Below are 69,685 nucleotides of genomic sequence, written 5' to 3' on the forward strand. Positions count from 1 at the left end.
TGTTTGTTGAAAAATGTATTTTTTGTTGATAGTTAAACAAACTATAGTCTTGCATTAGATCTAGTTTGATAATCTTCCCCTCTGTTTGAATAGTTTTATTGGTAATGATTAGCTTCAGATGTCCAAGCCTAGGCTCATAGCAATCTAGCCGTTACCCAAAAGGCAACGCAAGGGCTATAAAATTGCCCTTTAGCCCCAAAAACCCACTTTCATCAGTCTGTTTTGTGGAGAGCAATTGGTGGTCGAACACATGCTTAGTCAAAAGCCTGAGCAATTTGAGCCCAAGCTTGCATCAACGGGTGAGGTTGATGTTAGCATGACGTCAACTACGTGCTTTTTTTTTGTCTGGTGTGCGAATTGGGTGAGTGGGTCTACAAATTTTGCTGCCATGCCCGCTACTACATATTCAAATTTTCTACCAATTGTCGACTGAATGGTATATGAGAGCTTTTGGATTTTTCAACAACCTGATGATCCAGACCGTTGGATTTCCAACGGTAAAAAAATTGAGAAATTATTGTTGTGCTACCTGGCACGTTTTGGATTGCCAAATTCAATAATAATAAAATTAAATGGTCAAGATAAATCTAATCATTAAAAAAATTTAAAAAAAAGTTTTATTGTATAAATATCCAACAATCTTCTTCATTCGCCTTTTATTTTTGATTAATTATGCTTGTTTGTGATGTTATGCTTTGCTTTGTATTTAAAATTAAATTTTCGGAGGTAAAAAAGGAGTTTTATTTTCAAAGAACAAACTTACAAAGTACGCATTTTTTTCTTTCAACAAACGATATTATCTATACTAAGGGGAAGGGGTAGGCTTAGCCTGACAAGGGGTTAGCAATAACATGGTTCCAATTCACATTTGCAAGAATCGAACCTAGAACCTCTCATTTACAAGTGAAGAGAAATACCACTAGACCGTAATACTAAGTGGCTACAAAGTATACATTTAAACACACTTACAAGGTATAAAAAAATAAAAATATTTGTGAATAGTAATCGCCCTTACCCCCTTGCCAAACAGGTGGACTTGCACAATAATCACTTTTTAGAAGGCAATTACATTTCCTTGCCATCCTAAAACAGGTGGATGTGCTCTTTATAATTGTTTAATTTTGTTTAAGCTATTAACCCCTTTTCAATCAAATAAAAAAAATCCAATTTAAAATTTTAAGTGACAGTGGTAGTCATATTTACACACAAAAATCACTCCACATGTCAGATGCTTTGTTTTGCTATAGCATGTCAACCCATTATCCAATCCATGCAACAAATAGTGGATCTAATTAACGGGGTCCAAAGTGTCCATTTGGTGGCGAAAGATTGGCATCAGAATGATGCGTGAAAAATTAAGGGATGTGATATCCACACATCCTATTTTACTTCTCACATACTTTTTTAATTTTCAACCATCGGATCGAATGAATTGAAGAAGATCAACGGACAGAAATTATCAAGGGTGTATGAGAAATAAAGTGTGGTGTGTGGATAGCACACCCCAAAATTAAATATAAGTAACAAAAGAAAGGAAGAACAAGATAAAAATCTATGTGCGCACATAATTACTATGGTGGAGGAGGGCATAGGAGAGAGGGCCCGAGTATTGGAGAAGTAGTGGCGTTCTATTTGATGCAGGCCAGCTATGAAAACCAAGGAAATCATTCTTGTTACTTGCAGTGTGTTTTGGTTAATTTGGAGAGATTTTTTAGTGTGATTGGTACACAAGATAGTACATCACGTGTCACTATAAAAATAGTGAGATATGTGTGCTAAAAAGTTAATAAGTTAAAAAATAAATTTTCTCATCACTCCTAATAAAATAAGTGGTGTATCACTTATGTTCTTGTCATAACTAAAAATTTCTTGTGAATTTGGGGGTGATGATGGATTCGCCAAACTCTTGTTTTAGAAAAGTTATGATGACCTCAAAGGCCTAAAGCTCCAACTCGAGGTCCCCAGGATAAAATTGTGTTCCCCTAATCTTTTACTTGCCTCCTTCTCCCCTCCATGACCTGTAAAAATCATTGCACTGGCCTAAGCTTTGTCACCCAGCAAATCATATGACATGATTTTATAGATTTCTTGTTAGCTTGCCTTGCCGCACATAAAATGATGTCCATTCTTCATGTCCCATAATGAATCAAGTCATCACAAGGCAATACACTAGGTATCTCATGTCTTTACTTTGTCGTATTATGCTTTTCTTCTTCATCTCTTATCAACCGGAAAGTTTGAACTTGAATGTGACGTTTGGACCCGATCAAAATATAACATTCCCCCTCTCCATGCATCGGAAAGTTAAAACTTATAAATATCTTTTGAGTCAAATTAAAAGTCATGTCTTTTTTTATAAGTAACTAAAGCTATAAATTTGAATTTAAAAAATGTTTGAGTCTAAGGTGACTGTCGTGACAAAGAGAAAAAACTTCATTCCAACCAAGGTATAAAATATCGATGATATTAGAAATATCGGTAGTCCAAAAACACGGAAATATCGATGGAAATATCGGGATATTATCGATATCGATAAAAATAATATGGAAACCACGGAAATTGTAAGAAAAACTTGGAAATTTTTATTGAAACTTTGCCGGATGTTTATTTAGTTAATTATCTATTAGTTTATCACAAAAAATTGGAAGGAAATGCATTGCATAATGAATTTAACTGATTTAAGTTGATTATATAGCAAGCTGGCAAACATTGTGAGTGTAGAAAATATGTAGTAATTAATGAAAGAAGTTTAAACACCATAATCATTTATATATAATGAATTAGTACAATATTTTACACTTTATACATTGCATGGCAAGATACATGAATTAGGACACAATTGCCCATATGTATTGGATTAATAAACAATTTTAATTTTTGTTGTTAACGTAGGAAAGTTAAGGAAGCAGACAGATAAATAAAAGAGAGACTGGGCAGGTAAAAGATGAGAAAAAGCAGAGTAAAAAAAAGTGGGAATATTCGTCAAACGAGACACACAAACCCAAAGGCTTATTCATTTCACAAAAATTTCGTCTTCCAAAACGCACAAAAACAGGTCCCCCACTCCCCACCCTCCTCCTCCTCCTCCTCCCTCCGCGTTACCCACCCCCTTCTCTCCACACACCCCCTCCACACCCTCTATATCCACCCCCACCCTCCTCCTCCTCCCTCCGCATTACCCACCCCCTTCTCTCCACACACCCCCCACAGCTCATACAATTTGGGCTTTGGGTTTTCTGATTACCCACCAAATCTTCCCAAAATTACTTTAAAACCTCCAATTGTAAGCGATCGATAGAAAGATTCGGACTGGTGGGTTGTAATCGTTCGATGAAGAGAGCATCATCGGGGGACTATTCGATTCGGTGGGGAAAGGACGAGGTGAATCTGTCGCTCTCGCTTTTCTCGATTCGGTTTTACGAGAAGATGAACTACACTCGGTGGGTTTTTCCCTAAATTTCCCTACTTTGGATATGTAATTCTTGTTAGATCTTGAAGCTTTTTGTGTAAATTAAGGTATTTTTTGAATCATTATGCACTGTAATTCCATAATTTGATCTATTGGAATTTGGGTTTGCTTCAACTTCGTGTTTGTTTCTGGGGATTTGGGGGAATTTCGGCGGTGGTGATTGTAATTGGCGGTCCGGAGGATTTGATTGGCAAATACGAATGGCATCGTGCGTGAGCAAGCAGTGGCACAAGACGGCGGAGGACGAGCGGCTCTAGGAGCTGATATGCACCAGGCACTGGGCCAACATCGGTTGCGGCAACCAGTAGTTGAGATCTGTGGTCCTCGCGCTCGGCGGATTCCGGCGGCTCCACTCCCTCTCCACCGTTCAGTAAGCCCTCCTCCGCCTCTTCCAACTCTGCTCCTTCTTCTTCCTCGTCGGGCGCATCCTCCTCGCGAAAATATCGAAAATATCGCGATATTATCGATAATATTGATAATATCGCAATATTTGGATGATAATTAAGTGGATATATGTAAAAATATCGTTATCTAAAAAAAACGATATTATCGGCGAAATATCGTTGATAATATCGATTTTTTAATCCTTGATTCCAATGATAAAATAACGTTTGAGTTTTGATTTTGATGCATGTACTCACATAGTCACATGTAAAATTTATAATTTGAAATTTAACATTTGGGCAAGAAGAGAAAATAAGAAAACTCAAACCCACCACTCCATTTGAACTCAAGTATAAAAATATAGGTATAAATTTTGTGTTTTTTTTTAACAAAATATAGGTATAAAATTTTAAGTCTTGCATTTGATCATTTCATTTAGCAGAGGAATAAAACAAGAAGGATGCCCTTTTTGAAATATTTATGGTTTTTATTAATCAAAGAAGATCTCATAAATGGTTACATTTTCTGACAATTAAGAGTCGAATTAACTATTGTTTGCTAAAAAAAATTTAAAAATCTTTTTGAATCGTAAAAATACATGTTGAAGAAGCACATATCAATATTCTTATGATCATAAAGTATCTTTATGTTGTAGGTATAATTTACTAAACAATTATGGAGGTCGGAGAGAGAGGGAGTGCAACACATAGAGAGAGATGTGTAATTGTAAGGTGTGTATTATCCCATCCCATTGTGCCTTTATTTATAGTAGTACGGAAGGTAATTCCTTACTCCAATAGGATTACAACTCTAATAGAATTCTAAGAGATATGGTAGAATCCCCTAAGGATATCTCAAATATGATAGGATTTACACGATCACATTCATAATCTAATAGGATTGCAACACTCCCCCTTGAATGTGTAAATACTCAAACAAATGGCGTATCAGGTCTTCAGTTATGAAGTAAGTTTAGTTAATGAAGTTGTTGGCACAATGAGCGAATGTGAGTCTTAGATTAACGGAAGAATACATAAAAGGTAAACCTCACAAAACCTCGCTATGGTAAAACCCAATGTGGGATAAAAACCCATAGGCTAAGGAGAAAAGTGAGAAATTGCATTACGTCAAAACTATATGTCTTCTGGACGCAAGTAGAAAAGCTCATAAGGGTATGACCAGCCCAAGATTGGTGCATCGTCAAAACTTAGTTAGGTAGCAAAAACCTAGTAGGAAAAATGCTCTTAATTGTAGGGAAAAAATACATTAAGATCAAGTGAGTATACTTCTAGATACTCCCCCTGAGTCTGATAAAACTTCTAAATGAGAACTACAAGTATTGCATATGAATAGTTAGGCATACGAATTCCTTAAACAAGTTTCTCGAAGGTTGACTTCGATAGTGACGTCGTGTAGAGGTCGGCAAGGTTGTTTGGGATCGGCTTACATGACTTCAATCTTCTGATGCTTTGCTGACGTAGACGCAATATGTCTTGGTGTTGACTTCGTTGATGTATTGTGTCTTGGTCAGGTTGATACATACGACATAATCTTCATATATCATCGTTGAGACTCAATGATGGATGAAAACAGCAAGTACTTTGAATATGCTCAACAAGAGATCTCAACCATGTCTCACATGTTGCGTAGTGAAGTAAGGTGAGCCATGGAACGATTCGAAGATTTCGCAACTAACGTTATATCGTGGACCTCTAATATATTGCGATATCCCTTAACGATATAGACATAACCATTCTGGGATGTGCCTTGAACGGGTATGATAAGTAACCAGGGTTAACATAACTAACAAGGCAAGTATCATTATGAGGATCAAGGGGGTCAAATCCATTCAGGATACGTTGGGATTAGCCTAAATACGTATTACCTTTAGGGTAGTGGAAAAAGGCCTTTAATACCAATTCAATGGATGAATGTAGACACGATGCTGCATCTTTACTAATAGATCAACATCGAAGAAGATGTTCTATCTAATGCAATGAGCTAAGTACAACAAAGCGCAAAGTTGAACTTTGATATGGAACTTCGGATTCCATAACCTCTTCAAGGTTCTCCTTTGCAGATAAGGTATGAAAGATCATAAGTATAATAAAAAGGTAACACCTTTGGGGTGTAGTTCGACTGGTAAACCAAAGTACTGTCAGAACAATACTTGAACTTCAGGTCAAGGTATAAACAAATTTCCCCAAGATCCATCATCTTAAATTCTATCTTTAGATGTGAGACAGTTTTCTCAAGCTCTTTTAGAGTCTTGGTGAGATGCATGTCATCGACATAAACTCTAACTCTAGCAATTCAGAATAAGACTTCATAGTTTAACACGCAAGGGCATAATTCATATCCTTAACTGATCAAATAATCACTTAGACGGGTATAACACATCCGGCAGATTGTTTCAATCCGTAAGTGAACGCCTCAAATGAGTTGAGAGGGTGTTATGTGGTTTGGAACTGTTTGAACCAGCCCATGTAATTCTTCGGGAACTTACATGTCAATCTCCATATTAATATCCCCATGGAGAAATACTAACCACATTTCATAATGCCGTAGTCAATTACAGGGCGTTTGAGAGAAACCTTGTGTCGTAAGACGTGCATCATATTGCACTATTTCATTCATCTTGTTTGTACCATACTTACCAATCCCGAAACTACTGAGCACCGGTCAACGTTATACCGTCAAGGATCCAGAAGAGTTTCCCTTCAACCAGGAGGCCAATCACAGCGCGACATGTGTCGACATCAGAAGTCAATCATAGCACGACATGTGTTAACATCAAAAGCCAATCACAACACGACACATGTCAATGTCAGAATGAAACTAGAAACTCTCTTCTATAAATAGAGATCATTCTCTCACAATATTTCCGAATGTCATTTGTACTAAATCATTCACTTGTACTTACTAAATGAGAGCTTGAACCTATGTACTTGCGTAAACCCCTCACAATTAATGAGAACTCCTCTACTCCGTGGATGTAGCCAATCTGGGTAAACCACGTACATCTTGTGTTTGCTTCCCTGTCTCAATCTATTTACATACTTATCCACACTAGTGACCGGAGCAATCTAGTGAAGGTCACAAACTTAATACTTTCTGTTATACCAAAGTTTTCGCTGATTTTGTGCATCAACACATCTCATTATGCCTTAATTCCTACTTGTAACATAACAGGGTTACCTTGAGCAATTTAGGAACTACAGGTCCAAACATACTTTGGTAAGTAAGTTACCCTGGATTGTGATTTCGGTTGTCCAATCAGTTTTACGTTGTCACTGATCAACGAAACATGGTTCGATATCCTTGCTTTTCATTTATGTCGGTAGCAACCATATAAGTGAAAACATCATCGATGATAATCTTATTCCAATTCCATTATCTCATCTAACTAATATACTGGACCAAGAACTTCAAGTCTTGGGAGCAATCTAGATTAATCTCATGAGATGGAAATGATCTGAGACAACAATTTAGTATAGATTCATATTGTGTCGTGACCTTCCTCTTATAGGGAAGTGAATCCTATGAACCGAGTGATCTGTCATGCTTCAGGCTGAGACAGATTGATTGGTTATCCATTGATGTAGGGGCGGCCAAACCGTCTACTAGGAGCGGGCACACCCTTCAAGCATGTTGACTCAACGTCCGTTAAATACGTTTATCCCTGCATGCATGTTTACAGCTGGTATATGATCTCGTCACTTTAACTAGATCGGAGGAATGCGTCTGGAGCAACATTATGAAAGTTAGAATTCATCACACTTGCTTATCATACTTGTGCGGTACGTGGATCGAGATGAGACATAGTGGGTAACGTCCACGGAAATTCACGTTGTTTTACATAAACGTTGACGTTCTTATCTCCCCTAACAGTGGGAAGACTACCTCATTGAAATGACAATCGACAAAGATTCACATCCTTATATGAAGACCCATATTGGTACGTTACGGTGGCACAACTTGACATATGGAATGCACACCCAAATGTGTAAATATGAAACGTCAGGTTCGTACCCAGTAACCAACTATAACGTCACAATGGTTGGGTGGCAATGGGCCTCAAGACGGACCAACATTGCTGCGTACAAGATTGCATAACCCTAGGCAGAACTCAAAAGCTTAGTGCGTTCACCAAGGTCCAGGAGATCATTTAAATTGCGCTTTATGATCACTCTACGAGGCTATTTTAGGATGAACATGGGAATTCAATGTCCAATTATAAAACCAAAAGACATGCAATACTTTGTCGAAAACATTTGAAATAAACTCTTCAACATTATCCAATCTTTTAGACTTTATGGGATAAGTAAGGTGGTGAATCCTTAAAATTGGTCAAGAGGTTTAATAGAAATGTGTGTGGACAAACATTGACCAGTTTGTCGATTCATCAACCAAGACAATAAGTATTTATATGGTCCACGTTTTGGTTGGATTAGTCCACATATATTCCCTTAAATCCACTGTGAAAAGAGGGTCATTTCGTATCTTTGCTATGGATGATTTAAAAAATCAATTTATCTAATGAGCAGGTTTGGCAAAGTGTGCTTGTAAGTACATGATCCTTACTTTGGGTAAGGAGATGCGCCATGGCATCATTGTTCGACCTAAGTGTCCCAAAAGGTTGTGTCAAGGTAAGTGAACTGCTCAATCACCAGGGTCTAGGCCGGCCACATGTGGCGTGTTCCTAGTTGGGAGGCAGCCTATTGGCCCTAAAACAAAGTTTCATGCTTATTTTTGGAAGTGGTGCAAAGATATTACATTCTATTTTCTTCAGTGGTTTCATTCATGATCATAGTCATCTCGAATATCCTTAAAACTCAACAACATTCTTCCGGAACAGAGAGAATATAAGGTTTCTTAAATGGTAATTTAGTACCATTCATACAACGAGGAGCATGCCTATGTTCTCCATCAGGTTGGATAGACCTAAAGTCGTTGTTAGAGATGTGATTAAGGTATAAAGTTAGTGTGCTTAGTATCGCATTCATCCAGACAACTAACTTTCCCACATTCGTATCTAATCACATGTTTAATTGAATTCGGTCACATGTATACAAGAAACATTATTCAATTAACTTATATTCGAGGACAATTTCAATAAAGATTATCCATAACGAAATACAAACACCAAACTTGAATCCAAGAACATGGAAAATGTTCACAAAGTAAATGGTTTACTAAGGGGATTCGGCATACAAGGCCATTCATGTCAAAATTCTGCTCTTCCAACGGTGTTTGGTAGAGCAAAAGTAGTCTCACATATTGACTATAGAATAGTACTCCTCAACGACATTGGTATGGGCACAAACATGTGCATAACCAATGATCTATTCCATCAAGACGGAAGTAGATTCTGCAAGGTTAAGGTTCTGGAACAATATCCCTTATTCATGAAGTTTTAGGTCTTAGGTGCCAAAGATCACACTTCGCGCGTGATGCCTTACCTTGGCAGACCCTGATTCTACCATATGTTGTAAAAACAAACTCGAAATTGGATTGTGAGAGAGACAGACCCAAACTTGGGTTCCGTAGGCTCCAGCCGAAGCTCTAGGAGTCTGTTCGGTAGGCCTCTGCTGAAGTAGATCAATACCATTTGGTGCACATCTGTCGAAGCAGAGCATGCCCTTCGGTGCATCTCTTCCAAAGTAGGGTACCACCATTCGGTAGACTCCAGCCAAAGCTGAGTCTATACCATTTTCTCACATTTATGGTAGTAATCAGATCCAAGAATTTGGTAAACTTCCGCTCTCTACACTGCTGCTTCAGGAGCGAGTTAGGAATGTGGAATGACGAGAAAAATATTCTCTAGTCAAAATTTGATCGGATTTATAAACTTCAAAATGGTACTCATTCATGGACGTAATCATGGTGTGCTTCAGGCAATATCTTTCATGATTAGATAGTCCGTATGAGCGAGCCAAAGAGTCTGAAATCCTCGTTAGGGACGTACTTCCGTTTGTAATGCTTTGGGCATAAGTCTTCGAATAAAGATCATGGTGGAGGCTTATTCAGCTCTTCCATGCCATTGTTGGCTACAATGATTTCTCAGCTTCTTGATAGTCAAGTGGAGATTCACATCTTGTACCCATATAAAGTGGTTTCTTTCAAGAAACATCCAAATCAATGAAATCAAACTTGTTACGATTTGATAATCCACTGAACGGAGGGAATAAGATTGTGATTGGTGCTTATAGAAATAAGATATCCATAAGCATCAAAGTTAGAACATTCGGGCTCTAAGACATGGTTTACACGAAAAAACTTCGGGTTTCCGTTGGTGTATTGTTTATGAAAACTTCGGGTTTCAAGGGCACTAAATTTGAAACTATAGGTTCAAGTTTAGTTATGAACTTCCGGTTCATAAAAGTAGGTACCTATAAGAACACAAAATACTATATATAACTAAATGTAGTGGATTTGAGTTGCTTCAGGAACTCAAGTTTGAGTACTTCGGGACTACGAAAGGGAGTCAGCAGTTCAAAGAAAAGAAATAAAATATTGAATCGTTAATGTCTAAAAGTGGGCTTCAGGCCAATAATTTTGGATGTCATGTTAGATTAATGGACTGTTGGTCACTTTAATTAATTCAATAAATCGGGACCATTTGGGATCGATCGTAGAAGCAAAATAATATAAAGATTCAGGCCTATGCACCTAAGTCATGTTGGCTATAGGCCAATTAGGAGGCAAGCCCAATTGGACTTAGTCCATGAAAAGAAGCAGCCTATGCTGCTGCTTGTCTAACTAGCGTGAGTTGGTGTGGGCTTTGGGAAAAAAGCAACCCAACTGCAAGTAAGAGGGTCGGATAAAGAAAAGAAAAAATTGCAGGCCATTGGGCTCTTAGGGACACAGGTTGCTGGATATAGGCTGCAGGTGACAGTGGGCTGAGATGGAGTGAGGTCCAGCACTACAAGGCTGTTGGAGATGAGCCAAGGCATGGGACGAAGCCCATCAACTGTTGGATTTGGTTTTTGGGCCTCGCAGATGGCGGGCCAATTTTGTTTTGGGAAGACGATGGCAAAGTCATCGCTCTGGAGGTTTGTTCTGAACATTGGAGGCTTGGCTCAATTTTCCATTTTTTTCTTTTTCCAGATTTTTATTATTTAGGGTTTTCAGAACCCATAAAGTTAATAAAATCATGCTTCTTTTTTAGTTAGATTCTTTGACTCACAAATTCTACATAGCGAATTTATAATTGTGTTATGCATGAATATATATATATATATATATATATATACATACATATATATTGACAAATATATGTATCGGAAGGAAAATATAAATCTACGGGGTTCATGCATCATGATGAATGTTTTCATGCTTCATGATCATTTCAAATATCTTAATTTATTTTAAAAGAACCTGATTGGCAAAAAAAAAAAAAAAAAAAAAAACTAAGCCTTTGAATTTGTAGAAGATTCTTCTCGGAAAGCTGGAATTGCATCTCCAATGCGTTGTATCACGTTCAACAAAGAAAAATTAAATTGAATCAATAACATGTAGATCAATGAAATAAAATAATAAATTAATCATAAAAAATGATAAAAACGTAATACTCCCCTAATTGAATAACAAACTCTTTTTAGCGCAGCATCAAGAACGTGCTGATAATGTGTTGTAAGCATAATTTCCTAAACAATTATGGAGGCCAAAGAAAGGGGGTGCGGCACATAGAGAGAGAAGAGTGAGATGTGTAATTGTAAGGTGTGTGTTATCTCACCCCATTGTGCCTTTATTTATAATAGTATGGAAGGTAATTCCTTACCCCAATAGGATTACAACTCAGATAATATATAGTTTAAGAGATATGGTAGAATTCCATAAGAATATATCATATATGATAGAATTTACACGATCATATTCCTAATCTAATAAGACTGTAACACTCTAAATGTTTTTTATTTTAACTTTAAATACAAATAAGCATAAATGTTGTCTGCAGAAACGTATCCTTGAATGCTTGATAGGAATTGAGAATTATCCTAAACAATATTATCCTACTCCGACACATTATTCAGACACCCATTCATATCTAGCTATGGAGAAATGTTATGGAAACTCTCAAAGTGTGACTCTTCATGGATTCTGTCATCTCACAGTTTAACGTTGATTCATTTGTCAACATTATAAAAATTGTGCAAAAAAAAAGAGGTAACAAAGAGTTCATAAAAAATCTCTCTTTTGAGTCTCCTTAGCATTTCTCTGTAGCTAAATGAAGATAGGTTGAAGATTACAAAGCTAGATGGATCTCTTTCCCACGCGAATCATATGTCTACGAACCCACCTCGTGTTATTGATAAATCTACGCAACTTCCTAATGCATTCATAAATGTATTTATATATGTGTCTGTCATCATTAGGTTAATTAATTAAAGAGAAATGGTAAGGAGACTCTTCGTGGACTCTTTACCACCTTATAATTTAACGTTAATTATCGTACTAACATTATAAAATATTGTATAAAAAATATAAGCATGGAGAGTCCCCTTAAAATTTCTCTTAATTAGAAGTAGAATTTATATACCTCTTGACTCTTCGAACAAGGAATGAAAGAGAAGAGCAAGTCAAACCTCATAGAAGCCAAATATTTTAGGAAAACTAAGAAGAGCAAGATGAAAAACTAATAAAGTGAATTTTTTCTTTTTTTTTTTGCAAGTGATAATTTATATTATCTATATTAAAGAATGAATGAGAGTTTAAATTCGGAACAAATTGAATAAAAAGGAAAACTCTAACTAGCAAAACAACCACCACATGTACAATAAAGTGAAACTGATAAAAGTCGAAATGATCCAAATTTTCAAAGATAAGTGTTGTTTGTGGCTTGTAGCATAGCATAGTACATGCGTTATCTTTGCCTAATATTTTATTAGACAATTGGTTAAAATGGTCAAATTGAAATTTTGATTGGAAAATCCTTAAATTGGTTAGTTCAGCAATTAGATATTGTAGAATCACTAAAACAACTTTATTTTAGTATATGGTATGTATTTTATTTTACCTAATATTTTGCATGCAATTTAATATTTAGGGTGCAGTTGAATAACCATTTTGTTTTTATTTTGTAATTTTTTATTAGATTGTTTGAAATAACAGAGACATAGAATAAATGAGAGCCTTGGAAGAGCGAAGAAAGATGGAGGGAGAGTTGAAGAAAAAATATATAAGGAATGTAAGAAAATACATACAAAATGAAAACTAATTGAAAGCTAAAAACAAAAAACCATTTTAAGTTGTTTTCACTTTCAATATTTTCTTTTTCATTTTTTTTTTTGTCCTTCTCTCCCACCATTCTTCTCATATCACAAGTACAAAATGTAAAAATCAAAAACTAAAAACTAAAGGGTTATCAAACGTGCTTGTTGGAGAGTTGACCTTTTGTAATGAGTTTAGTTACCTATTTGGGTCCTTGTAATCCGATTGTAATTAAGTTATTTGATGTTTCTTTCCTTGTAAATCACTCTTGTACATTATATATTTTCCTCCTTGGTGAGAAGAATGATATCAGGAAATTAAACACCAAAATAAGCCCTAATTAGCATGGTATCATAACAGAGATCTTAGGATTTCTGCTATGCCCGTTCCCTCAAGCAAACTCTGCCCTCCCATGGAGAACCTACCACCACTTCACGGTGGAAACAACCCCATCCTAACCAATTCTACTCCTACACTAAACACTAAAACCCTAAACACTACTACCCTAATTGACCCTACCATGAATCCTACCCTACCTAAACCGCAAGTTGTTACATAGATTGTACATCATGATTCGTCTACTACTTCGATTGGCATCAAACTCAATGGTGCCAATTATGGAGTTTGGTCTCAGATTGTTGAGATGTTTGTTGCTGGAAAATACAAGTTGGGCTACTTGTTTGGGAGTAATCCCCAACCACCTATCGACGATCCGGCCTTCACCAAATGGTGTATGGAGAATGCTATTGTGAAGGGTTGGCTCATCAACTTTATGGAACCCAATTTGATTGGGTACTTTTTTCGACTATCGATGGTAAATGAAGTGTGGGATGTGGCTCGCACGTATTATGATGGCTTTGATATATCTCAAGTCTATGATCTTACCTGCAAGGCCTTTTGCATGAGGCAAGATGGACGATCGGTGGAGACATACTATAGTGATCTTCAATCTTTGTGGCAAGAGATTGATTATTGTTGACCAAATCCGATGAAGTGCGGTACTGATATTGAAATTTTTAATAAAATTGTTCAAACGAATCGTGTGTACACTTTGCTTGCAGGATTGGATAAGATGCTTGACAAAATTCGTAGTGATATTCTACGAACTGAGCCCCTTCCTTCCATCGAACAAACTTTTGCCTGTGTTCGCCGGGAAGGACTGCGATAAGCTGTGATGAATACCAGAGGACAGTTGCCGAGTGAGGGAGCCATGGTGGCTCGACCTGCCACACGAGTTGTAGCTCCACCTTGTCCCCATGCCCCTGAGAAGTCATCTGCATCGAGTCCAGGACTGCAACCCCAGGCTACTGCCCCAAGCCCAGCACAGGGCTCGCTTTTTGTTGCTAAGACGGCTTCACGGCCCACCATTGGTCCCTGTTCTCCTCGTCCTAAACCATTCGTCCTGGCTGGTGCTTGTACCCACTGCGGTAGTGAAAAGCATGACATGATAATTGCATGGCTATCCTGACTGGTGGGAACTGTTGAAGCTTCAGAAACAATGGGAACGAGATGAGCAAGCCAAGCTTGGGCAAGCCAATCTCGCCACCTCCATGTCCCAATTATCTTTGATATCTCAAGATGATCATCCTCATGTTTCGAGTTCTTCCAACATGTCGCTGAAGTCCTCAGGTAATTATGGTTATGTTTTTCATATGAATAGTGATGTTACTCAATCCAGATGGATCATTGACTTCGGTGCCACAGACCATATGACTTATGATCCCATTGATTTAGCTTGTGATATTATTCCACTTCGACATAATATTACTAATGCTAATGAAGTCACCTCACCGGTAATTGGCGCTGGCACCGTGGGCCTTATGCCCACTCTCTCTTTGCCTCATACATTACTTGTAACTTCATTAAAGCATAAATTGGTGTTTCCTGGCCAAGCTATTGAACAATTGAACTGTTGTGTGCTAATGTATCCAAAGTTTTGTCTTATACAGGATATTCTCACGAACGAGATAATTGGTCATGGTACTAAGAGGGGGGATCTCTATTTTGTGGATGATGTCAGTACATGATGGGTCAATGAGTCATTGATCACAAAAGGCGTCAGATATGGTTATGGCATCACCATTTGGTTCATCCATCTTTCAGTTATTTGCAGCATATGTTTTAGAATTTACTTGTTGGTTGTTCAGTTTCAGACTTTAAATGTGACACTTACAGACTCGCCAAGAGTCACCGTGTTTCTTATTTGCTGAATTCTAATAAAAGTGTTATTCCTTTTGGTCTTGTTCATTTGGATGTTTGGGGACCATCTCTGATTACTACTTCATCTAGTATTTGGTGGTTTGTAATTTTCATAGATGATTGCACACATATGACATTGTTATATCTTCTTAAGCATAAAAATGATGTTTTTTCGGCTTTTAAGACCTTCCACACCATGGTTTAGACACAGTTTTCTACTAACATACGGATTTTGCATTCTGATAATGGTGGTGAATATGTTAATAATGATCCATTATTTAATTAAGGGTAAAAGACTGTTTACTACCTTCATATTTTGTGGTTTTCAACATTTAGTACAACAAGTTTTTTTCTTCTCAGATTCATACCTAAAGTGTAAATTTTGGGATAGTCTCATACATCTGTTAGTCAAACTGTTAAATCTGCCGTTAATTGTGACGTGGTGCCCATGTAAACAATGATTGGGCGCCATGTGTCATCCACGTTTTTTTTTTCTTTTTTTTTTCTTTTCTTTTTTTCTTTTCTTCCTTCTTCTTCTGCAACTTTTTTTTTTCTTCCTCCTTCTCCTTCTTCCTTCCTCCTTCTTGCTTCCCCTTCTTCCTTCTTCTTCCTTCTTCTTCCTTCTCCTTCTTCTTCTTCTTCCTCCAAATCAGAGGAAGTTTTTTTTTCTTCTTTCTTCTTCTCCTTCTTCCTTCTCCTTCTTCTCATTCTTCCTTCTTCTTCCTTCTTCTTCTCCTTCTTCATTCTTCTTCCTTCTTCCTTCTTCTTCTTCTTTTCCTTCTTCCTTCTTCCTTCTTCTTCCTTCTTTTTCCTTCTTCCTTCTTCTTCCTTCTTCTTCTTCCTTCTTCTTCCTTCTTCTTCCTTCTTCTTCTTCTTCCTCCAAATCTGGGGAAGGTGAAGGTTTTTTTTTTTTTTGTTTTTTTTTGTTGAGGAAGATGAAGAAGAAGGAAGAAGGAAGAAGGAAGAAGAAGAAGAAGGGGAAGGAAGAAGGAGAAGAAGAAGGAGGAAGAAGAAGAAGGAAGAAAAAAAAAAGTTGCAGTCGGAGGAAGAAGAAGAAAAGGAAGAAGGAGGAAGAAGAAGAAAGAAGAAAGAAAAAAAAAACCTTCATCTTCCTCAGATTCGGAGGAAGAAGAAGGAAGAAGGAGAAGAAGGGGAAGGAAGAAGGAGGAAGGAAGAAGGAGAAGAAGGAGGAAGAAAAAAACAACCTTCATCTTCCCCAGATTTAGAGGAAGAAAAAGGAAGAGGGAGAAGAAGGGGAAGAAAGAAAGAGAAGAATGAGGGAGAAGAAAAAAAAAACCTTTATCTTCCCCAGATTCGGAGGAAGAAGAAGGAAGAAGAAGGAAGAAGAAGGAAGAAGGAGAAGAATGGGAAGGAAGAAGAAGGAAGGAAAAAAAAAACCTTCATCTTCCTCAGATTCGGAAGAAGAAGAAGGAAGAAGAAGAAGGAAGAAGGAGAAGAAGGGGAAGGAAGAAGGAAGAAGGAGAAGAAGGAGAAGAAGGAGGAAGAAAAAAAAAAGGTTGTAGTCGGAGGAAGAATAAGAAGAAGATGAAGAAGGAAGAAGAAGAAAAAAAAAAAAAACTTCCCCAGATTCGGAGGAGGAAGAATGAGAAGGAAGAAGAAGGAAGAAGGAGAAGAAGGGGAAGGAAGAAGGAGGAAGGAAGAAGGAGAAGGAGGAAGAAAAAAAAAGTTGCAGAAGAAGGAAGAAAAAGAAGGAAGAAAAGAAAAAAAAAAGAAAAAAAACGTGGATGACACGTGGCGCCCAGTCATTGTCCACATGGGCGCCACGTCACAATTAACGGCAGATTTAATAGTTTGACTAACAGATGTATGAGACTGTCCCAAAATTTACACTTTAGGTATGAATCTGAGACAAAAAAAACTTGATGTACTAAATGTTGAAAACCATAAAACATGAGGGTAGTAAACAGTCTTTTATCCTTTAATTAATCACAGAATTCTTCACAAAACTACTTGTCCTCAGATTCCTCAACAGAACGAGGTGGCTGAGCGCAAGCTCGCTCGCTCTTAATTAGGGCGTCTGTTCCCCGCTCCTCTTGGGATGTTGCTTTTCAGACCGCCACTTATCTTATCAACCGTCTGCCATCCAAAGTTCTGAATTTTCTTACCCCTTTACAAGTTCTTGCTACCTTCGTGCATCTATCGTCAGTTTTGGTACTCCCACCTTAGGTTTTTGGATGTGTTGCATTTGTTCATCTTCATAAAAATCAACGGATGAAACTTGAACTGTGTGCTCTCTATTATATTTTTATGGGGTACAAACTCCATCAGAAAGGGTATCATGGCTACCACCCTTATTCCCGTTGAATGTATGTTACTATGAATGCCACTTTTTCTGAGTCTGAGATGTATTACCCTTCGGATGCTTCCAATCCTCATCCTCAGTGGGAGACACGACATGATGAGAATGATTGGACCATGAATGATACTGTTGATCTTTCGTTGCCACTAGCCGAGCCAGCAGCTGAGTTTATAGCAGTTGCCCACAGAATCAACAACAAACACCCCCACAGAATCAACAACAAACACGTCAATGTTGTCCTCACCTACGACAACAGTGTTGCCATTTGTCAACTTTGAGACTTCTACTGATACTACTCCCCTCCCGTCTCCAAATATAGTACTACCAGACGACCATACTTCTGATAATATTCCTAAGGGAAGCTTTACTATCCCTGTTGATGTATCTATTGTTCCGAATTATCAATTACCTTTCAGGCACAACCAGGGAAAGCTACCCAATCGATATTCACCGGACATAATGAAAGGCTCTAAATACCTCATTGCCAACTATGTGTCATCACAGAAGTTATCAGAACCCGACAAAGCTTTTGTACAACAAATATCCAATGATAGCACACCAAGTTCATTGAATGAGGCACTATCTGACGATCAATGGACCAAGGTAATGAAGGAAGAAATGGTTGCACTCCAGAAAAATCAAGCGTGGGATTTAGTTCCATTTCCTAGAGGAAAGAAGAGAGTTGGGTGTCGATAAAGCTGATGGATCCGTTGAACGATACAAAACACGATTGATGGCCAAAGGATACAATCAGACGTATGGTGTTGATTATACATAGACATTTACCCTGATATCAAAGATTAATACGGTAAGAGTATTGCTTTCATTGGCAGCCAACTTAGATTGGCCATTATAACAATTTGATGTGAAAAATGCTTTCTTACATGGTAATCTCAAAGAAGAAGTGTATATGGATATTCCACCTGGTTATGCATCGGTTTTACAACCCGGAGTAGTGTGCAAGTTGAACAAAATGTTGTATGGGTTGAAACAATCACCTCGAGCATGGTTTGGTAGGTTTCGGACGGCTATGAGGAAATATGGGTTCAGGTAGAGCAATTCCAATCATACACTTTTCTTGAAACATCGAATGAGGAAATTGATGGCACTTATCATCTATGTGGACGATATGATTGTTCCAGGTGACGACAAAGAGGAAATCTCAAGGCTCAAAGATTACCTAGCAATCGAGTTCGAGATGAAAGATCTTGGTGGTTTGAAATATTTCTTGGGGATAGAAGTAGCTCGATCTAAACAAGGTATATTCTGTCGCAAAGAAAATATGTTCTAGACTTATTAGTTGAAACCGGAATGCTTGATTGTAAACTAGCTGACACCCTCATAGTCCAAAATCACCATCTTACAGTGCACCCTGATCAAGTTCCCACTAACAGAGATCGTTATCAAAGGTTAGTTGGGAGGTTAATTTATTTATCTTACACTAGACTTGATATTGCATACGCAGTAAGTGTTGTTAGTCGATTTATGCATTCTTCGAGTGAGGCACATATGGGGTGCGGTTGAACGCATCCTATGATACCTGAAGTCATCACCGGGTAAAGGCATCATATTTTCCAAGAATGATCATTGCCGAATAGAGGGTTACACCGATGCAGATTGGGCAGGCAACGTTACTAATCGTCGGTCCACATTTGGTTACTTTACATTTGTGGGAGACAACTTAGGGACTTGGCAGAGTAAGAAATAGAATGTGGTTGCTTTATCAAGTATAGAGGCGGAATACAAGGGTATGGCAAAAAAAGTATGTGAACTATTATGGCTTCGGAGGTTACTTGGTGAGCTCGGGTATCCTTCGAATTCGGCCTCAGATTTATTTTGTGATAATAAAGCAGCTATCGATATCTCACACAACCCAATTCAACATGATCGCACAACACACGTGGACGTTGATAAACACTTCATTAAGGAGAATTTGGATGAGAATATTATTCAATTCACGTTTGCAAAGTCAAAGGATCAATTGGCGGATATCTTAACAAAAGCTATTGCAAGTCAAGCGTTCTACAACTCTCTTGTCAAGTTGGGCATGAACGACATTTATGCACCAACTTGAGGGGAGTGTTGGAGAGTTGACCTTTTGTAATTAGTTTAGCTACCTATTTGAGTCCTTGTAATCAGATTATAATTAGGTTATTTGATGTTTCTTTCCTTGTAAATCACTCTTGTACATTATATATTTTCCTCTTTGGTGAGAAGAATGGTAGCCCTAATTAGCAGTGCTCTCATATTTCTTAGGTGTTATTTTTTTCACGAGGTGCTAATTTTTAGAGTTGAAATTAGGGGTAATTTTTAGAAAGATTGGACCACATATGCATTAAGGGATCTGGGTGGTTCTAGAACCACCCGAAAGCTTGGATAAATAGTGTGAGAACCTCTGGATCATCCAAATTTGGGCATATGGGCATATGGTGGAGAGGAAGAGTGCAACGGCAAATCGCCGGCCACATGGTTTGCAAATGATTAACAAATGAGAAGAAAATATTCTATTTTTTAAAGGACTTGGCCAAAACGACTTCGTTTTGAGCCAAGTTATTTCAAATAAATTATTTAAAAGTAAGTCTTTTTATTAAGCCACATGAGAGAGTCACTTTTTAATTAAAAACAAATAAAGAGAATCTAGTCTCTTTCCTCCTACCCGAGATCTCCACCTAATCACATTTTGCATTCACTTTTTCCAATTGCATTATGGATAGGGATGCTAAATTTTTAAACCAAATTTGCAAACCAAATTATGCATTACTAATAGGAAATAAGCACGTTAATTGACACTTAATTAATAATCCAATCATCTACAACCGCATTATTTATTTTACACAATTTGATTTAAAATTTTGGTTTCCCTAGCATTACCCTTGGTCAATTCTCAATTCCAATTCCCTTTTTCCTCTAACCCCACCCCAACTAATCCCCAGGGCACCACCAGCTGCTCCACACTATCACCTGTCTCATCTCCACGACCACCACCTGGTTCACTTCTCTTAGTTTCCACCACCACCTAATCCCCTAAATTTCTGAATTTAAGTAAGTTTTCTAATTTAGCCTAAACTAATCATATACGACATTAAAATCGATGTGCATTGCATGGAAAATTTAATTTCATAATGGATCATAGTTATTGTTAATTTGTTATGATTTGACCTCATAATTGATTTCTTGGACAAATTTAGTCTTAGTAGTTTATAATGTTTGTACAAAGATTATGAATGAAAAGTTTATAGTTTATCGTTTAAATTTTCAATGTTATTTTTGTCTAATTTGTTTGGGAGCTTTTATATTGGGATCAATCGATGTTAAAATCTTGAACATGCCACTTATTGGGGGCATGTTTATTAATAAAGAATGCATGGAATGAAAGTCATTCCCTTTCCAGATTACCCACTTGTTTACTAACTTAAGAGGGAATCATAATATGCATGGGTTTCGCATGAAATGAGAACTAGATTCCTAGTATTGATGTAACGCCATTTTTCATGGAGAGGTGGGATTGGAGAATGGGGAATGAAGAAAGTGGAGGTTTCTTTATAAAATTAATTAGCAATATGGGGAGTAGTTCAACTTACTTATAAGCCTATGCAAGGTTTCTCCTCCCATCAAGTGATTTATTCTCAATACTCCCCCTCACGTGTGGCAAATTTTCAAGCCTAACATTTGGACAACACAATGAGGGTGGGGTGGAGCGCATATGGCCATTTGGCTTCACACCTGGGACCATGGTCTAAAATATCCATAATATCCCGATATTTCCATTGAAATTTCCATGTTTTTGGACTACCGATATTTCCGATATTATTGATATTTTAGACCTTGCTATGCAATGTATTAAGTGTAAAATATTGTACTAATTCATTATATATAAATGATTATGGTGTGTTTAAAATTCTTTCATTAATTACTACATATTTTCTACACTCACAATGTTTGCTAGCTCGCTATATAATCAACTTAAATCAGTTATATCTATCATGCAATGCATTTCCTTCCAATTTTTTGTGATAAACTAATAGATAATTGACTAAATAAACATTCTGCAAAGTTTCAATAAAAATTTCCAAGTTTTTCTTACAATTTCCGTAATTTTTATTCAATTTTTATCGATATCGATAATATCCCGATATTTCCATCGAAATTTTCGTGTTTTTAGACTACCGATATTTCCGATATCATCGATATTTTATACCTTGCCTGGGACAAACTAGCTTCGATATCACGAAGAAAGTTGAGGTTCCACTATAATGAAGAAAGTTAGGATTTTACTATAAAACAAATTGGCAATATGGGAGTACACATGCAAGGTGCCTCCTCCCATCAATATGAGATTTATTCTAAAAAACGCTCATTTAAGTGTGGCAAATTTTCAAGCCAAACACATGGACAACATAAATCGAGTGATGTAGAACACGTGTGGCCGTTAAGGTTCAGACGTGAGACAACTTGCTGTGATACTATGAAGAAAGTTGAGGTTTCACCATAAAACCAATTAACAATATGGACAACAATCTAACTTACTTATAAACCCATGCAAGATTCTTCCCTTCTCCCATTAATGTGGAATTATTCTTAACAGGGAATGAGAATACACTTTTTTAAACCAAATTATGCTAAAATTTTTAATGATGAAAAGTAAAATGTAAAGGGTATTTCAATAATCTAATTAGCTTTTATTATGATTATTAGTAGTTAATAAACACATTATTAGGCTTTAGCTTTTTTCTTATTTCGATTCATGATAGTTAGTAAACATTTCAAAGAGAGTGCTTTCTTTTTCGTTTCATGCTCACTCTAATTTTATCACGACCAGATTAGGGTGTAAGTTGGAATGATGTTTCCGATTACAATTGTAAAACTTTCGAATTTGAATATTTTTTGAAAATTTAGAATGGAAATTGGAATGCTTATAGGGATCTTGAGAATTCTGAATTTTCTTGAAGTGTTTAGTATTTATTCTGATATTTAAAAAATATATATGATTTTTTATAGTTACTCAAATTTATGGATTTTGAAATCAACTTTTGTATTTTATTGTTAGTTCTGGCTACTTTTTGTTCATTTTGTTTATATCATATACTAGTATATCACAAACACCACAAACTTTAATTGAATTTATACATGAGCATGTATCAAATATTATGAAAGAACAATAAATTACATGTACGAAAAAGTTTGAGAATATTCAAAATCCTACAAAATTTCTGAATTATGTTTTAAAAATTTTGAATTACTTCGATTCCAAAAATTACAAAAACTCAAATTTAAAAATTAGGATCCCAATCCTATCTGATTTTTAAATTTTAAAAATGAAAATTAGAAACATTATTTCCAATCCGATCCGCTCAAAATCACCTCTTGACCCAGTTTATGTTAATCCTTATTCCATTTAGAGCAAGTACATTCCTAAAAATGCGCTGGCACCTAGCCAATTTAATCCACTCAAATGAATAGTGATTGACCCCAATAAATAGTAATTAGCCAAATGCATCTCCATCCCTAAAAAATGCACGGACAAGGATTGTTTGCCCTCCCATTTTTATGCCCTCCGTGCCCTCCTGTTTTGTGTGGTCACGATTAAGCCACGTTAATATTTTATATTGTTTTTTATAGAGATAATAAGACAAAAATAAATAGTAATATAAAATGTTGACGTGGCTTAACCGTGACCACACAAACAGGAGGGCATAGGAGGGCACCAGAAGTAGGAGGGCAGACAATCCTTATCCAAAATGCGCACAAAGTCTAGTTAATTCGTATTAAAATATTATTAAATTTTTAATAAAATAATAAAAAAATTTAGTTTTAGTTTCGGATAGGATTTTTAACCAAACTTGTCATGCCACGTGTCATTATCTGAAAGTATTATTTTGTGGATAGATTTCCGATAAGATTTTCAACCAATCCCGACGCGCCACGTGTTACTATTTGTTTACAATAATTTAGCCAAGATTTTGATAAGATTCTTAACCAATCTTGTCAAGCCACGTGTCATTATCCAAAAGTACTATTTTGTGGATATATTTCCGATACGATTTTTCAACCAATCCTAACGCGTCATGTGTCACTATCTGTTTACAATAATTTAGCCAAGATTTCGATAAGATTTTCAACCAATCACGGAGTGCCACGTGGCATTATCCATAACCTCATCCTTTCTTTTTTTGTCCATATAAACCCTACATCCATCTTAATTCATACACCAAACTTAAACTAACTCATAATCCTTCTTCCTTGTTTTTAAATCTTGAGTTCTTACAATATCTTCTTCAAGGAGATTGTATGAAATCGATGAGCAACATAAAAAATTGTTGGCAGAATAGGAAGAATTGTTCAATCTCGAGGAAGGTGGAGCTGAGGTTTTCGCAATGGAAGAGGATGAGAATGATGAAAATAGAAAGCATAGAGCCCCACATTCCCGTCGTGTCATGTAAGTTGTGGGTCAAATATCCAAACCCAGACGTGCTGCAAACTTGAATAGAAAAAGGGGAAAACGAGGTAAAGATATCTTGGAAGATTATTTTATCCCCGACAGTTTATATACTGATCATATTTTTAGACGTCATTTTAGAATGCAACGAAGTTTGTTCAACAAAATCATGATTTCTATTTGCAACCATGATCCATACTTTGTGCAAAAGAAATTATGCTTTTCATGTTCTAGGTCTTCTTCCTGAGCAAAAAAAATTACTGCTGTCTTGCGAATGCTTGTATATGGAGCATCTGTAGATCAAGTGGTTGAGATAGCGAGGATGGGAAAATCAACTGTTCTAGACTCCCTGATGAGGTTTTGCTTCACAATCGAAGCCCTTTACAACAATGAGTACCTCCGAAAACCCACAACAACCAACTTGCAAATGCTTTTGAAGAAGGGTGAGATGCGAGGTTTTCCTGGCATGATTGGAAGCATCGACTGTATGCATTGAACTTGAAAAAAATATCCAAGTGCATGGCAAGGAGCTTATGGCGACAAAAAAGGAGCCAAAAATATCATTTTGAAAGTGGTGCCCAATCTCCAGTGTTCGACGAGATGCTGCAAGGAAAAGCACCGAAAGTTACATATTGGGTCAATGACCATAAATACAAAGGAGCATACTACATACCAAACGACATTTACCCAAGATGGACAACGTTTGTCAAAACAGTGCCACATCCACAAAGTGAAAAAGAAAAACACTTCGCAAAATGTCAAGAGGGGTGTATGAAGGATGTGGAGCGTTATTTTGGTATTTTGCAAGTTCGTTGGGCAATTGTCAGGGCTGTTGCTAGAATGTTTGATGTCGAGGCTTTTCGATCCATCATGAAGATGTGTATCATTCTCCACAGCATGATTGTGGAAGATGAGTATGATTATGATGCCATCGATGAATACGAGCCGGAGACGATGAACAACTCCAAAACACGTATTGTGCTCATGATCGCACTGAAGATCCAGTGCAACACAAGCCATTAGAATGGGATGGACATTACAATCAATTGATCATTGATCTATACACTTCAATGCAACGATCATACATGCACTTAAGCCGTCAAAGTGACTTGATTGAGCACCAATGGGGATTGAAAGAAGGTGAAGAAACTTAAAAAGAACTTGTGGTGGAAGAATGAAGTTCTTAGTTTATTTGGTGTGTTTTGTTAAGTTTTTTATGGTGAGTTTTTTTTTTTTTTAAGTTTTATTTGGTGAGTTTATGTAATTTTATTTGGTGTGTTTAAATAATATACTAAAAATAAATAAGACATTACATAAAGTACTAGAAATAAATAAGAAATTGCATAAAGTACTAAAAATAAATAAGAAATTACATAAAGTACTAAAAATAAAGACAAAATTACATAAAGTACTAGAAATAAATAAGAAATTATACAAAGTCTGAGGAGCTAGGATATGTGGTGCTAGGATCTTCGTTGCTAGGATCTGTGTAGCTAGAACCCCCTCAACTTGTTCCCTTGTCTCTTGCACGCCTCCTTCGCACAACGTCTCATTTTTATGATGTTCAAAAATATTTAGAATTCGGGGACATTCCTACTAGAGGCTTGTTCATAGTGTCACGATCTGCTTGAGCCATCATTTCTTCTCTAAGCAGCTCCATTTCTCTATTAAGTATTTCTCTTTGTCTCTCATTAGCCGCATCATGTCTCTTAGTAGTTGCTAAGATTGCTTGCATTGTCGCAGCTTTTGCCTCATCTCTAGCCGCTTCCCACGCCATTCTCAGTTCACTTTGGCGAGCAAGTTCGTCCATATATTTTGTGTAGTCATTCTTGGAAGAACTCCCTTTTTTCTTTGCCATCTTTTTACCTTGAGGCCTTAGGGACTGATGAGTCTGCTCTAGCACTGCTTCAGGCGTTCTTCTTGCTCTTTAAATTAGTCGCCTTCCTGTTCGGCCAGATCTGCTTCTGGCTAATTGTGTAAATAAATGTCATGCATAGCAACTTCTGGACTAATTGGCACAAGTTTGTATCTGGGACAATCTTTGACAACATTCCAACATTCCCATCTGGTGAATGATTTGTTTTTATTGTTTGCATTATACCAGCCTATTTGGCTTGGCTGGAGTGGATTTTGATGGTGCCAGCCTATTTTTTAGGCTTTGGACCAGCCTATCTCCATGGGCTGGAGTTGCTCTCATATTGATATTGTGATTCTAATTTCTAACTTCTAAGTACGTAAACAGACCTTAGACATTGTTTGACCCGAATAAAAAAGAGCCCAACCTTTTAAAATAGGCCCAGGTTTCAGCCCAATGCTTCCACCCTTTGTAAAACCCCAGGCGGCACTCTCTAAACCCTCCACTGTATTTTGAATCTGAACTCTTCTCCTAGTAAAATCTGCAGTTGTTCTTCTCAGTTCTCACCCAGGTATTCTCGCTTCCTTTCATTTTCTATCTTAATTTTACTATCTAGGATTTAACTAAGCTCATAATATTGAGAAATTTCGCTTTCTTTTTTATTCAATGAAAAATCACACCTTTTTATTTTCTATTTTTTTTTTCTGAAACCTATTGCAATTTCACGTACCCTCTTCACTCTCTGCCTAAACTCGCTTAAGTTTTATAATTTTACTAATTTCTCGCTTTTATTTTTTTAATGGAAGTTTAAAACCTTGTTTAATATGTTGATTTTTGTATTGGGGTTTTGGGGTGAGAGCCATGAGATAAGCTAGGGTTTGTGTATTCCAATGATTTGAGTATTCCACCATACCCGTTCATTGTCTTAATTGAGAACGGTTTCTGCTTTAATGGGTTTCATGATTAAAAGATAAAAGGTGGTCCTTTCGTTACTGATTTTTTCGTACAAGTGTAAGAGTTGTTGAGGGTGTTGAAGGGAAGGTGAAAACAAAGTTAGCTTCTTCTCTGAGAGTTAGCGTTCTTTATTTGAATTACTTCCTTGTGGTTAGTGAAGTGTTTTTTTGTCTTGATTTACTTCCGTCTTGTTTGTCTAATTTTTTTATAAGTATAGGCATGAACCATGATATAGAATATCCATATTGTTGCTGAAACAAATCCATTATGCATTAATTTATGGAACTGTTGCAGTTTGGTTGTCATGGCGTTTAAATTCTAGACAGTGATTGCTTTGCTACTATTTGTTCTTGTTATCTATGGGGTTTCCTAAGTTGGTTGTTACGAAGTTCTAACAGATGGAGTATGTGAGCCCAGAAGGTCTTCGCTTAGATGGTCGGCGGCCCATGGAAGTATTTTTCCATCTCTCAATTTTCCATTTTATTCAATCATAATTGTTATAAGTTTTCAATTATATTTATGAACTAAATATTTTTTCTTTGATCCCAGATGAGACAAATTCGAGGAGAGATTGGTGTTGTGGACAAAGTTGACGGGTTTGAATTACTAAAGCCTTGATTCTTCTTTTCTAATCTTTGTAATTTAAAAAAAAAATATTGATCTTTCATATCAAATTTCAGTTCTGCTGTGTTTGAGATGGGGATCACCAAAGTCATTGCTGCAGTGTATGGCCCTCGAGAGGTTAGCCAACACTTTCTCTTCATTCTATAATTCCGAGCTAAAATTTTAATGATCTTGTGCGTGGTACTCATTATTATTTAAAAGGTCATGAAGGACAAACCGAAAGCTTTCCCATAACTGTAGGATTACATCAAGGCTCATCCTTAAGTCCTTACCTTTTTGCGTTGGTAATGGATGAGTTAACAGGACATATTTAAGATGATATTCCTTGGTGTATGCTTTTCGCAGACGATATAGTGTTGATAGATGAAACTCAGGAAGGGGTAAATGCAAAGCTTAACCTTTGGAGAGAAGTGTTGGAATCTAAAGGTCTTCGCCTAAGCCGATCAAAGACAGAATATATGGAGTGCAAGTTCAGTGCAGATGGAGGCCAAAACGAGTTAGGGGTGAGGATCGGAGATCAAGAAATACCAAAGAGCGACCGTTTTCGTTACCTAGGATCTATCTTGCAAAAGAACGGAGAATTAGATGGAGATCTCAACCATAGAATACAAGCTGGATGGATGAAGTGGAAGAGTGCATCTGGCGTGTTGTGTGACCGCCGTATGCCACTGAAGCTCAAGGGAAAATTTTATAGGACGGCAATAAGGCCGGCGATGCTGTATGGCACAGAATGTTGGGCGGTGAAGCATCAACACGTACACAAAATGGGTGTAGCGGAGATGAGGATGCTTCGTTGGATGTGTGGGCACACGAGAAAGGATAAGATTCGGAATGAGGATATCCGGGGTAAAGTAGGAGTAGCCGAAATTGAAGGAAAGATGAGAGAAAATCGGTTACGGTGGTTTGGACATGTGCAAAGAAGGCCTACTGACGCTCCGATTAGAAGATGCGACTATGGGACAGAGGTTCAGGGCCGAAGGGGTAGAGGAAGACCTAGGAAAACTTTGGAAGAGACTCTAAGAAAAGACTTAGAGTACTTGGATCTAACGAAGGACATGACACAGGACCGAGCACAATGGCGTTCTAAGATTCATATAGCCGATCCCACTCAGTGACTTGGATTTTCCAAGTCTCCAACCGAGAAGTTTTCCTCACTCGAAAAATTAAGGGAACACTACCCCAACCTACATGCTCCACTCAGAAAGCTTCAACATACAAGCTTCAACAAAAGAAAATTCAAAGAACTTAGCGAAGAAGGCTTTGGTGTATTTAACACAATACGTTGAAATGAAGGAAAACTTATTTATTGATATCCCCGATAAGCTACAAATAGGTACATATACATGAGTCAAAATAAACAAACAAGATGGAGCCTTCACAAAGGTTGCTTAGGAGAAGTCTCAGCAGTCGGTAGAGCCCCAGAAAGAGAAGGCATCGGAGGAGGATCATTCGGAGCCTCAGTACTGGACAGAACCCTAGAAGGAGGAGGCATCAGAGGTTGATCATTTGGAGCTTCATTACGCGGTACAGCCCCAGAAGACGAAGGCAATAAATGCCTTTGGAACAAACCCACAAATCTCTGATGATCAAGTAAAACCTGACCATCAGTTTCCTTCATCTGGTCAAGCTTCCTCTTCATGTTTGTAGCATAGTCATGTGCGAGCCGGTGCAACTGTTTATTCTCATGCTTGAGCCCTCTAATCTCCTGTTTGAGACTCATCACTTCGGCCGCCAATGATTCAACTTGGCGGGTTCGAGCAAATAGGCGTTGGGCCATATTAGACACAGAACCTGCACACTGAACACTGAGAGCCAGTGAATCCTTAACAGCTAACTCATCAGACCGTTTGGAAAGTAGTCTGTTATCTTTGGGAGTGAGAAGGTTCCTGGCCACCACCGCAGCGGTTATATCATTCTTCATCACGGAATCCCCAACGGTAAGAGGACCAGTAGGGGAGACGAAGGATGGGCGCCATATGTTGTCTGGAGAAGGCGGGGCTGCCTCTTCAACAAGGTTCAAGTCAAAACGACGGTCGGAGGGGCCAGACATTTTTCAAAGGTATTGAAGAGAGAAGAGGTCGGACAAATCAAGATCTTAGAAGTGCAAGAATGGAGCTTCTACTGGTGGAGATTCAAGTGTGCTTTGGAACTTAATGCCAGCCCCTATAAAAAGCTGCACTCGATGGAGCTTCAGACATCGAAGAGGCGCCTGCTCAGAAATCGAAGAGGCGTTTGCTTTCTCAAAAGCTGGGCTGCTTAGAGACCACGAGGGTTGATCTCATAAATCGAAGAGGTGTTTGCTTTCTCAAAAGTTGGGCTGCTCAAAGACCACGAAAGCCGATCTCAGAAATCGAAGAGGCGCTCGCTTCCTCAAAAGCTGGGCTCCTCAGAGACCACGAGGGCCGATCTCAGAAATCGAAGAGGCACCTACTTTTCCAGCCTTGTCAGCACCTGTCACACGCACACTCAGCTTTGCGGAAATTATGGGTATTCTGTCGAAGACTTCTGGGGAAGTAGAAAACACATGAATCTTACTGTCCAATCACCCACTTCCCACACGCAGCAATAGCTCATGGGTACCACAGATAACTTTGCCAAAGTTCTCTGCCAAAGTTGAGCACGTGAAGCTTGCAGCTCCCACTACATCGCTCTGACCAAGAAGGGTAAAAGAATAGCAAAGAAACAGCACTAACAAAGTTTAGACCCATAAATTTTGAAGGTCTAGCTACCATATTATTACCCACAAGGGTAAAGGAACAGTACCACTGTTGGATAATTGGAAAGTCCCTGTGTGTCAACCTCTGTGCCTCGTGGCAAGGTAGACTAGCAAACATGCCCAACCTTTACTCACATTCGAGAAAACACTCCCAATAAGATTGCTTGCTCTAAAATCGAAGAGGCACCGTCCTCCGAATCTCGAGAGCCAGACTCCCAACATGACTACTTTCTCAAAAATCGAAGAGAGGGTAAAGGAACAGTACCATTGCTGGATAATTGGAAAGTCCCTGTGTGTCAACCTCTGTGCTTCGTGGCAAGGTAGACTAGCAAACATGCCCAACCTTTACTCACATTCGAGAAAACACTCCCAACAAGATTGCTTGCTCCAAAATCGAAGAGGCACCGCCCTCCGAATCTCGAGAGCCAGACTCCCAACATGATTACTTTCTCAAAAATCGAAGAGACACTGCTCCCCGAATCTCGAGAGCCAGACCCCCAGCATGATTGCTTTCTCAAAAATCGAAGAGGCATCGTTCTCCGAATCAATCGAAGAGGCGCTCGCTTTCTCAAAAGCTGGGCTGCTCAGAGACCACGAGGGCCGATCTCAGAAATCGAAGAGGCACCTTCTTTTCTAGCCTTGTCAGCACCTGTCACACGCACACTCAGCTTTGCGGAAATTATGGGCATTCTGTCGAAGACTTCTGGTGAAGTAGAAAGCACATGAATCTTACTGTTCAATCACCCACTTCCCACACGCAACAATAGCTCATGGGTACCACAGATAACTTTGTCAAAGTCTCTGCCAAAGTTGAGCACGTGAAGCTTGCAGCTCCCACTACATCGTTCTGACCAAGAAAGGTAAAAGAATAGCAAAGAAACAGCACTAACAAAGTTTAGACACATAAATTTTGAAGGTCTAGCTACCATATTATTACCCACAAGGGTAAAGGAACAGTACCACTGCTGGATAATTGGAAAGTCCCTGTGTGTCAACCTCCGTGCTTCGTGGCAAGGTAGACTAGCAAACATGCCCAACCTTTACTCACATCCGAGAAAACACTCCCAACAAGATTGCTTACTCCAAAATCGAAGAGGCACCGCCTTCCGAATCTCGAGAGCCAGACTCCCAACATGATTACTTTCTCAAAAATCGAAGAGACACTGCTCCCCGAATCTCGAGAGCCAGACCCCCACCATGATTGCTTTCTCAAAAATCGAAGAAGCATCGTTCTCCGAATCTCGAGAGCCAGATACCACATACCACTTTTTCAAAGTGCTCTGACAGAGTTAAAACATGTGAAGCTGGCAGCTCCCACTACCATGCTATGACCAAGCAGGGTAAAGGAATAGCATTACTACTTGTTGTTAGGGAGACTCCTATATATGTCGACCTCCATCCCCAACGGACAGGCAGACCTGCAAAAATGCTCAACCCTTCCTCATATCTGAGAGGGCACTCCCAACGGAGCCTTTCGAAATATTCAGCTTTCTTTCCCCCCGATAATACCTCTGCAAACAAGCTATACTAGAGCAAGAATATCTCATATCATCAGGGTTAAAAGCAAGAGTATCCCATATCATGCTTTTTCCCTGTCTTTTCCTTTGGCCTTGTTTTTACCTGCAAGACAAGGAGAAAGAGAGCAATCAGTCAGCACTTGAAATCAAGCTCCCAGCCAGGAACTGACAGCCTGGAACCCCTTACCTGATTACTTACCTGGCATTGCTCTCGAGTACTCATCTTCAACATCTTATGTTGCCAGGGAAGATACCGCATCTGCTTGAGGAACAGATAGGGCAAGTGCGAAGGATACAAGGAAGCATGTGGAGACAAGCGTAACAGCACACGTGCCGATCCATCCATTACTCTGTCAAAAGCAAAAGTATCCCATATCAGCAGGGTCGAACGTACTCTAGATTTGATGGACTTGTTTTGACCCTCAAATTCTTCAGTTGGCCTTATACTCTGGAGGAAACCAGAAAACCTTCCAGCTCAGTTCAAGAATAAGCCTGTGGAAAGTTACTTCTTCAAAAGCAAAAGTATCCCATATCATCTCTTCTCATTTTTCTTCTCTTTATCCTTCATGCTGCTGCAAGATGGGGAGAAGGTGAACAATCAGCCGGAGCTCTGATTGCTTACCTTGTCTGTCACCTCTTTCAGCAAATCCCCTAGCTCGGCGACTTGGGGGACTCCTACTACATGGTTTGTATCGCACTTGACCAAGCCTGAAACTACAAGTAAGCTTCAAGTGAAATTGATACATTACCTTGTGCATCTCCACCAGTTAAAGATACCACCCCTGGATGGAGGAAGAGTACTTCCAGAGAAGCTGCCACATCTACCTATGAGACAGATAAGGCAAGTCAAGATGATACCACACTCCGATACTTAGAAGTTTCGTGATTACGAGATCATTCTCCCACAATATTTCCTAATGTCATTTGTACTCTAATGTCATTTGTACTAAATCATTCACTTGTACTCACTAAAGGAGAGCTTGAACCTATGTACTTGTGTAAACCCTTCACAATTAATGAGAACTCTTCTATTCCGTGGACGTAGCCAATCTGGGTGAACCACGTACATCTTGTGTTTGCTTTCCTATCTCTATCCATTTATATACTTATCCACACTAATGACCGGAGCAATTTAGCGAAGATCACAAAAAGCGACCGTTTTCGCTACCTAGGATCTATCTTACAAGAGAACGGAGAATTAGATGGAGATCTCAACCATAGAATACGAGCTGGATGGATGAAGTGTAAGAGTGCATCCAGCATGTTGTGTGACCGTCGTAGGCCACTGAAGCTCAAGGGAAAATTTTATAAGACGGCAATAAGGCCAGCGATGTTGTATGGCACAAAATGTTGGGCGGTGAAACATCAACACGTACACAAAATGGGTGTAGCAGAGATGAGGATGCTTCGTGGGATGTGTGGGCACACGAGAAAGGATAAGATTGAGAATGAGGATATCCGAGGTAAAGTAGGAGTAGCCGAAATTGAAGGAAAGATGAGAGAAAATCGGTTACGGTGATTTGGACATGTGCAAAGAAGGCCGACTGACGCTCCGGTTCGAAGATGTGACTACGGGACAGAGGTTCAGGGCCGAAGGGGTAGAGGAAGACCTAGGAAAACTTTGGAAGAGACTCTAAGAAAAGGCTTAGAGTACTTGGATCTAACGGAGGACATGACACAAAATCGAGCGCAATGGCGTTCTAGGATTCATATAGCCGACCCCACTTAGTGGGAAAAGGCTTTGTTGTTGTTGTTGTTGTTGTTGTTGTAAGCTGTTAATATACTTTTGTTTTCTAGGTCCAAAATAGGAGCCAACAGATGAATGACAGGGCACTGGTAATAGTTCTCATCGAAGTCTCTGTGTGTTAAACTTATCTATGTTGTGGTTAGTATGATAAACCTGACAGGCATTGGTAATGTTTGTAAATGTAATGTCGTTTGCAATTGTTAATAAGTTTAGGTGCGATGTGAGTACACCATGGCAAATTTTAGTACTGGAGATCGCATGAGGAAACCAAAGGGTGATAGGTGATATATTCCATTCTATTTCATATTCATACATACATGCTTTGGATCATCATCAATATAAAATTCAACATAAAAGTGTTGTATCCATAACTAAATTAAACTATAGCATTAAAATGTATATCTTTGATGCTCTCCTGACGATCCACAGAGATTTCTCTTGTTATTCGGCAAACCATGGAAGCATGCATTATGACACATTTAATGCCTCGGACTCAGGTTCTACTGATGCATCCTGGGAACTTTTCTTCGTTGAATGTCTAGTTTGTTCTTTTCTGAGCCTTGTATCTGTTTACTGCAGATTGATATTTTTGTGCAAGTTCTCCAAGCAGATGGAGGTAAATCCCGATGTCTCTTTGCAGCCATAGGTCCTCTATGATATGTTTCCTTTGTGTGTGTGAATTTTTGGTCCTGTTTCAGTCAAGATATTTGTAGATCCAGGCTTATTTTCTGAAAAACAAAGCCATCCTCAATTCATTTCATGTACGTTAACCACTTGTATTTGAATTTAAAGCTGTTAGTTTGTTTCTGTATTTTAACTACTATTGAGGTAGTTCGTGTTTGAGGGTCAACCTATGCTGCAGGCAGTTTATTAATAGTTATCGCTGTTGTTGCATTGTATGGAAATAGAGATGTGATCGATAGTGTTCACTGTTCACAAAGTACCATGGTTGTCCCTGTTATATGTGTATCAGTTAGAATGTTAACTATTTACTATTTAGCAAATACTATTGGATTTCAACAGGTTGCTTCACTGTTTTAATTGATGAACGGAAAGATCTTTCCTTGAGTTCGATTATTTTATTTATTTTATCTTTGGCAGGTACTAGATCTGCATGTATCAATGCTGCAACCCTGGCCCTTTCAGTTGCTGGAATTCCAATGCGTGACCTTGTTACTTCCTGTAGTGCCGGCTACCTTAATAGCACGCCTCTACTTGGTAAACTTTTACATTACCTTATGCTTGTACGGCTCCTGTAAGGCCATTGTAATATTCATGTGAGCTTATTGTTGCTGGTTTGGCAGATGTAAACTATGTAGAAGATAGTGCTGGAGGCGCTGATGTCACTTTAGGCATTATGCCAAAGTTGGACAAAGTGACTCTTCTTCAGGTAATTGTCATATTTGTTTCTCAATCTGTTCTCACAATGTTAAGTTACAATTGTTGTGTTAGTTGGCATCTACAGTGTCTTCTTTGTAGCGCCTTTTGTAAACCACTTATTTGTGATGATTGTTGATGCAGATGGATGCTAAATTACCATTGGACATTTTTGAAAATGTAATGCAACTTGCAATCGAGGGCTGCAAGGCAGTTGCAACATATATTCGAGAAGTAAGCACTTTTTTGAGTTCTGTCTTGACATATGGCCTCTGTATTTGGACAGTGCTTGTTGCTCAATGAGAGTTTGCTTCATTTCTTGTTGCAGTATTTCCATCTTTATTGGAATTTTAATCTGGGTTTTCTATGATAGGTATTACTAGAGAATACAAAGCAATTGGAGTATCGCCGAGGCACGTAGTTTCAAATCACGGTAAGGCCATGTACATTGTTTGTTTATTGTTTTGGAAGTCTGATAACAGTCACGGACAGTCACCCACCTACTCTGTTTTCAAAGTTTTTGTTTTCTGCTGCCCGTAGGTTTATAGCTGTTCTTATGAAGTTTGACGGCGGTTATATCATGGAGACGGTGTTTGATGGAGGAAGTAGGCTTAAAATTAAACACATTCAGTCGAGTGTCCCCAACCAGAGAGCTGTTTTTAGATTCTGAAAATTGTATCTGTAACATCTACGACATGGCTCTTCTTGTAAATGAATATTCTGAGTAACAGATTTTATATCAAAGAAGATCCGTTTATTTCAAAGATGGACAATAAATTAATTATATGTAACCAAGGAAATCCATAACTAGGGTTACCCTAGTTCAGAAATGTTCACCTGGTGACCGGCAAATACATGGTCAGTCACTATTAATTTGGATATTAGGGTGGAGAATGAATATTGTGTTTTATGTTTTAACTTCAACCCCTGGTTCACTATCAGTACATCACAAACCCAGAAACGCTATAGAAAGTGTCTCATAGCATCTGGGATCATATAGGAATAAAAGTTCTCTCACTGATCAAATCAGATGCCTATATCTGATCACACACTGTGCTTATGCAAGTTGCAATCAAGTCTATTGTTGAAATTCAATAAACAGATAAACTAATAGTAATCCAATCACTCACATATGATTCAATCAAAAAATGAAACTTTTAATCAGAGATATTACGTTTTGATAGCGTACGGCTTAGAAACACAATATTAAGGAGAGAGGAGAGTTCAAAACTATTATTGCTAGTATCTTTTTTTTTTTTAATTATTATTGTTAAGGAGAGAGGAGAGTTCAAAACTATTATTGCTAGTATATAATAACATATTTATAGTAAAAAGTATTGCAATGCATAAGAATATGAGGCGAATGATAAATTAAAATTTTCATTGATTGTATTATGTTTCAGTTTTACAAACTTAAAAAGAGTCAAACTAATCTCTGCAGATGTGATTTACTAAAGTCCTTCCCAGCCACCAGTCAGTCCAGATTTATGAACGCAAACTATGCAGAGAAGTGAAGCAACCCAACGTATGTATACAACACCTTGTCCCTTTCACAGCAAACCTTGATTAATTAAACTTTTGAAGAATGGTGTTATAAAGTATTTCTGTCATAACTAAAAACTTCCCTTCAAAAGGGCAGCTTTGTTAGATCAATGGGTTGGATTCGAAGAAATTTGCAGGGCGTAGCTCGAATCCGCCATGAAGGGTGGCCATAGCTGGGAAATCTTCTTGGTATGGAATGTGATGAAATCCCACTGTGTACCACAATACTATATCTTTGTTTTCAATAGCTCTATTCCTGCACATGAAAATATTTCCTCTTAAATCAAGTTTGACGCAAAATCAACACTACACAACACGGATGTTCATACATGAGGTCTGCTACGACAGAGATTGAGCAATTTTCGGTAATTGATGCATGTGAGTCTCACAAGACATCAAAAGTAAATTAAAATTCGTTTGCACGCGGTGAGCCACTGATCTTATTATTAACTTTAGGGTAAATTGCCAAAATGGTCTCTGAGATTTGTATAACTCATCACTTTGGTCTCTGAGATTCCAAATTGATAAAAGTGGTCCCTGAGATTGTCCACCATCCATCATTTTGGTCATTCCATTAAAAACTCCGTTAAGTGTCCCGGAGCTCTTGGCCGGAAGTTTGGGCAATTTTCAAAGCTTCGTAACTCAATCGTTTCTTAACCAAATTCGACCCATAATATATCAAAATAAAGATAGGAAAGTGTAGAATAAGATTATACCTATTTCAAAGCCCAATGGTTGCCAGAGATGGCGGGAAAATAGACTCAAAGTTGACTGGTCTGAGTAAAAACTTGAAAATAAATTTTAAATGTTCATAACTTCTTCAATACTCAACAAAATCAAGTGATTTAAAAACAAAAATCATACTTCTCGATAAGACAAAGAGAATGATCCCTTTCTTGACAGCTAACTCACCGTGATTTGGCTGGAAAATGGCTCGAAAGTGGCTAACTCGAGACCAAGATAGCAATTTTCGAGCCTTTTTCCGATCAAACCACGACGAGTTAGCCGTTAAAAGGTACCATTCTCTTTGTCTCATCGAGAAGTATGATTTTTGTTTTAGAATCACGTGATTTCGTTGAGTATTGAAGAAGTTATGAACGTTTAAAGTTTACCCAGTTTCCGGCGAGTTGCGAGTTTTCAAGTTTTCACTCGGATCAGTCAACTTTGAGGCTATTTTCCGGCAATCTCCGGCAACCATTAGGCTTCTAAATGATATAATATTATTCTACACTTTCCTATCTTCATTTTGATATATTATGGGTCGAATTTGGTTAAGAAACGATTGAGTTACGAAGCTTTGAAAACTGCCCAAACTTTCAGCCAAGAGCTCCGGGACACTTAACGGAGTTTTTAACGGAATGACCAAAATGATGGATGGTGGACAATCTCAGGAACCACTTTTATCGATTTGGAATCTCAAGAACCAAATTGATGAGTTATGCAAATCTCAGAGACCATTTTGACGATTTACCCTTAACTTTACAAATATTTGATGACCTCTTTACTAGTAATCTAAAAAGAGCAAAAGATAAAGGAAAAAGGAGGTGAAAGAAGAAAGGTACCTCTGGCTCCAAAGAGCTAAGCCATCATCTCCATGGCTCCTATCAGCATAGAACCCTCCAGCCCACTTCTCTGACTTATTATAGGCAGTCACCCAAACTTGATACTTAGTATAAGAAGCCCTAATCTGTGGGTAATCATCATCAGCCAGAAGAGAAGTTACCGGCTGTCCTGTAATCAGCCGGTAACCAACCTGATTTCCAAGCCTAGTCTTACTATTAGGGTTCACAATCAACAACTCGGCAGGCTCCAAGCCGAGCCGAATTCTCGCCTCGGCTTCAGTCCTGATGGTTTCCCTAACGACCTTCCAGTAACTCTTTCTTGGTGATGTTGGGTTAACGGTACTGGCTCTTGCCGTTTGGAACTTGGCCTTGATAAAGGAGTTGGCGTTACCATCGACGTCTAGGTCTAGCATATATGTGAGGAAGTGGTCGTGGTTAATGGCGACGGTGTTTTCTGATACCAAGGTTCCGTAAACGTTTTTCGTTATTTGGTCGTTGCTTGTGTATGAAGTTGCCTTTACCTCCAAGACACCTGTTAAACCCACCTGGCAACAAAGTGGATAATTCAAAGTTGATTCTCTAAAACAGTTTTATTTTTTCTTCAAGTCTCTGAAACAAGTTTAGAGTAGCTTAGGTTTAACATCTCATACTAAGATCACCGGGGTTAAGCCTGAGAGTGGATAAAACCGTAAAATGATGAGTACGAGAAAGCTAGGTTCACGATTGAAAACATTTTAAGACAAAAACAAAATCATAAACTAATAAGCAGCGTGCTACTTTTTCTATCAACATAGAGAATCAGAGATTCAAACTTGCATATTTCTATCAACTTTCCAAAGAGAAGCACCTTCACTTATATTTTTACTTTACAAAAATGCTATCTACGCTCTATTTATATTTCTATCCCCTTCAACTCGATTATACTCCGAAAACAAGTTATCAGAAGATACAAGCAGTTTTAGTACAAACATATAGCTAGCACTCCCATTTGAGAATTTCTTGTGATTTTATTGTTTTCGATCTTAACAAGAAAAAACGAACTTAATTATCTCAAATTCCAACATGATATATATCTCACCCACCACAAAAACTTAAAAAATTAAAATGCTATTTCCCACCCACTATTAATTCCTAAATAACATTTTTTTATGTATTATCTCCGGCATTGCCTGAGCTGATTTTGTTTATCCAAGGTGCTATTTGGATCAAAGCAACCTAACAAGATTTCCCAGACTCCACCTTTGATTGCAGGATGGACACCCCCTCGTTGGATTCGTCCAAGCACTTTGGCTATATCCAAATGACCATCTTCAGAGAAGGCAGCATGCCATATTAGAAATTCTGGTCAAACTAGAAAGCATCCAACTCGGTGTCGAAGCTTTCTTCATAAAAATAAAATAAAATAAAATAAAAACAACGCCATTCTCTCTCACAACCAAGCATCCAAGATAAAACCAATTCAATCGCTTTCGGTTTTTCTTCACTAACTGGAGTCTTAGAAATTCAAATTAGATTTGTACATGCTGCAACCCCCTTGATCTTTTCTTCAAGATTGTAAAAGACATTCACAGAGAGAGAAAGAGAGAGAGAGAGAGAGAGATGGGGGTGGGGAAGGGAAAAGGTTGCTAATGCTGTGACATATGTTCTAATACATATTGTAATTGTGTAAATCCTAAGAGCATCCCCACATCCCCAATGAGAGCTTTATCCTCCATGAGGCAACCCAAAATTGTATGATACTAATTTACCAATTGGTGCTAGGTAAATTGTTGTTTTATACGTAAAAATCAAATTATTTTAGAGGGTGAAGTGGAGGTTTGTTTCTTTCAACGGATGAGATTGAGATAAGGGAATCTAATCCCATGAACGATTCATAAGTGATGAAATCTAACTTTGTCACAATTTGAACTTTTTAGGTTGAAGGGTTCATAAAAAAATTTAAGATAGCACGTCCAAAAATCAACTTAAGAAAAGCCAACACACACAAAAAAAATCATCGCTTAATCAAATTACTACATAAATAAATATATATAACCCCATAAAGAGCCCAAAAGATATAGCCCCCCATTGGGAGAGATTCTTTAATAAAGCCCCAAAGATTACTCGGAGCTCTAAAATGGGCTATATCCACCACTTTTCCAGCCCCATATAGAGCCCCTAACTGGGGATGCTCTATGTAGAGATAGATTAGGAATCCTTTGGGATATAGAGGATCTTTCCTAATAGACTTTGTATTACTTGGAGAGCAAGTTTCTCTTCTCCTTATTACTATAAATAAAGGCACAATGATTGGTGAATTAACACACAATTCCTCAAGCCTATTTTTCACTCTCTTTCTCTCTATGCCGCACCCTTCAATTAAGTATAGGCCACAACACGTTATCAGCATGCTCCTCCGCTGCACTAAGGAATCTGATGTGGTTATTCTTCAATCAGGGGAGTATTACGTTTCAATTATTCTTAATTGATTAAATTTTGGTTTTCTTGAATTCATATACTTTTATTGATTCAATTTATTTTTCTTATGTTGAATGTGGTACAAGCTTTGGAGATAGAAAACTGAAATTAAAGAAATAATTTTATGCATCAAACTAGTTCATCAATATCATCACGCAATCAAATTCTTCCAAAACAACGATTTTTATCTCGATATTTTTGCAACCCTGATGGCATGAACATTCACCATAATGCATGACCCAACTTTACGTTTTTCGAATTTTAAATTCTACATAAATTGTGTATGCATTATATCCATAATTGTGGAATTATGTGAATTGATATTGCATGAAATTATATATAGATAAGTATTAAATTATATATGCATATAATTGAATCTGAAAAAGAAAAAAAAACAAAAATTAGGGTTTTAAACCTAGACGAGCCGCAGTTTCAAGCGGCCTAACCCTAAGCAGCCAAGTCGCAGCCAAGTTGCAGCCTGAGCCGCTGGAGCCGAGCCAACTTGTGAGCCAAGCCACGGAGCCATGATGGCTCCTACACCCAAAACCCACCTCAACACCTTCCATGGCGTCGCCACCACCAAAACCAACTTAAGCATGGCCTGCAGTCATGCCCAGCCATCGTGGTCGCCTCATCGACGACCTGAAGTCATCCCCATCTTGGTGTTTGGCCAAGATTCACATGAATCTCGTCGGATTTTGAAAAAAAAAATTAATTTTCAAATCCAAGGGTTCCCTAGGTTCGTAGACGTCGAGTTCTTTAACACTCTATCGCTGGCCTAGTTTCTCCGATAAACCACAACTCAAAAAGCCGTCTCTGTCCTCAAACACAGCCGTCAGCAGCGGCGGCTCTAGGTTTTCTTCCTCAGCAGCCATACCCAGCATGAGCTGGGGTGTTCTTGAATTAACCTAAATCTTTCATGGGCTTTGCTTGTTACAGCCCACAACAATACAAATTTTTGTTTTTGTTTTTGGGCCTGCCTGCAATAGCTAGCTAACTTTCCCTGCTTGACTCACATGACACAAGCCTGTAAGGCCATGATGTCTCAGTGCATATCAAAGCACACGATCACAGCCCTGTATGGCTGTGGTGTTCCCATGCATCGCACCATACTGAATCACAGCCACACGCTGATGCATATGTGCCTGCGCAACATATAATCATTGCCCCTGTTTGGCTGTTAGACCTTACCTAGTTTTGGGCCTGCTTCTTGACTATCGGCCCATGACCATTCTAGCCTTTTTTTTTGCGCTTGGATCCCATTCCTTTTCATGATTTTTAAAAGCCTATTAGGGTTTTGGTCTAATGCCTTGGGCCACTAATTATATTGCCTATTTTTTTAGGCCTTATGGGTTTTAATTTTTTCGCCCAACTTTTAATATTGGCTCGAAGTCCCAATAATTAAATTATAATTCTAGACCTGAAGATCTATTTGCATATTTTCTTGTTGCATATTTTTGTATATATTGCATTTGTTTCCAGGTATTATGAACTTGAAGTTCATACTTCCGAACCCGAAGTTTTGGAAAAGTGCCATAGAAATATGAAGTTTCTTAATGCACAACACTCATGTTGAGACTCAAAGTTCTCCATGCTCAAATCTGTTTAAATCAAACCATGTCTTAGAACCTGCATGTTCTAACTTTGCTATTTATGGAAATTTTATTTCCTAAAACACCAATCACATTCTTGTTTTCGTCATTCAGCGTATTGTCGAGCCTAACAAGTTCGATTTCACTGATTTGGAAATTTTGAACAAGAAACTACTTTATTTGAATACAAGACGTGACACCCTGCCTAAATACGACTAGTTGTGAAATCATTGTAGCCAACTATGGTGTGGAAGAGCTGAATAAGCCTCCGCTATGATCTTAATTCGAAGACTTATGCCTGAAGCATATCAAATGGAAGTACCTCATTGCCGAGGACTTCATGGCTATTTGACTTGCTATGGATCGTTTCAAATCATGCAAAGATGAATTCTTGCCCGAAGAAAAACATGATTGAAACCTTTACATCCATGAATATGTACAATTCTGAAGTTTATAGCCGACCGAATTTTGACTGGAAGAAAATCTTTCTCGTCCTTCTATATCTAAATTGCTCATAAAGTAGCAGTATAGAGACCATAAGTTTACCAAATTCTCGTATTTGATTATTACCACACCTATGAGAGAAAGGTACCCTAACAATTCGGTTGAGATGTACCGAACAGTATAGACCCAGTTTCGATTGGAGTCTACCGAATGGTGGTGCCCTGTTTCGGCAGGGATGCATTGACTAGCATGCTCTACTTCACTAGAGGTGCACCGAACGACATTGCTTTTCTTTGGCAGAGGTTACAGAACATACCCTTCCAGTTTTGGTTGAAGCCTATCGAACCCAAGTCTAGGTCTGTCTCTATTTTATACAATCTAATTTTGAATTTATTTTACAACCTATGGTAGAATCTGGGCTTGCCAAGAGGTGGTATCATGCTCAAAGTATGATCCTTGGCATCCAAGACCTACAAACTTCAAGAACACAGGATAGTATTCCTGAACCTCAACCTTGCAGAATCTAATTCGTTTTGACGGAATAGATCATTGGTTATGTACTTTTCTGTGCATTTAGCAATGTTGTTGAGGAGTACCATTCCCATAGTCAATCTATGAGACTAATTTTGCTCCACCTAACACATTTGGTGAGCGAAATTTAACATAGAAGGTCGTAGTGGCTGAACTCTCATGTACATTTTGTTTACTTTGTGAATAATTTATTTTGTTCTTGGGTTTAAGATTGGTGTTTGGATGTCACTATTATTCTTGAATAAGAGTTAATTAACAAAAATTACCGCATGTGACTAATACAGTTAACTCATGTTTAGGTATGTTTTGTGGGGAAGTTAGCAGTCTGGTTCTATGCTAACTTCATACCTAATCATCCTCTGACAACCTTTTAGGCTTATCCAACCTGATTGTGAGGCATGACACTGCCCTATATTGTCCAATGGTACTAATTTTACCATAAAGGGAAGCCTTATACTCACTCGTTCCGGAAGAACGCCTTTTGAGCTTTAAGGATATTCGAGAACATTATTACCATATTGAAACCAATGTAGAAAATGGAGTAAAATTCCTTGGCTTATTACCATAGTGCACTTCCTACGAATATAGCCAGAAGCATATTCTAAAGAAGATGGAATGCTTAACGAATAGATTACACCCATTCAGGCCAACTATGTGGCCAGCTTGAAGCCTGAGATTCCAAGGGAATTTTTGCTATGAATGTATGTTTAGGATATCTAGGATGATTCGTGATGCGCCGTTTTGGGGAACCACTTACCAGAAGTAAAAACATCATACCTGGAAACGTATCATGCCTTAACACCCTCAATCTTTTCTACAAAGGATTCAAGGGGACATTTGTGGACTGATTCAACCACCCTGCGAACCATTTGGGGACATCTTACGGTATTGGTTGATGCTTCTACATGTTGGTCACACATGTGGCTATTGTCCACAAGCTGCCTTCTTCATACTGATGGCTCAAATTAACAAGCTCAAGGCTCACCACCCTAATTATTTGATCAAATCTATTCGATTAGATAAGTTAGAGAAGTTACATCGAAAACTTTCGATGGATATTGCATGTTGGTTAGGTTTTGAAGTTGAACCTCCAGTACCCTATGTTCATACCCAGAACGACCCAACAGAAGCATTTATTAAAAGTTTTCAAATGATTGCATGATCGATTGGTTATACATACCAAGTTCTCGATCTCTGCTTGGGGCCATGTAATATTGCACGCAACCATGTTGGTCCACCTGAGCCTCATCACGACCCAACCTTATAAAGCATGTGTTAGTTGGTTACCAGATATAAACTCGACATATCGCATCTACGCGTCTTTGGTTGTGCGGTTTATATGCCATTTATGTCGCCCTTACCTACAAAAGAAAAAAATAGGTCCTCAGAGAAGGATGGAAATCTATGTCGGTAATGATTCTCATTCTAATATTCGTTACTTAGAACCTTTGAGAGGCGATCTCTATATCTCTCATTTTGTAAATTGTCACTTTTATAAGACAATCTTCCTGCTGTTGGGGGGGAGATAAGAACATCAATGTTCCTAAAGAATGACGCGAATTATCGTAGACGTCCTCATTATGTCTTATCTCGATCCTAATCTAGATCATCAAAGTATAACCAGATGTTTTCTCTGATCTAGCAAAAATGACTAGATCACATATACCAGCTGCAAATGTGCCTGCAAAGATAGGTACCAAATGTATGACGGACCTTTGTCTCGAAAGCAAGAACACCACTATTGTGGTCGACCATCATACATTGGCGGCTAGCCAATCAATCTGTCATACTCCAGAAGTGTGGCAGATCACTCGGTTCGAAGGATTTACCTCATCAAAAGTGGAGGAACGTGGCACGAACTAATCCGCCTCGATCACTATCTCAATCTTTTTCATCTCATGAGATTAAATCCAGATACTCCCGAGACCTGAAACTCTTGGTCTAGTAATCTAGTTTGGATGAGATATGGCATTGGAATGAGATTATCATAGATGATGTTTCATTTATATGGTAACTACCAACATAAATGAAAAGCGATGATAACGAACCGTGTTTCGTGTCAACGTAGAACTGATTGGTTAACTAGAAGAATCAATTAATGATGAATAAGATGAATGAAATAATGTGATATGACACCTTGTGGCACAAGGTTTCTCTCATACGCCATGTGATTGATTGCAGTATTACAATAGTGGTTGTAGTACCTCTAGGATCCTAATACGAAACCTTCATGGAGTTTCCAAATGACTTACATGTACTGATTCAAATAGTTCTAGACAAGAACACCCTTGTGGTTCTCAAAAGGCCTTCACTTTACGGATGCAGAACTATCCAGGCGGATGTGGTATACCTATCTAAGTCAATATTTGATCAGTTAGGGATATATGCCCATGTGTACACAAAATCCGAAATTTCTAGAGCTGAGAAAACTGACTCACACCTAAAGTCGGACTTTTAAGATGAATGATCTTGGGAAAACTCTACATTACCTTGATCTAAAGTTTCGAGCTAGTTCTAATAGTATTTTGGTCCACCACTCGAACTAAACCTAGAAGATGTTATGTTCGAGTATACCTGATCGTCTGTACGCTAGATGCAGAGACCTTTACAGAGGATATGAAGCATAAAGTTCTATATTAGAACGTGAGGCAACCATATCTAAGTACAATTGGCGTTTGTTTTAGTTAGCTCAATGCAATAAAATCAGACAACTTATGTACTAATAATCTTTTGTCACAAAGCAGCACTGCGCCTACACACCATCACCAAATTAGTGTTAAAGACATTTTTCCATTAATACAGATTTGAGCTTATCTATCCCTATGCATCTCAGAATAGATCACACCCCCTTGATCTTCAGAATGATGCCTACCTTGTGGGATTCGCTGAATCAGACTATTTATCTAACCACACAAGGTACGTTCTTGAATGGTTATGTCTTTACCATTAAGGAACACTACAATATCTTGGAGGTTTGTGATATAGATCTTTAGTTGTGAAACCTTTGAATCGTTCCAAGACTCACTATATCTCATTATGTGAAAGATATGGTTGAGAACTCTTATGGAGCATATTCAAACTCTCTGCAATTTTCATCCATCGTTGAGTTCCAATGATGTTCCATAAAGATAATGATGTATTTATCGACCAGATCATGATACATCTAACAAGTCAACTCCAAGCATATTATGTCTACATCAGCATGAGCATAAAAAAACTGAAGTCAAGCAATCCGATCCCAGTCAACCTTGCCGACCTCTACATGACGTCATTGCTGAAGTCTACCATCTAGAAGCTTGTCCAAGGAATTGAAATGCGTAACTTTATCACTTGTGATGCTTGTAGTTTCATTTGGAAGTTTTGTCAAACTCTGGGAGAGTATCCAGAAGTATACTCACTTGACCTTAATGTATTCTTTTTCCTTACGATTAGAAGCATTTTCCCACTAGGTTTTTGTTATTTGACTAGGTTTTGATGAGGCACCCATCCTGGGTTGGTCATACCCTTGTGTACATTCTACTTGTGTTCCGAAGACGTATAGTTTTGACTTAATGCAACTTCTCACTTTTCTTCTTTGACTGTGGGCTTTTGTCCCACCTTGGGTTTTGTCATAGCAAGGTTTTGTGAGTTTTACCAATCATGCATTCTTCTGTTTGTTTTGAGACTCGCATTCGCTACTTGTGCCGACTAAATGAGACGACTTCATCAACTGCTTCTACATTTGCCTGAAGATTTGATGGCCATCTACTTGAGTATTTGCACACTCAAGGGGGAGTGTTGTGACATATGTTCTAATAAATATTGTGATTGTGTAAATCCTAAGTAGAGATAGATTATGAATCTTTTGGGATCTAGGAGATCTTTCCTAATGGACTTTATATTACTTGGAGAGCAAGTTTCTCTCATCCTTATTACTATAAATAAAGGCACAAGGACTAGGGAATTAACACACAATTCCTCAAGCCTATTCTCCACTCTCTTTCTCTCTATGCCACACCCCTAGTTAAATATAGGCCACAACAACTAAGTTTTTTCAGAAGCTATTTATACCATATTTTTATACCACATTTCTATATTTTTATACCCCTCAGTTAAATATAGGCCACAAATGCTATTTATACCATATTTTTACATCACATTTTTATAACACCTTAAGTGGCATCTAATGTGAACAACCACATCATTTGAAAATTTTGCAAAATCCAAGAAAATGAAGGAAAAAGATTCCTTGTATATCACAATCATCATTTAATTAACCAATTTTTTTAATTATTAGTTTATTAAATAATGAACTAAATTTAAAAAACTGATTAATTTAAATGATGTGGCTGTTCACATCAAATGTCACCTAAAGTGATATGAAAATGTGGTACAAAAGCATGGTATGAATAACATTACTTTTTTTTTATTCGTTTTCTATTTTTTAGATAAGAATATTCTATGAATTTATAAATAGGAGTCAAAAAGTTTTTTTTTTTTTTTTTTAAAAGAAGGGATAAATCGTTAAAATGTGGGTGAAGAAATAAAACAATAAGGTGGGTTTAATAGCACTTTCCATTCAATGGTTTGCGGCTTCAATTTGCCAAGAGAATTTATCATTATACAAAAGAAAGAGAGAAACAAAAGAATCTTACCCCAACTTTGATGGTGCCACTTTGCTGGAATTCCCAGTCAAGAACGTAATCATAGTTGCCAACAGTAGCCACCATTCTAACCACCAAACTCTTGTCCTGCTGCCCACTTGTTATCTACAAATTCAGCCACTTTAAATTACATGTACACCTTTTATTTTTCCTGGTACACATGCAGGTTAATATTCAAACTCAAAACCCTAAACCCTTACCAATTTGCCTGGAACGTTAATTTCAGTATGTCTCATTGCAACATCACCCGAGTACCTCTCAAAGATGCAAATGGCCCTTTCTACCTTTTGTGGCTTACCATCAGCCCCAGCCATAAACCCGTCAACATATTCAGCATTTTCCGGGCAATCAATCAGAGGCTGCAAACTATCAGCTGATCTCCCGAACCCAAATTCACCAATGTCCATAAATGTCCTGAAATACCATTCACTTGTAGGATCCATATATGGCACGAACGTCTCGGACACGTGCCCTTTGTACAGCACACTCCTGTACTTCTTCTTCCTGGAGTCAAATACAGAAGCTGTAGAGATCACACTTCCTGCCCTAGCATTCAACCCAACATGAAAAACCCAATTTTCCCATTTGACCTTGTGACCTGAGACGATGAAGCCACTTTTGGTTTTGTTGTAAGGGGCAGAATTGGAATTTTCTTTTGGGGTTTGGAAGTCAGTGCCTTGAGCTTTGGGCAAAGGAGCTCTGAACCTATCAGTGTACACTGTAATTTTCATCAAATCAAGGTCCACTAGCATTGTTATTCCCTCAATAGGCCTTGTAAAAACATTGACTGATCCTCCTCTATAGAAGCACTGGATTTTCACAGCTCTCTTGGTAATTTCTTCCCCATACCATCCAATTGAAAAGGGTAGGCATGAAACTTCAGATAAATTCAATCCCCTTGCTGAAATTGAGTTTATGAATTTGGAGTGACTGAGAGGAAGCTTACTAGCTAGGAAAAGCTCGGTAAAGGTGAGAGGAGGGTTTCCATGACCTGTGTGGACATGATCGGATATGACAGAGCCAGTGGCCAAGTCCACAATGAGCTCATGGGTTTGACCACCGGCTCGAGCCACCACCTTGGCCTGGCGGGGAGGGGTGGACCTTTTTTGATTGCTTGAAGATAACCATTTGAGGACTTCATCTTTCTCTGGCTCTTCAGTGTCAACAAAATGAAAGGTGAGGTTAGGAAGATTTCCAATGTGAGACTTCTGAATTGTGAGCCTAGCTTTGTTGATCTCAGTTGGGGTTAGAGGGTCTAGGGGGTGGGATGACGTAGCTGTGAAGCAGCATTGTACGATCAAAACTAAGGGTATAAATCGGGCAGTCATGAATTTGCTTTGCAAATTCCTAATAAAGGAATCAATTTGTGTAGATTTGGTTCTGGATATCTAACTGTTTGGGATTACACAATACAAGAGGAGCAATTATATAGAGGGTTATCCTGACTTTAATGAGACAACTCGCACTTTTCTTGCATTTCACTAGTCCTTTGCCTTGCACTCGGAGCAAGCATATTTAATTCTAACTGCTTTTCTTTGCTTTGCTTTTGATTCTTTGATAATTAAGTGAAGGGCACCATGAGCCATCATTTTACACATCTGTCTTTGCAATTGCAACTGTATTTTCTTAAATGTCACATGCTACAAGTTGAAGAATAAGTGTGTAAAGGCCCATAAAGATTTAACAATAATAGTGATATTGTATTGAATAACTTAAATCATGTGGAAGAGAAAATTGAATACACGACTTTGGTACGATAAACATTCTTAATTAGCACTTGAATGAGAAACTCCTTACAATAAAATTTCAACTTTCTTTTAATAAAAACGCTTTTAGAAAAAGTGGTTTTTACAAAACAAAAACAATTAACAAAATTAAAGGGAATGTGCAGTGCTTCTTACATAACGATCCCAAAAAATAATACAGAATGAACTATATACAGGGGTGTCTTCAACGGCAAAATTAAAAATTTCTTAGCCTTCCATTCTCAGCTTCTCCCAACCTTTTATGGGGTATCTTTCTTGCATTAAGAGCAAGGAGAATGAATTGATGAAAACCTTCTCGGTATGGAACATGATGAAAGCCCATTGTGTACCATAACACAATGTCCTTATTTTCAATGTCCCTAATCCTAGATAACTTTGAGTCACTCACTCTAGTTGTTTGCGATGTGTGTCTATATTGTAAGCCCTAAATGATGAATAAAATAATGAAGTATTAGACTTATTTCTTTTTGGTATCAGAGCCCGAGAGCGGTGTATTGTCACGTGATAGGTGGGTTCCCTTCGCCCCGCGCAATGATTGTGGTTCACTTACCCCCGCAAGTTGGTTGAGTTCTCTTGGCTCCACGTGGTTGTTGATATGTGGATCTCCTACGTGTGATTCACTAATTGGGTCCCACGTGAGGGAGCGTGTTGAAATATCCCACCATAAAATTTTTACTTAAACAAACCTCATTACCTAGATTCCACATCAGCAAATTCATTAATTATGTTTGACTTTGCATATTTAAAAGCTTTTGGATGCCTAAACTACCCATATTTTAATGTTTGATGTACACAATTAATTCCATGCAGATTGTAAGGGAGAATTAATGATTTTGCAAAAAAAAAAAAATAATAATGGTATAAATTCATTGCCTAATATATACTAGCATATGCCCCACACTTTGTGTGTGAAAATATTTTTTATTTTTATTTTAAAAGGGGAAGGAGAAAGGGAGAAAAAAGGGATGTGGATTACAAAAGAGAAGTTTTCTTTTTTATATTTTATTTTTTAAATTTGAGGATGTTAGGATCACTCTTGGGTGAGGTTTTGAAAAAAAAAAAAAACTGTGGAATTTAGTTTGTGTGAATTTACTTTATTGCCCATGATTTTGTTATGTGGTAGAAGACAACATTGTCTTTTTACTCTCTTTTGGTTAACAAAGAGAGTTTTATTAATGTAGTTTAGATAATAACAATAAAACATGCCTAATATATGTAATAATACATGCTTAATAAGGTCAATAAAAAAATATTATACTAATTAATTTACCTATATGTAAATTTATGACTAGCAAATAACTTATATTTTGTAGGTAAATTAATATTGAATCAAATAACATTCCTTCATGTGTAGGCAATTTATTTTCCATGTATATATATATATATATATATATATATATATTTGGCACATTTTATTATTATAAGATATATGTACACATACTAGGTAAATGTTGTAAATTTTCCTAGTTTAAGTGTGATTGTGTAAATCCTAGATTTGATTTGATTCTAGTTATTCTTTCGTATATGATCTTGTATTCCTTAGGGATGAAGGATTTCTTCTTCCTCTTATTACTATAAATAAAGGCACTACGTAGGAGGGAATAACACACACATTCCTACATACAATTCTACAAACACATCTCTTTTTTCTCTCCTTGTCGCTGGCCCCCTTCCCCTTGTCAGATAAAATAGGCTACAACACGTTATCAGCATGCTTCTACTGTTGCGCTTAAGAATCTGACGGGGAAGTTTTCTGCATCAAACCAATTCATCTATATCATCATGCAGTCATGTTCTTCCACAACAAGGGTTTTTATCTCAGTATTTTTGTAACCCTAATAGCATGAACATTCACCATAATGCATGACCCAACTTTACGTTTTTCGAATTTTAGATTCTACATAAATTGTGTATGCATTATATTCATAATTGTTGAATTATGTGAATTTGATATTGCCATAAATTGCATAAATATATGTCCATGCATTAAATTATTAAATTGAATATGTAAGCAATTAAATTTTATAATTTGGAATTAAGAAAAAATTTAAAATTAGGGTTTATTAAAAACCCATCCCGTCGCATCACGAGCCGCGCCGTGTCAAGTCATCATCACCAAGCTTGCAACCTGTGTGACTAAGCTGAGCCCCAAGTCAAGAGCCAGCAGCTCTCTCTCTCCATGAAAACCAAAACGATGTCGTCCATGGTGTCGTCCCCAAACCCACACTCGTCCACAGATAAGTCACGGCACTAACGCTGATTTCCATTGGGAATCACGACCTGAAGTTGTATTTTTTTAGGACAAATTCATCATCTTCGACAATGATTATTGAAATTCTCGTTGAATTTCATTAAGTTTTTTAGGATTTCAATTCAAAATCCCCATGGTTTTCACACCCAACATCAAGAAATCAAATTTCTCCATTCAAAATAGGGTTCCAGGTCAAACATGTGCTTCCCCTGACCAAAATTCACCAAGAACACGGCCACCATAAAGGGTGGTGCTGGCCTCAACTCTGGCGACCTTACCCAGCAACTTTGGGATGTTTTGTAATCCTTACCCGAGCCCACGTAGGCTTGGCTACCCTCAGTCCAAACACCAGCTTTTTCGATTTTGGTGTTATTTTCAGCCCATTAGAGAGATTTATTAATCTGGGCTTACAGATTGCAGCCCATAATCCGAAGCTCGGCCCAAACGTAACACCAACCCATAGGGCTATGATGTCCCATACGCCTGCGACATACCAGATCACAGCCCCTACTGGTGCATCTGTGTCCTACCTGCACACGTTTCAGCTTTGCTAGAACATTGGTGCACTATGTAGCACTAGATCGGAGCCCATCTGGGGCTTCCTTTTGGGTTTGTTTTTCACAAACCATTCCCTATCCCTGAGCCTGCATCCCTAGGCCTACTAACCAAGCATATCCCAGCCCATTTTGGATTGGAACTCACGGCTAATAATTTGCTCAGCCCATTCGTGGGCTTTGGTCCATGTTTTTTGGGCCCCGAGCTTAACAATTTGGGTTTTATAATTTTTTCACCCACACTTTAATTTTTGGCCTGAAGTCCAAATAATTAATTCAATTATAATTTTGGACCTGAAGTTCTATTTGCATATTTTCTTGTTACATATTTATGTATATATATGCGTTTGTTTGTAGGTACTATAAACCTGAAGTTCATAATTTTTTCTTGACAAAATTAATTGAATGGATTTAAGTTTTTGAACTTTTATGCATGTGACTGGTTCAATTAATTTTATTCTAGGTATGACTAGTGGGACAGTTAGTTGTCTGACAAATAATGCAACCACGCACACCGTTTTACGTGAACGCACCTATTTCACTAACTTTGTACCTAAGAATGCACCTCTAACAACCCTCTTAGGATCATCCAACCTAATTGAAAGATTTGGAAAGGTTCGTATAATGTTGTCCAATGGCACTATTTTGACCATTCAAGAGGCACTGTATTATCTACTTTCTGGAAGAACGTTGTTGAGAATTAAAGATATTCGAGACAATAATTACCACGCTAAAACCTATGTAGAAAATGGAGTTGAATTTATGTGCATAATTTCCTACGAATATGGCGAAAAGCATATTCTAGATAAGATAAAGCGTTTCCCGAGTGGTTTGTATACTACGACCATACGCCCCATAAAGAGCCATTATGTGGCCGGCCCTACATCTAGAACCGCGCAAGAAATTACATTTTGGCATGATCGTTTGGGACACCCTAGATGAATAGCGATGTGCCGTATCCTCAAATCATCACACGGGCATCCACTAACCCGAAGTTTAGGTTCGATTCAAGGAATCGCATGTCAAACATGTTCAATGGGAAAGCTTATTACTAAGCCTTCTTATGACAAGATTCGTTCGAATCTTCCCATTTTTCTATAAAGGATTCAGAAGGACATTTATGGACTGATTTACCTCTATGCGGACCATTTAGATATTTTATGGTTTTGGTTGATGCTTCCACATGTTGGTCACACGTGTGCTTGTTGTCCACAAAGAACGTTGCATTCTTTAAACTGTTGGCTTAGGTTATTAAGCTCAGGGCTCATCATCCTGATTATCCAATCAAATCTATTCGATTGGATAATGTTGAAGAATTCACATCTAAAACTTTTAATGACTATTAAATGTCGATTGGGGTTGAAGTTGAACATCATCTACCCCATGTTCATACCCAGAACAACCTGGAAAAGGCATTTATTAAGCGCTTACAAATAATTGCTCGATCTTTGGTCATACGTACCAAGGTCCCAATCGCTGCTTGGGGCCATGCAATATTGCACGCAGCCATGTTGGTCCACCTGAGGCCTGTTGCGACCCAACCATATAGCACAATTCAGTTGGTTACCAGATACGAACCCGACATATCGCATCTACGCGTTTTTGGTTGTGCAGTCTATATGCCTATTTCCTAGCCCTTACGTACAAAATCGGGCCTCAGTGAATGATGGGAATCTATGTCCGATATAATTCTCCTTTGATCATTCATTACTTAGAACCTTTGACAGGCGATCTGTTTACTGTTCGTTTTACAGATTGTCACTTTTATGAGACAGTCTTCCCGTCATTAAAGGGATATAAGAACATCAATGTTCTTGAAGAATGATGCGAATTATCGTGAGCGACTCCCACTTTGTCTCATTTAGATCATCGTACCGCTTAGTCTGAAACTAAAGTGCAGCGCATATTAGATCTTCAAAGCATAGCTTAAAGCATGCCAAATGCTTTCACCGATCTAGCATGAGTGACAAGATCACATATTCCAACTGCAAATGTGCCTGCAAAGATGGATGTACCAAATGTACGACGGACTTCCCTTTTGAAGGCCTGGGATGCCAACTTTGATGATCCACGTACATTAGCGGCTAGCCAATCATCTGCCACTACACAAAAGCATGGTAAACCTCTTGGTTTAAAGGATTCACACCCCTAGAAGAGGAAACCCATGACATAGGCACCTAAAAAGCCTACCGTGAATTCGATTATCGCTTACTCATTCTATCCAACTCATAAGGAAATTCTATATTACGAAAGCATCATTGAAGAGATGAATCCTAATCCCGAGAATTGTGAGATTTCGATCTATTATGTTAGCTTAGATGTTGTGTGGTGTATAAATGAGATGATCGTTGACGATGCATTAACATATGTAGTAGCTGCTGAGATCATGTTGAGCGATGACATTGAACCCCATTCCGTTATGAATGTCGACGTGGAACCAATTGGTTAAACCAGAAACAAGAAATCCAAGTCGAACTTGATTCGCTTGTGAAACGTAAGGTGTTTGGACCTGTAGCTCCTACTCCTCCACATGTGAAACCCGTTGGCTACAAGTGGATTTTTGTTCTGAAGCTTAATGAGAAGAACGAAATTGTGCGTTACAAAGCTCATCTTGTTGCGCAAAGCTTCTCACAACATCCCAGGATTGACTATGATGAAACTTTTCACCCATTATGGATGTGATTATTTTTCGTTGCCTTATCAGTTTAGTAGTTTTCGAAAAACTGAGTATGAAGCTGATGGATGACTGCGTATCTCTATGGGGATCTTGATACAAAAATTTATATGAAAGTTCCCAAATAACTTACATTGACTGGATCAAATATTTCCAAACCCCGGAACACGCTCTAAATTCGACTAAGGAGTTCACTTTACGGTTTGAAACAATCCGGAAGAATGTGGTATAACCGTCTGAGTGAGTATTTGACTAGACAGGGATATGTGAACAATAAACTATGCCCTTGTGTGTTCATTAAGAAGTCACCTTTTGATTTTGCATTAGTTGTAGTATATGTTGATGATATGAACCTTATCAGAACTCATGAAGAGCTCGCGAAAATTGTCGTCTACCTGAAGTCGGAATTTGAGATGAAAGATCTAGGAAAGTCTCGATATTGTCTCAATCTCGAAATAAAGCACTATTCGGATGAAATCTTAGTACATCAAACGAACTACACCCATAAGGTGTTGCACCACTTTAAGGAGGATAAAGCAAAGCCTTCAAGTACTCCTATGGTCGTTCGATCGCTAGATGCAAAACGTGATCCCTTCCGTTCGAATGAAGACGATGAAGAGATTTTGGAGCCTGAAGTTCCTTATCTAAGTGCGATAGGCGCTTTATTGTACTTAGCTCAATGCACTAAACCTGACATCTCCTTCGCTATTAATCTTTTGGCAAGATATAGTAATGCACCAACACGCAGACATTGGACTGGTGTTAAAAACATTTTCCTTTACCTTAAGGGTACTACGGATTTGGGCTTGTTCTATCCATACGGATCCTCCAATGATGCCACACCCCCCGCTTATCGAGTCGATTCTCGCCTTGTTGGTTATGTCGACGCATGATACTTATCTGATCCGTACAAGGCGCGTTCTTAAACGAGTTATGTCTTTAACATTGGAGGCACCACAATCTCTTAGAGGTCAACTAAACAGACCTTAATTGCCACTTCATCTAACCATGTTAAAATTCTCACCTTATATGAAGCAACTCAGGAATGCTTTTGGTTGAGAGTAGTTGTGGGCCATATTCAAAGCTCTTGCGATCTTTACCCCATCGTGGATGTCCAGACGATGATTTATGAAGACAACGCAACATGCATTGAACAACTCAAGAAGGGTTACATCAAAGGTGACAACATCAAGCACATTGCGGTGAAGTTTTTCTTCTCATATCAACAACAAAAGCATCAGAAGATTAAAATCACACAAATCCGTTTAGAAGACAATCTGACCAACCTCTTCACCAAATCACTACCAAAGACGACGTTTCAGAAGCTTGTTCAAGGAATAGGCATGCGTAAGCTTTTTGAGTTGTAACATTGCTAGTTCTCTTTGGAATTGTGTCAAACTTAGGGGGAGTATCCTGAAGTATACTTGTTTGATCTTAATATACTCTTTTTCCCTATGATTAGGAGCATTTTTCCCACTGGATTTTTGCTACCTAACTAGGTTTTAACAAGGCACCCACCTTAGGTTGATCATATCCCTGATGAAGTCCCATAGACGTTTCATTTGACTTTGCATTACTCATGCATTTTTCCTTAGACTATGGGTTTTGTCCCTACTTGGGTTTTTACCATAGCCATAGGGTTTTTAAGTGAGACTTACTTTTTTATGCAAGTTCCTTCCTAATTAAGAATAGCGTTGTTCCCAGAATTAGTGTCGACGAGTCGAGTTCCTCAACTTCTACATGATGCTGAATCTACCTTGAGTATTTACACACTCAAGGAGGGGTGTTGTAAACTTTCCTAGTTTAAGTGTGATTGTGTAAATCCTAGATTAGATTTGATTCTAGTTATTCTTTCCAATATGTACTTATATTCCTTGGGGATGAAGGATTTCTTATCCCTCTTATTACTATAAATAAAGGCACTACGTATGAGGGAATAACATACACATTTCTTCATACAATTCTACAAACACATCTCTCTCTTTTCTCTCCTTATCGCCAGCTCTCTTCCCTTGTCAGATAAAATAGGCTACGACAGTAAATTAATTTTAATCCAATAACATTGCTTTGTTTTGTAAGTAAATGAATTTTGAATTAGATAACATTCCTTTATTGTGTAGGTTTTATTTTGTGTGTATCAATATCATATTTATATTGGGCACATTTTATTATTATAATGTACAAATAATAGGTAAATTAGTATTGTACAAAATAATATTGTTTTATTATGTAGGTAAATTATTTTGCATGTGTTGGGTTTGCTTTATCATGTAGGTAAATTATTTTGCATGTATTTTGCATATATTGGTTTTGCTTTATTATGTAGGTAAATTTTCACATGTATTTTACATATATTGGGTAAATTATGTTGCTTTTTTTAAGCAATCTAACATTTTAATATTAAGGGTACAAGTCATTAATACAGTTAGCAAGTTTGTTAGTATTTGGTTAGAGGTGTTAGGCTTTCTAGTATAAAAACAGAGTGTGTAATCTTCATTCTTTTAAGTCAATATACAAGTCTCATATTTCTCTCTCTAAATTCTATGTAGTTCATCTTTCTCAGTTGCTCTTTCTGCTCCATTTTCTCTTTGATTGTCAAATATTTCAATGTAGTTAACATGGTATCAGAGCCACCGGTCTCACGCCATGGATTATGGTGATTTCGTATCATTAGTTTTTCATCGTCTTTTAGTTTTATTTATCTTCCGTTAAGTTCTTCAGTGCTTCCGCAATCGTCAAATAGAAGTGGGAATTTTCGGTTCTTGAATTTTGAATTCTTTTTAGATTTTCATCGAGTTCTTCATCTCCTGTTACTAGGAAAGAAAATGGGGTTTTCAAGAAAATTCTTGGATCTAGTGGAATGCCTACATCATGGAGGCTCGTGATGGTGGTCTACAATTTGAGTTTTGCTCAGGAAATGGGTTTTGCTCCAAACATGGTCGGTGTTAGGATTCACATCCGGTCATCAATTTATGAACTTTATGCAGTCCAAGTGTAACATCCCACATCGCCTAGGGGAGTGATCCTTAAATGTATATTCCCATCCATATCTAGCACGAGGCATTTTGAGAGTTCACTGGCTTCAGGTTCCATCGGAACTCTGAAGTTAAGCGAGTAGCGTGCGAGGTCACTCCCATGATGGGTGACCCACTGGGAAGTTCTCCTGTGAGTTCCCAAAAACAAAACCGTGAAGGCGTGGTCGGGGACCAAAGCGGACAATATCGTGCTACGGTGGTGGAGTGGGCCCAGGATATGGTGGACCCTAGGCCGGGATGTGACAACTTGGTACCAGAGCCTAACCCTGGCCGTGGTGTGCCGACGAGGACGTTGGGCCCCTAAGGGGGGTGGATTGTAACTTCCCACATCGCCCAGGGGAGTGATCCTTAAATGTATATTCTCATCCCTACCTAGCACGAGGCCTTTTGGGAGTTCACTGGTTTTGGGTTCCATCGGAACTCTGAAGTTAAGTGAATAGCGCGCGAGAGCACTCCCATGATGGGTGACCCACTGGGAAGTTCTCGTGTGAGTTCCCAAAAACAAAACCGTGAGGGAATGATAAGCCCAAAGCTGACAATATCGTGTTACGGTGGTGGAACGGACCCGGGATGTGGTGGACCCAGGCCAGGATGTGACAATTTGGTATCAGAGCCTAACCTTGGCCATGGTGTGTCGACGAGGACGTCGGGCCCCTAAGGGGGTGGATTGTAACATCCCACATCGCCCAGAGGAGTGATCCTTAAATGTATATTCCCATCCCTACCTAGCACGAGGCCTTTTGGGAGTTCACTAGTTTTGGGTTCCATCGGAACTCCGAAGTTAAGTGAATAGCGTGCGAGAGCACTCTCATGATGGGTGACCCACTGGGAAGTTCTCGTGTGAGTACCCAAAAACAAAACTGTGAGGGCATGGTCAGGGCCTAAAGTGGATAATATCATGCTACGGTGGTGGAGCAGGCCCGGGATGTAACACCAAGTGTTTGACATGGAATGAACTGCAATTATAGTTAAAGAATGGAATGCATTGCCCTGCAGTGTTGGTTATTTTCAGGTCCCTAGCTAATAACTTGGCCCCAATTCAAGTTAAAGTGGCTGTTGCAAAGTAGCGAAGGCATTGATTATCATACATTAACAGATACTGCAGCACTATTTGAGTTCCTTGCCTCAGCCTATAATGTCGAGTCTAACCAGCTCAGTTATTAGCATGTATCTACTGTAAGTCCTGTTACACAATGAAGTTTGAAGAAGTTGTTAATGGTAAATCCCATAAAGGGTAGAAGAAGTTATTAACGGTAAATCCCACAAAGGGTAATTCCATGATGTGAGTAGGTAAATCCCATGAAGGATAATCCTACATAGATGTTGATTTTCTGTTGGTGAAATTGTGAAGGCCGATGCCATTGTTAAGAGTAGTTGTTTTTGGTAAAATCCATAAAGGGTACTATAGTTAAGGTTAATGCCACATTATAGTTTGTTAAGTTTATGTTTTAAAGGTGGAACCCAATGTTGAATGAGATTGTTGACGGTAAATCCTACGAAGGGTAATCCCGTAAGAAGTTGTTATACTGGCACGAGGGTGTGCTATGAATACTTTATAGAAGGTTGTTCTTTGTGAAGCCCTTGTTAAAGGCAGAGGAAGGTTGTCATAATTTCGGTACACTGATTGGAGTCATAACTATGCAAAATCTGGAAATATCAACAAGAGATTAAGGTTTTGGAAACTATGCAAAATCTTATTGATGTTGGCACGGATGATACTTTTATATGCTCTATAACACATAGTTTTCATATGGAACAAGGTGATATACATGAAGATATTATGACATGGAATGAATCTGAGATGGATGAATTCAATCATTCATAGGGATTACAAGTTTGCAGATAGTTCAACTATGTTCTATTTTCTGGTTTCACAGTAGTGATTGCAGATGTTCTTCCAATCTTAAACTGGGTTTCCCCAGTTGAGATTGAGGAGGAGTATTAAGGGTACAAGTTAGCAATACATTTAAAAACACAGTTAGCAATACAGTTAGCAAGTTTGTTAGTATTTTGTTAGAGTTGTTAGGCTTTACTTACTGGTGCATCTGTTTAAGATATCTAAAGAACCCTCATAACCTAAAGACAACACATGCTTTGCTTACTGGTGCATTTGCTCTTAAACGCTTTTGGCCTAAAACGGTTGTATATGCAGTTTATTTTATAAATCGTATGCCCTTTCGGGTCTTGAATTTTCGAACACCACTTAAGGAGTTTACTCAACATGTTCCAGTAGTTTCTACAAATACTTTGTCATCTCGGGTCTTTGATTGTGTGGTTTATGTTCACATTCAGAAAGTTCATAGTAGCAAGCTTGATCTGTGTGCATTTCGGTATTTTTTTTGGGTTTCACAACTCAACAGTAGGGATTCAGGTGTTATATGTATGTTACAATGGATGTTACGTCTTCCCAGTTTGAATGGTTTATAATTCATCTCTATCCAACTTTAATCATCAGGGAAAGATTGATGACTTGGATGATCTACATTAGTTAGATTGTACTTTAGCTAGGAGGAGAAAGAGATGATGTAATATTCCAACTAAACAAACAACCAGTTGTTGAGATCGGTCTAACAAAATAGTATGACCCAGTTTGATAAGAACCTACTGAGGAATCTTGAAAGGAAGATTGTGTCTATACCGTTTGTGAATTCAGGGAAACAATTATTTAATGTACTTACTCATGGAGTATCTAGTGAAGCTTTTCAGGACTCACTTACCAAGTTAGGCATGTATGATATATATCCACCAACTGGAGAATGAGTGTTGACTTTATATTAGATATTCTAAGAGTCCTATATTTAGTAGGATTAGGATTGGTAATTGGTTGTAGTCATTAGAATTTAGTGATGTGATATAAACTAGCACTCAAATTAAACCCTCTTATTGACAATTGTAGTAAAGATGTAAGTAGGGATCGTTATAGGCTGGGGATTAGGAGGGATTGCTAATCTACTTAAAACTGACTTAAAACACAAAACTAGGCTTGAAAACACTTAACTAGACTCAAAGAACTCAAAACAGCACAAAATAATCAAATAGACTCAAACTAGACACTAAAGGGTGATTTGGACGAAAATTGATTTTAACTTGACTCAAAACACTTTAAAACACTTTAAAACACAAGTTTGGACAGATTCTAACTAATTTGACACAACAAAGTAAAGGGGATTGGGTTTTTGACGAATTTAAAGTAAAAACAAGTAGACTAAAGACTTAAACAAGTTTAGCACGAAATTGGGGAAACTTATGGGTGATTGGCTAGCTAGAGGGTCCTTCTCCACACATGACACACTTGCATACAAATCGATTTCCAATTGCTTTTCCAATAAACCATGAACCTCAACGCCCCAGATTAACCGTGAACAGCACTAATTAACCCTTAGATTTTCCTTAAGTCATTGAATTGGATGGATAACGCATCGGCAACCAAATTATTCTTCAATAGTTCCCTACATGAACAACGTAATAAAGACACAATCAAAGATCATTAAGCTTTGTGAAAATCATAACCATTGACAAGGCATTCATAACTATGAACATCATGATACTCCTGCCAGGAATTCACTTAACAGGATTGTGACTAGCAACCTCCGCTACTTATGAATAAAAGTTCATAACGATTAGGTGAAACTCCCTTATATTCTAGCATCAATTTCATGCATGCAAACTAAGTATGCATCCTTAATCAACAAACAAGAATAAGATCTGAATCAAACAGTTAAGTAAACTGCATTCACGATTTATGAAATCACAACTGGAAGTAATCAATTCATATTGCAAATATATTCATGGCTTTGAATTTCCCCCTAGCTAAAACGAGTTTAGCTCCTCATGTTCACAAAACAAAGATAATTAAACTTAAACATTGAAAACAAAAAATAGATTACACCTAAAGATGTTCCAGCAATCCAACTTGATTGGCAAGCACGTCCAAGGGTCCTCATTCTTCTTCTTTGCTGCGGCACAACGTGTGGGTGTAGGTTTGAGTGATGAATTGTATGAAAGGATGGCTAAATGTATGAATGGATAGTTTGAATGGTGGGGTAAGGTCATTTATTTATAGGAGAAGGAAGGGGCACGACTGGGAATTAAATTGGGAAGGGTTTAAGACTCCAAATCCTCCAAGAAAAGGGTAACAAATCATAATCCCAAGAGGAAAAGGGTAAGTAGGGTGCGGCAAGTTCCTAAAGGGAAAGGGGAAATAGGCAAGGACAATGCGGCAAAGGATATTAGGAATGTAATTAGGTCTGAATTTAAGTCTCCTAATTTAATTAAAGATCCTCCTTGCAACTGGAAATTAAGTGGTGAAGGATTAGGATAGTTTAGGACAAAATAAGGTAACTTTGGCTAACATTCCTTCTTTCTTGCTTGCATCCTTTACTTCCTTTTCTTGAATTAATTTCTTCATAACTTTAGCATAATCCTAGCCTCTTTTGGTCTTCAAATTCATCCATCCACCTTGCTCCATGCATGTGCTATCCATTCCAAGCCTAAAATTGCTCTAAAATACTCCAAATTGCACTTTCTTTCCAACTGTGTCATTTGGACTTACAAACACACGAAAATAGCTTAAAATACTAAAATAACTAGGAACTAACAACATAAATGCAAGAAAACAAGCTAACTAAGTCGCATAAATATGCTCCTATCATTTAGTTTCCTTATTTTTTGTAACTATTTTCCTTGTAGAATAAGGCATGTGTGCCTGTAAATTGTAAACCCTAGAGGATGAATGAAGTATTAAATGTATTTCTTTTCAAAATGGTTAATTAGTGATTAACTTTTAACCGATGACTTATTTAGAAATGTTTTTAAAATGACTAAAAGCGTTTTTGGTGAAAATATTTTTTGTATCAACCTTAGCAAAAATGCAAGTAAATCTTGGAAAAACACCTGAAGTTCTTCCTACAAGAAGCACATAACTGGTGCTTCTTGAAACTCAAAAATATTTTCTGTAAAAGTACTTTATTCAATGGAAAACTAAACAAAAACCCTTGAGAAACTTTCATTTAACCATAAGGACAAATAATTTCAAAAATGCCAAGGTTACCGTTGACAGAAAAATGCAAAGTATTATGACTTCCAACATTCAGCAAAGTTCACATGAAAGAAAATACAAAAAAATGACAAAGTTATGGGTCCCAAGAGACAAACCATGCAACAAATTCACATGCGGAAGGAGACAAGCATGTTCACATGCAAAGCAAAAGCCAGACCACGTTTCAGAAACAATGCTGACAATTTCAACAACACTAGAAGCAAGGTGACAAATGACAAGTACCAAGAAGATGTGCACACCATTTATTTATAAATAATTTTAATACCATTGTATCCTCATCCAATCTATATAAGTGGAGTTCCATTCATAGTGAAACATACCTAAACACCCTACTCTCACCATATACTTACACCATCTTCATACTCTCAAGCATCTGTAGTCTTCATAGCATCCTTTGTAAACATTTCTTTGTAAACACTTCTCTTTGTAAACATTTCTTTGTAAACACTTCTCTTTGTAAACATTTTATATATCAATAAAAGTTCAAGTGTGCATATTCAAGCAATCTTCAAGTCTTAAGTAAGTTTTCTTTTCTTTCTTTAGTGTGTTTGTTTAATTAGACTTCTAGTCCAAAACAGAGAAATACTATTGTAGTTATATTACTAACCTGTTAAACTGACGATCATACTTTATTCGAGCACTCTGTTATAATTGAATGTTTGCCATACAAATAACTAGACACTAACCAAGGTACCTCTGAGTTCTTTATACCTCTGAGTTCAGCCTTTAAGGCTTTATACCTGCATTGCGAGTGGCCGTCATGCTGAAACATGTCGAGTTCCATGTGCAAGGTTTTATGTCTAATTGTTATAATGGCCATCCAACTATTTAACCGGGCCTGCTTTCCCAATCTAGTATCAGAGCCAAGTTTAGCATTTTAATAGTATAATTATAATAGTAAAGTACCTTGAGGATGGAAGTCATTAATACAACTGATATCACACTTATTTATTTTGTATGAATAACATATATTATTGTCCTTATAGACCTTGTCAACCACAACCACCAGGTATCTATTATCCCAGAGACCTAACTATATTTAGCATAAAGAGAAGATTAGCATATATATCCAAAAGAATTAGTAGGACTTTGAAGAAGCAGAAGTTTTATTTTGGTTATCTTGAACATCCTTCATTTATTTGTAAATATAATAACACAGAAGTGCAGCAGAAAGTTTTAGAAGCCAAAAGAGCAACAGATCAAGTTTTAGAGACCTTGAGAGAAGAAAAAGAGTTTCAAAAATTCAATTAGTGCAAAAAGAGTTAAGTGAACAAATAGATAAGCTGCATAATAAAATAGATAAATTATTAGTTTAATGAACGATTCTAGAACTAGCAGAAAATATGCCCAAGCTTTGAAAGAAATTAGTAAGCTAGATAAAGAACCAGTATGTTTAACAGATTTTTCAACACAAGTAACCAGTAGTAATATTCTCATTAGGCAAAATAATTTAATTATTCAATTAGTTTTAAGTTTTGCTGAAAAATTAGATCAAGTTGAAGAACAAATAGCAGAAATAAACCAAGTTTTACATAAAGCATCTTCATCACTTCCACCATCTTTGTTAGAAAAATTGGAAAATTTAACTTTAAGTACAAATAATCATATTAGAAAACCTAAGATAAATCCTTTTGATAATAGAAAATGGAACTCATTACAAGAAAAGGAAAAGAAATAGTTAGAGCTGAAGATATTTATCCAAATAAAGAAGAAGCACAAGAATTTATTAGAAGAGGATTTGAGAGAACACAGAAAAATAAATATAATTTGTATCAATTAGGTTTATTTGAAAATAGAAGCAGAATTATAGGTAGCATCAGTCAACATGAAGTTAGTTGTATTGATAAAGAAGTTACACTTAATTTAATTAGTAAAGAAACAATTACTTATTTGAGAAAATCACATTTCAGTCAGATTCACATAAGAACAATATTAATTGCAATAGCATGATTAATCAGAGCACAAGTAGACACAAAAGCTTTAGTATACATATATGATGATAGATGGGATAATCACCAACAAGTAGCAATAACAACAGCTGAAGTAGACTTAAGCTCAAACTTAGCTGTCATAGGATGTATTCCAAATTATGTTATGACAATTAATGAATTTAGTAAATATATTAAAGTAAGCATAAGAACAAAAAATTATAATATGACAAGAGAGTATAAAAATTTGTGTATTAGCTTAATGTATATTGGTAAAGTGTCTGATAGATATAATCATAAGTTTAATTTAGAATTTCAAAATTTAGTTCAAACATTTGGTAGTAAACCTTGTAAATATGATAGAAGCAAAACCCGTAGATAATAGCTTTTTAGAAGGAACCCAGTCAACATTACCTAATTTACAAGCATCAGGAAACAGACAACCATATAAAGTACAAATATATGAAACTAGTACAGGTCAAGCAACAATTAGGTTTAGTAATTACAAGCAACTAGAAAAAATAGAAGAAGATGAAAGTGAGATCGAAAATAAGAATATTCATATAGCTTTTGATAATTTAGATATTAATTTAGTTGAGCAAAATTTTGATCATATTGTAGATAAGCTTATAGATATAAAACATATGATTTAGGACTACACAGAATTTCAGATGAAGAGATGAAAATTTTAATTTTAGAAATAGGAGCAGAACATATATTAGGATCAAAAGACTATAATAATTTATTAGAATTGAAAATAGAATGTAATCCAATAAAAGAAAGTAGTACATCAGGAGTAGAAAATCCAAGTCACACGGGTAGAACTGGTCAACAATTTTTAGACCAACAAATGAACAATATAAAGAACAAGTTGGAGTAGATTATATAGATGAAAGTATGATGAAACCACCTAGAAAAAATAGGATTTCATATTTGTGAGGATTAGAACAAATTAATATAGCAGGAAATATATTAAATTTAGATAATGTAGATCCATAAGATTGGGATAGAACAATTGAGAGATGGGAGAAAGGTACATGCAGCATTAATGTTAGATTTTAGTAATTCACAAAATATGTTAGATTGTTTTGAACATACCTTAGATGGTTTAGTTTTTCATTATTTTCAATCATGGAAAGTTCAAAATCCAGAATAGCATCAGGCATCAAAAACACATTTTAATATTGATGATTTTGTTATTTTGATTAAACAAGAATTTTTAGATCATAATAAGTTAGATGACAGAAGCTAACAAGAACAAATAAGAGCAATTAGAAATTTAGAACAATTACAAATTTGTGATTTACAGTATATAGCTGAGTATAACACAGATTTCTTTAAATATTTAGGAAGAACAGGTAAGAATTTCAGGATAAGACCTTCAAAAACATATAGGAAGAGAAAATATATTCCAAAACAATTTAGAAAAAGAAGTGGCAGACCTTGGATTAGAAAATATAAAGCACCAAAAGATAAGAGTAGTTGTAAATGTTATTCATGTGGAGAAGCTGGACATATTAGACCTAAATGTCCAAAATTAGGTAAACAGCCTAGAGAAAATGTACATTTGATGGAGTTGTTTAAGTTAGAAGAGGATGAGGATATTCAGTCAATATACAGTCTAGATGATTTAAGTGATAATGAAAGTATTTATAGTATAAGAGTATTATCAGGATAGATTCAAATTCTGAAGATTCAAGTAGGCACAAATAGTGATTTAAAAGAGTATATGTGTGCATTCATAGAAGAGCAACATGAAGACGAATATAAATACATTAATTTAGGTTGGCCAGAAAATGTCATAAGTGTAGTTAATTAGTTGCAAATAAATATTATAATACATATTCAATATTGTGCGAAAAGTGTTATAATAATAAGTTATTAGAAATTAATTCAGCAGAATCACAAGAAAATACTGAAATATTAGGAAATATTGTTTATAGTATAGAAAATCCAAAAAATAGTTCTTTAATTACCATGAATTGCGAAATAGAATTAGCAAAAGATATACGATAAAAACAACAGCCATGATAGATACAAGAATCACAAAGAGTGTCATAAGAGAAGAGTTAGTACCAAAAAAATATAGAAAAAAATTAGCAAAACCAGTAAGAATAACACAATTTGATGAGAGACCAGTTTATTTAACACACTGTATTAATAATGAGTATATTAAAGTAGAAAAACAACAATTTAATTTACCATTAACATTTGTTTCACCAGTAGGATCATACCCATTCATTTTAGGTTTAAATTTTTTGAAAATTTTGCAAGGTTTTTTATTTATGAACCTAACATAACATTTTTCAAAAGATGTATTACAATAACTAATCAAAGTAATACTATAGAAGCATACAAAAGCATAAGTATAGAAGAATCTAGTAGTCACGATAGTTATTATTTGGAAAACTCAAAAGAAAATAATGAGCATAATAATATAGAAGAGTTTGATGAAGAAATATTTGAACATGAATATCCGATTTTAGAAGAAGGAACCTGTATAGAAATATTACAATTAAATAAACCAAAGGGTTTAGAAGAATTATTACAATTAGCAAAACAAACTAGAATCATTGGAGAAGACCCACAGTTACAGTGGAGTAAAAATAAAATACTAGCAAAATTAGATATAATTAATCCCGATTTAATCATAAAAACAGTTGATATGCCTTGTAGTTTATAGATAAACAAGAGTTTAATCAATAAATAAAAGAGTTGTTAAATTTAAAAGTAGTTAGACCCTCTAAGTCTAGACATAGATCAACAACATTTATTGTGAGAAAACATTCAGAACTAAAAAGAGGTAAGACTAGAATAGTTTATAATTACAAGAGATTAAATGATAATACGTATGAAGATAGTTATAAGTTACCAAATAAGGATGAGCTCATAAATAAAATTCAAGAGAGTAAATATTTTAGTAAATTTGATTGTAAATCATGATTTTGGAAAATACAATTAGCAGAGGAATCAATTGAGTAGACAGCTTTTACTTGTCTAGAAGGACATTTTGAGTGGCTTGTTATGCTATTTGGACTTAAAAATGATCCATCAATCTTTCAAAGAAAGATGGATAAAATTTTCAAGAAATATGATAATTTTTGTAGTGTTTATGTAAATGATATTTGTCACATCCCGGACTTGACTCCGCCGTAGCACGATATTGTCCGCTTTGGGCCCCAACCACACCCTCACGGTTTTGTTTCTGGTAACTCACGCGAGCAGAACTTCCCAATGGGTCACCCATCCTAGGAATGCTCTAACCCCTTTCTCGCTTAACTTCAGAGTTCCTACAGAACCCGAAGCGAGTGAGTTCCCAAAAGGTCTTGTACTAGGAAGAGATGAGAGTATACATATAAGGCTTACAGGATCCTGATAGGAGCATATTTATGCGACTTAGTTAGTTTTTTTTCTTGCATTTATGTTGTTAGTTCATAGTTATTTTAGTATTTTAAGTTATTTTCGTATGTTTGTAGGTCCAAAGTACTAAAGTAGCAAGAAAGTGCATTTTGGAGCTTTTTGGAGCAGTTTTGGGCTTGGAATGAATATCACATGCATGGAGCAAAGTGGATGGACGAATTTGAAGATCAAAAGAGGCTAGGATTATGCTGAAGTTATGAAGAAATTAATTCAAAAAAAGGAAGTAAAGGATGCAGCAATAAAGAAGGAATGTTAGCCAAGTTACCTTATTTGGTCCTAACCTTTCATAATCCTTCACTACTTAATTTCCAGCTGCAAGGAGGCCTCCGAAATATTTTAGGACACTTGGATAAATGTTCTAGAAACCCTAATCCTAGTCAAAGAGGAATGCCGCACCTCCTTCCCTTTTCCTTTTCCCTTGCCGTGCAAGGCAAGCCTAGTTTCCTTTCCCCTTGCCGCATATCCCTTTCCCTTATTCCTCTAGGATCCTGCCGCATCCTACATTCCCTTTTCTCCTTAGATTCTGAATTTAATTACCCTTTTTCCTTGAGGATTTGGTGTACAAATCCTTCTCCAAATTTAATTAAGTCATGCCTTTCCCATCCCTATAAATATAAGCCATTGCCGCACCATTCTACATAATCCATCAACACATCCATTCACTACCATTCACAGTTTCAACCATTCTTCCATACAAATCACCACTCAAACCTTCACCCAACCCTTGTGCCGTAACAAAGAGAAGAATGAGAACCCTTGGAGTGCTTACTATTCAAGTTTGGATTGCTGGATCATTCTTAGGTGTAATCTATCTTTTGATTTCAATGTTTAAGTTTGTTTATCTTTGTTTTGTGAACATGAGGAGCTAAACCCCTTATAGCTAGGGGGAATTTCGAAACCATGATCATATTTACATTATGAATTGACTAATTCCAGTTGTGATTTCATAAAGTGTGAATGTAATTTGCTTAACTGTTTTATTCAAAACTTATTCTTGTATGTTGATTAAGGAGGTCTACTTAGTTTGCATGCTTGAATTTGATGCTAGAATATAAGAGAGTTTCACATAATCGTTACAAACTTATATTCAAAAGTAATGAAGGTCGCTAGTCACGATCGCGTTAAGTTAAATTCCTAGCATGAGTATCATGATGTCATAGTTACGAATGCTTTGTCAATGTTTATGATTTTCATAGAACTTAATGATCTTTGATTGTATCTCTATTATGATGTGCATGCAGGGGACTATTGAAGAATAAGTTGGGTTGATGATGCGTATTCCATCCAATTCAATGATTTAAGGAAAATCTAAGGGTTAATTAGTAATCTGGGGCATTGTCATTCATGGTTTATCAAAAAAGCAACTGGAGATTGATTTGTATGCAAGTGTGGCATGAGTATCATGATGTCATAGTT

At 37.3% G+C, this 69,685-nt stretch overlaps 3 protein-coding genes across 8 annotated transcripts; 2 read left to right on the forward strand and 1 right to left on the reverse strand.

The window, feature by feature from the left end:
• Positions 1–18,687: 18,687 nt before the first annotated feature.
• LOC139190817 (uncharacterized) lies at positions 18,688–25,044 on the forward strand. The gene is made up of 3 exons (XM_070811305.1): positions 18,688–18,844; positions 24,321–24,506; positions 24,611–25,044. The coding sequence occupies exons 1-3, from the start codon at positions 18,688–18,690 to the stop codon at positions 25,042–25,044; spliced, it is 777 nt and encodes a 258-aa protein (XP_070667406.1).
• A 1,315-nt stretch (positions 25,045–26,359) lies between these two features.
• LOC103424499 (exosome complex component RRP41 homolog) lies at positions 26,360–35,575 on the forward strand. Of its 6 annotated transcripts, none has more exons than XM_070811149.1 (13): positions 26,360–26,447; positions 27,229–27,282; positions 27,380–27,426; positions 27,511–27,571; positions 33,485–33,523; positions 33,648–33,714; positions 33,852–33,931; positions 34,014–34,050; positions 34,536–34,652; positions 34,739–34,824; positions 34,956–35,045; positions 35,185–35,244; positions 35,352–35,575. In XM_070811149.1, the coding sequence occupies exons 2-12, from the start codon at positions 27,229–27,231 to the stop codon at positions 35,230–35,232; spliced, it is 726 nt and encodes a 241-aa protein (XP_070667250.1). In that variant the 5' UTR covers positions 26,360–26,447; the 3' UTR covers positions 35,233–35,244; positions 35,352–35,575. The 6 variants fall into 6 exon arrangements, with proteins under 6 accessions (XP_070667250.1, XP_070667252.1, XP_070667254.1 ...); XM_070811151.1 differs by having other exon boundaries at positions 33,648–33,708; positions 33,864–33,931; XM_070811150.1 differs by having other exon boundaries at positions 26,381–26,447; positions 27,220–27,282.
• Positions 35,576–36,173: 598 nt separating this feature from the next.
• On the reverse strand, positions 36,174–49,035 carry LOC103410282 (primary amine oxidase 1). The gene is made up of 4 exons (XM_029091759.2): positions 47,783–49,035; positions 47,574–47,687; positions 37,916–38,460; positions 36,174–36,609 (listed from the first exon to the last, which is right to left on the reverse strand). Exons 1-4 carry the CDS (start codon positions 48,908–48,910, stop codon positions 36,456–36,458), a joined length of 1,941 nt encoding a protein of 646 aa, XP_028947592.2. The 5' UTR covers positions 48,911–49,035; the 3' UTR covers positions 36,174–36,455.
• Between the last annotated feature and the right edge of the window lie 20,650 nt (positions 49,036–69,685).

The sequence above is a fragment of the Malus domestica genome, chromosome 13, assembly GCF_042453785.1.
Source record: "Malus domestica chromosome 13, GDT2T_hap1".
In the NCBI taxonomy this organism is placed as follows: Eukaryota; Viridiplantae; Streptophyta; class Magnoliopsida; order Rosales; family Rosaceae; genus Malus; species Malus domestica.

What these genes read in the sequence shown, in the direction of transcription:
- LOC103410282 (XM_029091759.2), bottom strand. Translation starts at nt 48,910, where the DNA reads ATGACTGCCCGATTTATACCCTTAGTTTTGATCGTACAATGCTGCTTC. An exon ending in TTAACGTTCCAGGCAAATTG is followed by an intron (nt 47,688 to 47,782) that starts GTAAGGGTTTAG and finishes CTGAATTTGTAG; the next exon opens with ATAACAAGTGGGCAGCAGGA. An exon ending in GTGGCACCATCAAAGTTGGG is followed by an intron (nt 38,461 to 47,573) that starts GTAAGATTCTTT and finishes CTTTGTTGCCAG; the next exon opens with GTGGGTTTAACAGGTGTCTT.
- LOC139190817 (XM_070811305.1), top strand. Translation starts at nt 18,688, where the DNA reads ATGGCACTTATCATCTATGTGGACGATATGATTGTTCCAGGTGACGAC. An exon ending in AGTAGCTCGATCTAAACAAG is followed by an intron (nt 18,845 to 24,320) that starts GTATATTCTGTC and finishes GAGCATCTGTAG; the next exon opens with ATCAAGTGGTTGAGATAGCG. An exon ending in CATGATTGGAAGCATCGACT is followed by an intron (nt 24,507 to 24,610) that starts GTATGCATTGAA and finishes CCCAATCTCCAG; the next exon opens with TGTTCGACGAGATGCTGCAA.
- LOC103424499 (XM_070811149.1), top strand. Translation starts at nt 27,229, where the DNA reads ATGGAGTATGTGAGCCCAGAAGGTCTTCGCTTAGATGGTCGGCGGCCC. An exon ending in CAGTGTATGGCCCTCGAGAG is followed by an intron (nt 27,572 to 33,484) that starts GTTAGCCAACAC and finishes TTTGTTTTCTAG; the next exon opens with GTCCAAAATAGGAGCCAACA. An exon ending in AGTTCTCCAAGCAGATGGAG is followed by an intron (nt 34,051 to 34,535) that starts GTAAATCCCGAT and finishes TATCTTTGGCAG; the next exon opens with GTACTAGATCTGCATGTATC.